Below are 72,089 nucleotides of genomic sequence, written 5' to 3'. Positions count from 1 at the left end.
CCAAAGGTTCAAGGATTGCTTCTTTATTATGTAACTGTCCAACTTTAACTCACTTACTCACTTATTACACTATTATAAACACAGTCTGATGATTCTTTATTTCTCTCCCTTACTCTTTCTCTTCCACTCGATATGTTAGGTGTTTTATTCTGTACTCTTTTGTGTTTCCCTTTACTGCTTTTGTGGATAGCTCATTTTATTTTTTGCCTTTAGTTAGCATTTGCTTGGTCTGCTTTCTTCGGTGTGATTTTATTTTCTCTGGTGACATCTATTTAGCCTTAGGAGTACTTCCATCTAGAGCAATCCCTTTAAAATACCCAGTAGAGGTGGTTTGTGGGGGGAAAATTCCCTCAACTTTTGTTGGTCTGGGAATTTTTTAATCCCTCCTTCAAATTTAAATGACAATCTTGCTGGATATAGTATTCTTGGTTCAAGGCCCTTCTGTTTCATTGCATTGAATATATCATGCCATTCTCTTCTGGCCTGTAAGGTTTCTGTTGAGAAGTCTGATGAGAGCTTAATGGGTTTTCCTTTGTAGGTGATCTTTTTTGTCTCTCTGGCTGCCTTTAATACTCTGCCCTTGTCTTTGATCTTTGCCATTTTAATTATTATATGTCTTGATTTTGTCCTCCTTGGGTCCCTTATGTTGACAGATCTGTGGGCTTCCATGGTCTGAGAGACTATTTCCTTCCCCAGATTGGGGAAGTTTTCAGCAATTATTTCTTCAAAGACATTTTCTATCCCTTTTTCTCTCCTCTTCTTCTTCTGGTACCCCTATTATGCCAATATTGTTCCATTTGGATTGGTCACACAGTTCTCTTAATATTCTTTCATTCCTAGAGATCCCTTTACCTCTCACTGCCTCAGCTTCTCTGTATCCCTGTTCTCTGATTCTTATTCCATTAACAGTCTCTTGCACCTCATCCAGTCTGCTCCTAAGTTCTTCTATTGATTGTTTCATTTCTGTTATTTCCCTCCAGACTTCATCCCTTAGCTCTTGCATATTTCTCTGCAGCTCCATCAGCATGATTATACCTTTTATTTTGAATTCTTTTTCAGAAAGAATGGTTATATCTGTCTCACCAGGCCCTCTCTCTGGAATTGTTTGAGTGATTTTTCACTGTCCAGGTTCTTCTGCTTTTTCATGGTGATAGAAGTGATTGCCAGCAAGTGGTGTGTGTCCCTTCCTGCTTGCTGGTCACCTTGCCTGTCTCTGCTGGCTGTGCCAGTTAACTGCATGCAGAGAGCAGTCTCTGGGTTAATCCCCTGAGCTGTTATGGGCAGGGCAGCCCTTGGGATGGTTTAGAGCACTTCTGGGGGGTCACAGAGATGTAGGGTGTGTTCTCCTGCAAGAACGGCACCCCTTTGTGCCCTCTGGACTTTGTGCCAGCTTCCTCTGTTCTGGGCAGCTGCACACTGGGAGGAGGCTCTGTGTGGTTGCTGTGGGCAGGGCTGCTCCCTGGCTGGTCTGCAGCAGTGTTGGGTCAGCCGGTTTGTTTGCAGTGCCAGTCAGGGGGAGTGAACAGCAGTCTGCTTATTGCTGTGAGGGGCTTCAGAGCTGCATTGCCACCCAGGGGGTTGGGGAACCTGAAGTTCCTTAAAGTTCCCAGCTTGCTGGGCTGAGGCTGCCAGGACTATTTTGTCCACCTGTTAAACCCTTGTCCTTTTAAGACTTTTAAAGCACCCTCTTTTCTTTTGTCCCAGGGGAGCCAGCTGTAGGGACCTGCTCTCAGTCTCTCAGATTTTACTTTTCCATTTCTATAATATGCAGTGCACCATGCAATGTGTGTGTGTGTGTGTGCTCCCTGTGCAGATTACTAGGGATGCTTATTTAGCAGTCCTCTACTTCCACTCCCTCCCCACTCTGATTCCTTTCCTCCCACCAGTGACCTGTGGTTGGGGGAGTGCTTGGGTCTGGCCGGATCACGGCTTTTTATCTTACACTTTTTGTGAGATGCTGAGTTCTCAAAAATGTAGATGTAGCCTGGTTGTTGTACTGTATCTTCTGGTCTCTCTTTTAGGAATAGTTGTATTTGCTGTATTTTCAAAATATCTGTGATTTTGGGAGGAGATTTCAGCCGCCCTACTCACACCGCCATCTTGAGGGCCTTCCATAGGGTCAATTTGTCCATATCCTTGCCACATCCATCCTCACCATAAGCACCTTTTGGACCCTCTGAGAACCTGCTAAGCATATTCCCAGAGGCAGGCCTTTCTTATCCATCCCATCACTTACATTCAACAGTGGGGTCATCTGCCTAGGACTCAAGTTTCTTGGTGATCTTTAAAAATTGAAGCATACTTGATACACCATTTTGTTAGTTTCAAGTATACAGCAAAGTGGTTCAAAAGTTACCTACATTGTTAACTGCTCATGCCATCTAGTGTAGGGAAGATCTGTCAACATAGAAAGATGATACAGAACTATTGTCTATATTCTCTGCACTGAACTTTCATCCTCGTGACTAACTAACACTATGATTGAGATTTTCTGCCTCTTTATTCCGTTCACCTATTTCAGTCACCCATTTCAAACCATCTCCTATGGTAACCACCAGTCCTTTCTCAGTGTCTAAGAGCTAAGGCTCAAGTTTTAAGAGAAAATATATTTAAAACTAAGGACCCACATCCTTAATTGTTACCAGCCAAGAGTATGGATTGTAGCTGCACATCAAATCCCATGCAGTTTCCTCTCAGAACTGCCACATGCGTGTCCTCTAGCAGCTGCCACGGGATACTGTAATGACAGTTCTTACTCCGTGCCTACTGACAGGCTAGGTTGTGGAAAACTGATACACCCTGTGAAATAAATCATCCCCTGTATTACACATGACCTTTATGATATACAGACAATGCCTGGCACTGGCTGCTGAAATCTCTGAGGGCATTGCTAAGAGAACCTGTTGTGAAAATCCAATTGATTTCATGACAATATGTAGGATATTCTGAGAGAGACGAACAGGGATTTAACTATGAGTTTTATTGCCTATTACGCCAAAGGATCTCTCTGCAACCTATGTCAAATATATATCAATAAGAGCAAGTAATATTCAGCCTCACATTCCTGCAACCTGGACAGCCAGGTTAAAGCTCTGTTTCACTGACAAGGATGTGACTATAATAAAACTGCAGGAGGCTGAGTCTTGGGGACAAGGCTTACAGGTGGTAACACTTTCCTCCACGGATATTACCAGGTTTTCTTTCATCACAGAAAGTTAAAAAGTGTATATGTCATAATTTGTGCATGCTTCCAGTCCTGTTCCGATCACATACGTATTCTCAGATGGGAGTTCTGATCAGTGTAAATCAATATGTCACCCCGGTTCGTTTCTGTAGAAGGAGGAACGGTGTAGAAACACAACCCACCTCCGACCCCTGAGTGCTGTTCTGCTCACTCTCACCCACCAGCCCCTTGCCCGTGGCGGAGGCCCGCGTCCACCCCAGTCCACAATCAGCCTGCGCCAGGCCTTTGCCCGCCATCCACCCTCCCTCCAGCTCTGCCTGCCCAGCCCCACCCTGCACCTTCCCTGTAGCTCGGCGTCTCCCTCCGTCGTGGACCTTCCTCCCTGATGTCTCACGCGGGGTCAGATTATCCCCAGGGAGGTGCCGTGGACAAAGGGGCTCGCGGAGCACTGATAACCCATCCCCACAAGGGGGCTTAGGTATGCTTTTCCAAAATGTCTTGAATTTAGATATTTTAAAAGAGTACAGCATAAAGAATATAGTCACTGATATTGAAATACCTTTGTATTGTGACAAGTGGTAACTATGCTTTTCTTGGTGAGCATTTTGTAATAAAGATACTTGTTCGAATACTGTTTTTCATATGAAGACAATATAATATTGTATATCAACTATACATCCACCAATAAAAACATGTTTCTTAACCAACAGAGGGAGGCAGGGAAGTAAATAAGCCCTGACACCCATCGGCCCTCAGTTTGTGTACAGACACTATATATGTGCCATCGCATGGCCCACTTCAGTATCTCTGTGAAAAAGAAGACGTTCTAAAGGGTTTAGAACACCTCCTCATTCATATCCCTGCTGCAATATGACACCAGGGTGCTGGTTCACACAGGAGGGACATCACTTCCCCATAGGCCCCAGATGTCCTAACCCCTCAGCCCCACACCACTGCCTCCCAAGTAACAACAGTCCTCTTTTCTATGTGCGACCCTTTGTTAAACACACCATAAAGCTGAAAAATGCTAAAGACCTTGAGTAATGGAGAACCTAATAATGCGCTATGCTCTTTGCCATTATTTTGTTAATTTTACAATTTTGAAGAGATTCCAAGTCATTGAAAAACAGCAGTCTGTGTCGCACATTGTGTCATTCCCGTCACCTAGCACGAGTAATGCAACTAATCCATGAAACCGCTACTGATTTCGTCAGCAAACCTGAAGGTCTCCCTCCTTGAGGAACTCCTGATTCTGCACAGCGTGGAGCTTCAGGCTCCATCTGTGATTCGTTCTAGTGACGTTCAGGAGGAGGAGAGGCAGGAGGCGCACGCAGAACACAGCAGTGAGGGCCACAGCGAGGACACGAGCCCACACAGGAAGGGTGCCGGCTCCTTGTAAGCAGACGCCTGTCACCGAGTCAGGGGCAGACGCCTCCTGCACAGGCCTGTTCCCCCACCCGCACGGCACGGCCTGAATTTTCTCTAGGCTGACTTTTTCAGTTTGCTGCTAAAATTCAGCTCAAAGCTTGCTTTGCTCATGGACTGGTACTATTTGGCTTCACTTGCTCTGTGTCACTATGTCCATGGTCATCTTGGGCCTCATGTTTTTGTGACTGTGACTCAGCATTGTCAAATATATGGAGAAGCAGCAGAAATGAGGCTCATGGTCACCTGGGGTTAGGGGCAGCCTGTTCCGTTCCTGCATGTATTATCCCGCTTGAAGTCCACAAGTTTACACATGCTGCTTAACGTATGCCCACTGTGCACTGACACACCTCTCCTCCATGCCCTCTCCCCTCGTCCTCCTGCACGGAACCCTGCGCTGGCTGCAGCTGGGCCAACCCCTCCTGCACTGAGCAGACTTCAGTTTGTCTAGAGGTGAGGACAGCCACCTATGTCCGTGTTTCCCAGATTCCACAGAAGGCTTGGTTTAGGAATAGGGCTTTATTAGCACTCTCTGGGGTGTTAGCTGGGGAGGGACGTTTAGTGATGGACTCTTTGGAAATGCTGCTTGTCTCCCAGGAAGACACAGCCTGTTCGCTCTGATGAGGCTGCTGGGGCCTTGCTCTTACCTGAGTCTTGTCCTCTGAACAGGTGTGGAGAGATTCTTCTCAGTCTAGAAGAAGAATCTGCTGTCAATCACAGCAGACTCGCTGGGGAGGTTCGGTGCCTTCTGGACTTTCCCCCTGTGACAGGCGAGCTCTGCCAGAGCCTTGCTGCCTGAAGAGCGTGCCATGACTGATAAGGTAGAATGGGCTTCTATGCTACAGCAGGGGAAGATCCACCTGAGGACAAGATTGCTATTGGGCAAGCCAACGCAGCCATGGTCCCTTCTTTCAAATTCATCTCTCAGATTAAACTTGACCTCACTTGCACCATTCATTCTATAAGGGCTCTGCTCTTTCTCCCCAGACATTGAGAGGAAAACCTTGTTCTCCTTGGGCTGGGAAGATATCCCTGATGTTTTGTTAATTGGTGTCTGAGGGGTTAGCCAATAATTGGGGTAGTGTGTGAGCTTGGAGCACATGCAATTGCTGGTAAATCCTACAATGCCAGGAGACCAGAGGAATCGATCCAGTAATGGAGAATAAGAACTCTCTTTTTTTGACACTTTAGAGTGGATGGGGGGTTGCTATAAAGTCAGAGAGGGAGAGTAATGTATCGCACATAATTCAGTTGAAGTGTGGGCACTAAACAGCCTTCAGGACCAAGCCCAGCCACTCACTGCCTATGTGTCTTTGAGCAGGTTACCCAACCTCTCCATGCATCACACGTGTGAGCAGAAAAGTATAGGAGGCACTGGTATTGCCCTCCACAGTCTGTTACATGCAAAGGACTTGTTTTTTGCATAGCACTCAGAACAGTGCCTGGCACAAAGCAACAACTTTGAGTCATTTTCTTTTACCCATGGTCTCAGCTTCCTCTTCTATTTGTCTCATGGAGGGGATGGACAAAAACATCTTTGGTAGACAGCCAGCATGAAGTGGCACAAGTTTTACTTCATGAGCTGTAGTTAAGAGATAGTAGCAGAAGCCGTGCATAGTGAGTCTTTGGACAGTTAGTTTTCCTCTGTAGGTTTTGACTTGTTCACCTCTGGCCGTTAATTCTAAATGCCATGAGGTGGCATCATTGTATAAGTTTAATTTTTATGTTCTGGGATTCTAGGAAACATTGCAACTGGAGGGAGAGGGAGGAGAGAGGGTCTGCCCCAAGGAAGGGCAGGGAGACTGTACTTGGGCCAATGAAGTGGGAAAATCCCTCATCCCAGGCATTGCTCTGCTGCCTCCTCTCCCACCGAGAGGCAGATGAAGGATGTGGGACATGTTAGAAGCTGTCTTGACATCTAGCTGGGATTATTTCCAGAGCTGTAGAGGCTAAATATCTGTGAAGTTGGGGAAACAAAGAGGTGGAGTGTAGTTTGGGGCTGAGAAAATGCTAAAATAATCTATGTGGAAACTCTCTTGACTGAGACTGACACAGGGTCCCTTTCACAGTGTAATTATCAACTTCCTCACCCCACTTCAGGTATCTGTCCTGCCAGTCTTAGTGTCAGCAGCCCATTACCCAAAATATCAAAGTGCCCCTTGAAGGAGCTGTGTTTTCTAGTTTCGTGATAGAGGGGGAAAGAGAAAGAGATAGGTGAGATGCTAGAAAGTTTGCAAAAACACCTGTCACTCCTTCATTGTCCATTTTGATGTCTGAAATATAAATGTGGTGGCTGGAGCTCTGGCAGCCATACTTGTCCTTGAAACAACCTTGGTGATGAAAAGGCACACTAGGAGCTGTGGGTCATTCACAGGAACCAGGGCATCTGAGAATCAAGAGTGCCTTGAGCTGTTGCCCTCCACCTCCTTGGACATGAGAGTGATAACCGCACTCTTGTTCATAGCACAGATTTGGGTTTCATGTTTTAGGAAGATGAATCTTATCCTGACACACTTTCAAGAAGATTTTTTCAAATTTCTTTCTGAACATGATTCTATTATGGGGTGTAATAATGCTGTTATATTAGTAATTGAACTTCTGGGAGAATGCAACCTGGAGCATTGTGGGTAAAATTGGTATATATCCAGAATCTCTTGCCTGGCTTTAGTGCATCTACATATCAATAGGTATATATAAGTGGTGGAGAGGAGTAGTCCATCTCCATATCAATAGATAATACAGGGGCCAGCAAGGGCATATCTGGACCAGAGAGGTTGGTTGGGGCCTCTTTTGCAGCTGGGTCGCGAGAGACATGGGACAGCAGAAGTGGATGGCTTGAAAGAAATAAACGGGTTTCCCCCACTTTATTTCTACCTTTGATTGATATCGGTTTCAAAGGTATTCTGCCCCGGTATTTTCCCCCCGGCTTTACAAGCAGTCTGTAATGATATCACATAACAGATTAATAATTGAATTAACAGTGAACAAATGAATACATTTAATGATCAAGAAAGGACCATGAACACTTAATGTGGCTGTAGTTATTGGAGGAGAACTCTTGTCCTGCCTGGAATGACCTGGAAGTGTCTCTTGTAGAGGTGTGATGAAGATTGCCAGGATTTCTGGGATTTCAGGTTATTTTAGTTGTTAAGATTAAAGGAGAAAAGGTGTGTGGCGATAACCCCAAGGAACATCCCTAGGCCGCTGCTCCTCTAACGCGTGGCCAGTAGGTGGCGCTGCTGGTAGATGGACTTGTGCGGCCGGATCTACCGGATTCAAGCCGCCGCGCCCACGCGCCAACCCCGGACCTTGAATGCGTCACCTAGGTTTTCGGAAGCTCAGTTTCCTCATCTGTAAAGTACAAATAATAATATCTGGCCTCCGGGTTTTTGTGAGAAACCTGGAATAACACATGTGAACTAGTATAGTTCGTCATACAAAGGTTAATAGCGGCAGCCGATGCTGCCGTCCTGCGTGTCCTTCCTCTCCGCCTTGCTCGTCCCATTGGCCCATCAGCGGTCCTGCGGGACTTCTGGGCGCAGAGCGCTACGACAGGTGGGGACAAGCACCGCCAACAGGGTTACTCGGCCTTCCGGGGAACTCTGGTGATGGAAGTGTCCCGTCACTCAACGGGAATGGTCGCCACAGGCTGTGTTTGCAAAAACTCACTGAGCAGTGTATTAAAACAGATGAATTTTGTTGTATGTGAATTTTACCTCAATAAAGATGTAAAATTTATCTGGACTCATGTGGTGCTAAGAGAATGGGATAGATAAACAGACATTAAGTGAATCATCGTGTGACCATAGAAACACAACTGTGTGAAGAAGAATGGGCAATAAGAGAATGCTTCAAGAAGGACCTACTCGCTGGGAGAGGCGGCGGGCAAACAGCATTTCCTGCCTGGACATTTAATCATTATCTTAATCAAGTTTAATGCCTTCTGGGATGTCCACTGGCACATTGGTAGAGGTGATAGTCACATTTCTGAGCTGTGTCTGTCTTAAACCCACAAGGATGTTAGCACTGACCTGTCTTTGGTAGAACATGCAATCTGTGGGATGCAGTCAGTAATGGAGATTTTTGCCCTTCAGAGCCTTCCACCTGTCCAATCGAATGATAATATCCTAGTAGCCACATCTTATGATTCACTAATGGTATAGTGAGACCTTTACTATGTTTATGGACAGGATCTTTGTTCAGGAATATACAGAAGATGACTAGACCATAATTCAATAGCAACTCTGATTTGGTCTCTTTGGCAAGTATTCTAATCAATTAAAATGAAAAATAAGATTTTTCTTTTCTGATCACCAGATTTGATGTCTCGGTAAAAACCATACTAGTAGGAAAGTCATCATCTATTGTATATAGATTAGTAATGAATTTAAAGCTACCTCATGCCAGTCCCTTTGAGCATGAATCAGTAGCCTGGCTTTCATTTCTGCATGGTATTAAACATAAAAAAGTGTTTTGCTGTTAATGACAGAAAAGTGATGGATTGCTTGAGTGGGAAAAGAAATTCATCAGAAAATAAAATTTGATTCACAGTTCCTGCATTTTCTGATGAGCCAAACAGGGAAAAACAAATGGGGGGAAAAATACAGGCTTATAAGATAAGGTTTGGGAATGAAGAAATACACATTTGAAAAATTAAAGATAAGATTTTAGAAAAAGAAAAAAGAATAGAGACTGGTAAAGGAACTAGAATTGTTAAATAGCACCCTTTATGAGAGACATAGTATGATAACCTATTATAACAAACTTTGATTTGTGTTTCTGAGACATTACCCCTTTGGAAACATTGTCAGATCATTTGAGAGTATGACCGTGAGTTATAACACTTTCTGTTTGCTGATGGCATAGAACTAATAGAAATATTTTTTCTGTGTGTGGATTTAATTTTATTTTTTTATTAAGGTATTATTAATATACACTCTTATGAAGGTTTCACATGAAAAACAACGTGGTTACTACATTCACCCATATTATCAAGTACCCCCTCATACCCCATTGCAATCACTGTCCATCAGTGTAGTAAGATGTCACAGAGTCCCTACTTGTCTTCTCTGAGCTACACTGTCTTCCCCATGATCTCCCCACACACCATGTGTACTAATCATAAAACCCCTCAATCCCCTTCTCCCTCCCTCCCCACCCACCTTCCCAGGCTCTCTCCTTCGGTAACCACTAATCCCTTCTTGGAGTCTGTGAGTCTGCTGTCATTTGTTCCTTCAGTTTTGCTTCGTTATCATACTCCACAAATGAGGGAAATCATTTGGTACTTTCTTTCTCCACCTGGCTTATTTCACTGAGCATAAAACCCTCCAGCTCCAACCATGTTGTTGCAAATGGTGAGATTTCTTTCTTTCTTATGGTTGAATAGTATTCCATTGTGTATATGTACCACATTTTCTTTATCCATTCACCTACTGATGGACACTTAGGTTGTTTCCATATCTTGGCTATTGTAAATAGTGCTCTGATAAACATAGGAGTGCACATGTCTTTTTGAATCTGAGAACTTGTTTTCTTTGGGTGGAATTCCTAGGAGTGGAATTCCTGGGTCAAATGAAATTTCTATTTTCAGTTTTTTGAGGAGCCTCCATATGCTTTCCACAATGGTTGAACTAGTTTACATTCCCACCAGCTGTGTAGGAGGGTTCCCCTTTCTCCACATCCTTGCTAGCATTTGTTGCTCCTAGTCTTTTCTATACTGGCCATCCTAACTGGTGTGAGGTGATATCTCATTGTGGTTTTAATTTGCATTTCCCCGACAACTAGCAATGTAGAGCATCTTTTCATGTGCCTGTTGGCCATCTGAATTTCTTCATTGGAGAAGTATCTGTTCATATCCTCTGCCCATTTTTTAATTGGGTTATTTGCTTTTTGGTTGTTAAGGCATGTGAATTATTTATATATTTTGGATGTTAACCCCTTGTTGGATATGTCATTTACAAATATATTCTCCCATACTGAAGGATACCTTTTTGTTCTGCTGATGATGCCTTTCACTGGACAGAAGCTTTTTAACATGATGTAGTCCCATCATTAGTGTATAGGAATGCAACAGATTTCTGTGTATTAATTTCGTATCCTGCAACCTTGCTGAATTTATTAGATTTAGTAGGTTTGGAGTGGATTTTTTATATACAATATCATGTCATCTGCAAACAGGGACAGTTTGACTTCTTCCTTACCTATCTGGATGCCTTTTATTTCTTTGTGTTGTCTGATTCCATGGCTAGGACCTCCAGAAGTATGTTGAATAAAAGTGGGGAGAGTGGGCATCCTTGTCTTGCTCCCGATCTTAGAGGAAAAGCTTTCAGCTTCTCACTGTTAAGTATGATGTAGGATGTGGGTTTGTCCTATATGGCCTTTATTACATTGAGGTACTTGCCCTCTATACCCATTTTGTTGAGAGTATTTATCATGAATGGATGTTGAATCTTGTTGAATGCTTTTTCAGCATCTATGGAGATGATCATGTGGTTTTTGTCCACCTTTTTGTTGATTTGGTGGGTGATGTTGATGGATTTTTGAATATTGGACAATCCTTGAATCCCTGTAATAAATCCCACTTGATCATGATGGATGATCTTTTTGATGTATTTTTAAATTCGGTTTGCTAATGTTTTGTTGAGGATTTTTTTCATCTGTGTTCATCAGGGATATTGGTCTGTAATTTTCTTTTTTTTTTGTGGTGCCTTTGCCTGGTTTTGGTATTAGAGTGATGCTAGCCTCATAGAATGAGTTTGGGAGTATTCCCTCCTCTTCTACTCTTTGGAAAACTTTAAGGAGGATGGGTATTAGGTCTTCACTAAATGTTTGATAAAATTCAATGGTGAAGCCATCTGGTCTATGGGTTTTATTCTTAGGTAGTTTTTCGATTTCCAATTCAATTTCATTGATGGTAATTGGTCTGTTCAGATTATCTGTTTCTTCCTGGGTCAGCCTTGGAAGGCTGTATTTTTCTAGAAAGTTGTCCATTTCCTCTAGGTTATCCAGTTTGTTACCATGTAATTTTTCATAGTATTATCTAATAATTCTTTGTATTTCTGTGTTGTCCTTGGTGATTTTTCCTCTCTCAATTCTGATTCTGTTTTATGTATAGACTCTCTTTTTTTCTTGATAAGTCTGGCTAGGGATTGATGCATTTTGTTTATTTTCTTAAAGAACCAGCTCCTGCTTTCATTGATTCTTTCTGTTGTTTTATTCTTCTCGATTTTATTTATTTCTGTTCTAATCTTTATTATGTCCCTCCTTCTACTGACTTTGGGCCTAATTTGTTCTTCTTTTTCTAGTTTCATTAATTGTGAGTTTAGACTGTTCATATGGGATTTTTCTTCTTTCCTGAGGTAGGCCTGTATTGCAATATACTTTCCTCTTAGCATGGCCTTTGCTGCATCTCACAGATTTTGCAGTGTTGAATTATTGCTGTCATCTCTCTCTATATATATATTGCTTGATCTCTGTTTTTATTTGCTCATTGATCCATTGGTTAGGAGCATGTTGTTAAGCCTCCATGTGTTTGTGGGATTTTTCATTTTCTTTACGTAATTTATTTCTGTAAGGCTGGAGGCACTGGAGGAAGGAAAGTGAGGACAGTGCAAACAAAACAAAGACAGCACCAAATAGCTCCGTACCATATGAAGAATGAACAGACAGCTCTTCCAGGATTCCAGTCACGTGATGTGCAGACAAACCCCAGATGCAGACCCCCTCCATCCTGAAGGAGGAGACCTCTGGCTGTCCATCACCCGACCCTGAGCCAATAAAAAATTCCCCACATACCCCTAGCACAGCCCACTTCCCCCTCCCCTCCCTGTGTTTACAAAAACTCCCCACCTATCTGGTTACACGCGACTTCCCCGGCCTGTAACTAGCCAGCCCAGGGGAACATCGCCGGGGAACTGCGCTCAAATAAACTGCCTGGTCCTTTGTTGCCTCTTGTCACCTGCTTATTTCGGTTAAAATTTATCTTACATTTCTAGTTTCATATCTTTGTGGTCTGAGAAGCTCGTTGGTATAATTTCAATCTTTTTGAATTTATGGAGGCTCTTTTTGTGGCCTAGTATATAATCTATTTTTGAATATGTTCCATGTGCACTTGAGAAGAATGTGTATTCTGCTGCTTTTGGGTGTAGAGTTCTGTAGATGTCTGTTAGGTCCATCTGTTCTAATATGTTGTTCAGTGCCTCTGTCTCCTTACTTATTTTCTGTCTGGTTGATATGTCCTTTGGAGTGAGTGGAGGGTTGAAGTCTCCTAAAATGAATGCATTGCACTCTATTTCCCCCTTCAATTCTTTTAGTATTTGTTTCACATACGTAGGTGCTCCTGTGTCAGGTGCATAGATATTTATAATAGTTATACCCTCTTGTTGGACTGATCCCTTTATCATTATGGAAAGTCCTTCTTTGTCTCTTATTACTTTCTTTGTTTTGAAGCCCATTTTGTCTGATAGAAGAACTGTTCTTCCTGCTTTTTTCTCACGATTATTTGCATGAAATATCTTTTTCCATCCCTTCCCTTTCAGTCTGTGTATGTCTTTAGGTCTGAAATGAGTCTATTGTAGGCAGTATAGAGATGGGTTTTCTTTCTTTATCCGCTCAGCTGTCCTTTGTCTTTTGATTGAAACATTCAGTCCATTTACATTGATGGTGACTATTCATAGATGTGTACTTACTGAGGCTTTATAACTTGTTTTCTGGCTGTTTTTGTAGTTCCTGTCTTATACTCTTCTATTGTGATTTCCTGTTATTTTAGTGTTACACTTGGATTCCTTTATTTTTATTTTTATGTGTCTTTTAAATGCTTTAGATTTACAGTTATCATAAACTTCATAGTTTCCTAGATAAATTAAAGGCTATATTAAGTTGATGGTCACTCTATTTCAAACACATTTCCTCAAAGTACTAATTTTTTATTCTATGTCCTCCATACTTTACGTAAAAGATGTCATGATCTACATCCTGTATGTATCACTTGACCAATTTTATTTATAGTTTAATTTGCTACTTTTGGTTTTTGTTTCACACGTGTTTTTAAGAAATTGGTCTCTGCCTTTACTGAAGATTTATTTTCTGTGATGAAAAATAGTCCTTAGAATGTTTAATCTAAAGAAGTCTAACATATCCTGTAAGGCTGGTGAATTGTTTTAACCTTCATTTATGTGGGAAACTATTAATCTTTCAGTTATGAATGATAACCTTTCCATGTACATAATTTTTGATTGTAGGTTTCTCCCTTTCAACAATTTAATGTTTCTGGCCTGTAATTTTTCTGTTGAGAAATCTGCTGATAGCCTTATGGAGCTTCCCTTATAGGTAACTGTCTGCCTTTCTCTCTCTTTTAAGATTCTCTTTATCTTCAGTCTTTGCCATTTTAGTTATTATGTGTCTTTTTGTTGTCCTCCTGGGGTCATCTTCTTAGGGGCTCTCTGGGCTTTCTGGACCTTGATATTTGTTTCCTTTCTCAGATTGGGGAAGTTTTCAGCTATTATTTCTTCAAGGAGACTTTCTACTCCTTTGTCTTCTTCTGAGGCACTTATTATACAAATACTGTTTCATCTGGAGTTCTCCCACAGCTGTCTTAACATCTCTCATTTTTAGGAAGTCTTCTTTCTCTCTGTCTCACAGCTTGGTTACTCTGCTCTTCTCTGTCTTCCATCACACTCGTTCACTCCTTTCCTTCCTGCAATCTGCTATTCATTCCCTCTATTGTAGTTTCCATATTAGATATTGTATTCTTCAACTCTGAATGGCTCTTTTACATTTTTTCTGTCTTTTTTGAAATTTTCTTTGAGCTCCTGAAGTGTTTTCCCCTTTCATTGAGCATCCTTATGACTTTTACTTTGAATCCTTGATCATAAAGATTGCAAAATCTCCATTCACTTATCCCTTTTTCCTGGTGTTTTATCTCGTCCCTTTATTTGGGAGATATTTCTCTGCCTCCTCCTTTTCCAGAGAAGGTCTGTGTGTCTTCTTTTGTATTAGCTAGGTCAGCTATGCCTCCTGGTCTGGAGAGTAATGGCTTTATGAAGTGGGCATCCTGCTATGCCCAGAAGCTTGAGACCCTGTGCGCACCAGAGCCTGGTTCTCTCTTGTGGCTGAACCACAGTTAATGTTGGTGGGGGATGCACAGGGCCTGACCTTCTCCCTGTACCCCAGCAATGTCTGATCTCCACTGGTAGCTTCTGTGTACCCTCTGTGTGACACAAGCCACTACCTCTGAGATTCACTGTGGGTGAAGCTAGTCATAAATATCAGACCACTGCCTGGGCCAACCATACAGGGTGGGGTGGTTATGCAGGGGGACACTGGGCAGGTGGAGAGCTTCAGAGCTGGTACCAACAAGCATCTGGCCAGTCGCCCTGGGGGAGGGTGGGCATGCTGGGAACATGCTGCTGGCTTTCTACCTGCGAGTCAGCACAGTTGGACCACCTCTGGGCTGAGTGTGCTGTGTGGAGTGGGCACGCAGGGAAGCACCACCATGGGGGCTGAGGAACCAGTAAGGCAGACAGAGTCAGAGATGGCTTCCACAGGTGCCTGGCCAGTTGGGCTGGAGGAGGGCAGGGAAAGTCATCGACATACCATTATTCCTCTGGAGAGAGCTTTCTGTGATTCCTGCCCCTGCGGCACACTTCCCACTGCTGGTAAGTCCTTCAACTGCCACCTTTGTGTTGGGTTTCAGTGGGATGACAGAGCACCAATCTCCACAAGTGACAGGAGTTTAGGCCTCTGCACCACTGCACCTCTCCTTGGTATCCAGCCCCATTAATCATCAAAGCCCAGTGCAATATAGGCTTATGTTCCCAGAGCAGATCTCCAGAACCAGGGGTGCTGGACTCCTGAGCATTTATGCCCTTCTCACTCTGTTCCTCCCTGCTGCTTGTGGGCTGTGGTGGGATTAGGGCATGTGTACCAGCTGATTTCTGCTCTGCCCCACAAGTGCTGATTGAGTTGCTGAGCAACTGGAATGCTCATATATTTCTGGTGCAAATGCAGAATAGTCTTCCAGTCTGGAAAACAGTTTTTCATTTTTCTGATAAACATACACACAATCTATGACCCTGTAATCCCACTCCTGAGGTTTTTTCTACCTTGTTAATATACAATTACTTGATCAGTATTATGGTTAGTAGACTCCCTCTATTATCAAGTCCCACCCACATAGCCCATTATAGTCACTGTCCATCAGCATAGTAAGAAGCCATAGAATCATTACTGGTCTTCTCTGTATATACTACCTTTCCCATGACCCCCCAGCTACATTATGTGTGCTAATCGTAATGCCCCTTTATCCCCCTTCTCCCTCCCTTCCCACCCATCCTCCCCAGTCCCTTTCCCTTTGGTAACTGTTAGTCCGTTCTTGGGTTCTGTGCTTCTGCTGCTGTTTTGTTCCTTCAGTTTTTGCTTTGTTCTTATACCCTACAGATGAGTGAAATCATTTGATACTCGTCTTTCTCCACCTGGCTTATTTCACTGAGCACAATACCCTCTAGATCCATTCATGTTGTTGCAAATGGTAGGATTTGTTTCCTCATATGGCTGAATAATACTCCATTGTGTATCTGTACCACATGTTCTTTATCCATTCATCTACTGATGGACACTTAGGTTGCTTCCATTTCTTGGCTATTGTAAATAGTGCTGCAATAAACATAGGGGTGCATCTGTCTTTTTCAAACTGGACTGCTGCATTCTTAGGGTAAATTCCTAGAAGTGGAATTTCTGGGTCAAATGGTAAGTTTATTTTGAGCATTTTGAGGAACCTCCACACTGCTTTCCACAATGTTTGAACTAATTTACATTCCCACCAGCAGTGTAGGAGGGTTCCCCTTTCTCCACAACCTCGCCAACCTTTGTCATTGTTTGTCTTTTGGATGGTGGCCATCCTACTGGTGTGAGCTGATATCTGATTGTGGTTTTAATTTGCATTTCCCTGACAATTAGCGATGTGGAGCATCTTTTCATGTGCCTGTTGGCCATCTGAATTTCTTCTTTGGAGAAGTGTCTGTTCCACTTCTCTGCCCGTTTTTTAATTTGCTTATTTGCTTATTGTTTGTTGAGGTGTGTGAGCTCTTTATATAATTTGGATGTCAACACATTATCAGCTATGTAATTTATGAATATATTCTCCCACACTGTTTCATTCTCTTACATGTAGCTGTCCGGTTTTGCCAAACCACTTGTTGAAGAGGTTGCTGTTTCTCCACTGTATATCCATGGCTCCTTTATTGTATATTAATTGACCATATATGCTTGGATTTATATCTGGGCTCTCTGGTCTGTTCCATTGGTCTATGGGTCTGTTTTTATGCCAGTACCAATTTTTCTTGATTACTGTGGCTTTGTAGTAGAGCTTGAAGTCAGGGAGCATAATTTCCCCTGCTTTATTCTTCCTTCTCAGGATTACTTTAGCTACTCGGGGTCTTTTGTGGTTCCATATGAATTTTAGAACTATTTGCTCTAGTTCATTGAAGAATGCTGTAGGTATTTTGATAGGGATTGCATTGAATCTGTAGATTGCTTTAGGCAGGACAATTTTGATATTATTACATTCTTCCTAGCCAAGTGCACTGGATGAATTTCATTTTTAAGTGTCCTCTTTAATTTCTCTTTAGAGTGTCTTGTAGTTTTCAGGGTATAGGTCTTTCACTTTCTTGGTTAGGTTTATTCTTAGGTATTTTATTCTTTTTGATACAATTGTGAATGGAATTGTTTTCCTGATTTTTCTTTCTATTAGTTCATTGTTAGTGTATAGGAAAGCCACAGATTTCTGTGTATTAATTTTGTATCCCCCAACTTTGCTGAATTCAGATATTAGATCTAGTAGTTTTGGAGTAGATTCTTTAGGGTTTTTTATGTACAATATCAGGTTATCTGCAAATAGGGATAGTTTGATTTCTTCCTTACCAATCTGGATGCCTTTTATTTCTTTGTGTTGTCTGATTTCTGTGGCTAGGACCTCCAGTACTATGTTGAATAAAAGTCGGGAGAGTGGGCATCCTTGTCTTGTTCCCGTTCTTAGAAGAAAAGCTTTCAGCTTCTCACTGTTAACTATAATGTTGTCTGTGGGTTTGTCATATATGGCCTTTATTATGTTGAGGTACTTGCCCTCTATATGCATTTTGTTGAGAGTTTTTATCATGAGTGGATGTTGAATGTTGTCAAATGCTTTTTCAGCATCTATGGAGATGATCATGTGGTTTTTGTCCTTCTTTTTGTTGATGTGGTGGGTGATGTTGATGGATTTTTGAATGTTATACTCTCCCTGCATCCCTGGAATAAATCCCACTTGGTCATGATGGGTGATCTTTTTGATCTATTTTTGAATTTGGTTTGCTAATATTTTGTTGAGTATTTTTGCATCTACATTCATCAGGGATATTGGTCTGTAATTTTCTTTTTTTGTGGTGTCTAATACTGGTTTTGGTATTAGAGTGATGCTGGCCTCATAGAATGATTTTGGAAGTATTCCCTCTTCTTCTATTTTTTGGAAAACTTTAAGGAGGATGGGTATTAGGTCTTCACTAAATGTTTGATCAAATTCAGCAGTGAAACCATCTGGTCCTTGGGTTTTGTTCTTAGATAGTTTTTTGATTACCAATTCAATTTTGTTGCTGGTAATTGGTCTATTCATATTTTTTGTTTCTTCCTGGTTCAGCCTTGGAAGGTTGTATTTTTCTAGAAAGTTGTCCATTTCTCCTAGGTTATCCAGTTTGTTACCATATAATTTTTCATAGTATTCTCTCATAGTTCTTTGTATTTCTGTGGTGTCCATAGTGATTTTTCCTTTCTCATTTCTGATTCTGTTTATGTGCATAGACTATCTTTTTTTCTTGATAAATCTGGCTAGAGGGTTATCTATTTTGTTTATTTTCTACAAAAACCAGCCCCTGCTTTCCTTGATTCTTCCCACTCCTGAGTTTCTAAGCAAGGGAAATGAGGGCTCAATTTTCCTTCAAATCCTATATTCCCAAAAGCTTATAGGAGTACTATAATTTTCCATATTAGAAAAATATATCATTCAACCAATGAATGAACAAACTAATCTCCCCTTCAATGCAATTGCACTTGGAAAAAATTAAGAATGAACTGCTGATACAAGAAACTTAGATGAATCTCAACTGCATACTCATTAAAATAAGGCAATCTTAAAACCAACCAAGATGTCTTATCATTTTATTTTTACATCATTCAAAGCTCAAAACCACAAAAATAGAGTGATGGAATCTAGCCAGTGGTTGCTAGGGTTTAGGTTTGGGGAAAACTGTGTCAATAAAGGGATAATGCAAGGGTTAGCACAATAATAAAACTTTTCTATCCTTTTACTGCCTTTTGAAAAACTGTCTAGGAGAAATGACAATCAAATTTTAGATTCATTCTTCTGTTTAGAATACAGTATTTCTAAGACAAGTAAAATATGAAAAACAGAAATAATTGCCTAGAAGTTTCAAGACCTGATATTTCATAGAAGTCTTTGTTAACTAACTGATCTGAATCCTAATTCTTTCCCTGAGTAGACTGTGCAAAACTATGCTCTGGTTGTTACATGTAATTAAACCACTGTTAAAAAATAAAGGAGAGGAATGATTATTCAAACAACCTGAATGATTTTATAAATTAGTTTTAAAAAGACAATGTACCCTCTTTTCGACACTGACCATCTGCTTCTCAAATCAGACATATTTAAGTAATGCCTGCCAGCATGAATCATATTTTCACTAAAGCCACTACCCTTCCTGCAATTGTGGGATGCGTTCATAAGAATGTTTGGATCTTTTACATGACAGAGTATAGCTCCTACCCTCTAGATGGGAATTTGCTTCTGGAAGAGGGAAGGAAACAGAAGCACCATACACACAGCAGTCCCTGGGCACAGGCCTGATGGATCCAAACTTATGCTACCTTGAGAGGGAGAAAGAATCAGATTCCAGTATCATTTGCATAAGGGGATGCCTCTGAATCACAAGGAGATCTGCAGAAATCAACCTGCATACAATTAGGAATTCAAATAAACTGTAATGTCTTCGCACGCAGGGTCAGTGCATTTCCCTACTATTGCTTCTGTTAAAATGTTTGGTATAATGATGAATACATAATATGTTCTTTTTACAATGTGCTGGTTTTGTAATAAGTGTAAAAAGTGAAAAAAGCTCAAGCTTATTGCAACCTACAGTTTTATAACCCTGACTCATCATTTACTACAAATGTTCATGTGATGTTGTATCTCATGTACCAGAAATCGACTTTAAGGAAACAGATACATTAATAATGATTGATAAGCATTCATCCACTTAGTCATTTGTCATTTTGTGCATGTATTTGTGCTCAGTCAGCACATGTTTACTGAATTTCTACCACACACCACACAGGATGCTAGGACGATGAAGGTACAAATATGAGACACAGAGAGAGTGCAGTGAAATCTGATATGTGATGCACTCAGGATGAACTGGGAGCGCACATCACTTGATCACTGAAGTTTGGTTTTCTGCAGGAGATGGTGACTGCTTAGAGTTTGAAGGATGAATATGCTACACAGTAAAAGACGGGAAGGTGCTACAAGTAAAGGACAAAAGGCAGTCGCTAATGCACATAGAAGACTGAATGTATTTTGGGCTTAACAGTTTGATGTGTTTGTATATAGGGTCCCTACGAGCAGTGGTCATGGGTAAATGTGGAGGTGCAGGCAAGAGCCAAGTGTTTAAACACTGTCCTCTAACATTAAGCTGCAGAACTTGGATTTTATTCTCCTTAGCATGGAGAGGAAATGAATGTATTTAGGAAACAGGGTTATCAATGAGGCAGATCATTTTAGGCAGGTCACTTGTTACAATTATAAGTATGTCTCAGGAAAGAGAAGGGGGAAAGGCATTTCCATGATGCCGGTGAGAAGTTGTGAGAACCCAGTGGGGAAACGAGGGTGTGGAAGAGGCAGAGAAACTGCATTTTAGAGATGTTAGAGGAGTAGAATTCTCCAGATTGGGGGTTTAGCTGGGAGTGAGAAATGAGGAATGGATTTAACCTAAACTTAATCGCTGGTGTGTGGTTTTCCTTCCTGGATGTAGAAGAAGCATGGAGGGGCTGGTGGCTGAAGAGCTCAGTTTCAACCACAGGAACCGGCAGTTACCATAGCCTTTTCCCAGGTCAGAGGAGAGAGCTCAAGAATCATTATTTTCAGACTAAGGGAGCAAATGCCACAAAGATAATGATCTCACATTCCTCATGCCCTCTGAGACTGGAGCCCCTGGCACAGAAGGACTCATTAAATTTTTCCTAATAGACTCTAAGCTGTACAATGGGTCATTAAAAAGTTTGGTACGCTTATGTGTGGGTTGGGCCCCTGAGGCAATAATTTCTGGCAGTGTTCCTCGGACATCTCTCTTGAGTGAGCTCTAGGGCTTGGGCAGGCATGGTGGTAGCCTAGTGAGAAATGCATGACAGGTCAATCAACGTGCTTGAGTCTGTGAAACGTTGATGACAGCTTCATCCTGTGGGTTCTGTCATATCTGACTCAATTCTGTGTCAGTGTAGTAAACCCATATGTAGATCAAAGAACACAATCGGACAAAAGTTTAACAGCTGATGAATTAAGTCAGTAAATTGTCCTTTTAAAACTGATTTATAAAATCACTGAGGTTGTTTAAATCAATCATTCTTATTTTGTCACTATAGATACAATTAAATTAACATTTATTATCATTCCTAATAGAAAGGTTTTCAAATAGTAAAATAATTCTTATATATTTACAACTTTTTCTTTGGATTGTTTTAATTTTTATTTTTTAATTTGTCATAAGTACATTTGTAAAATTGTTGTGAACATTTTGTGAATTTTATATACATAGATAGATTTATGTAACTACCACCAAGATCAGGGTTTATATCCTAAACTACCTGTGTTATCCTTTTATTAAGACAAGATTCCCCAATCCTAAACCCCAACAACTGCTGACATCTTCCCACCACTGTATTTTTGGCTTTTTGAGTTTTGAGTAATCTAAAAACGAAATCGCAAGACATCTTGGCTAGTTTTATATTGGCTTCTTTTAATGAGCATGCCTTTAAGATTCATGCACAGTGGTATCAGTAGTTCATTGTTAATTTTTCTAAGTAGAATTGTATTTTAGGGTGATATCAGTTTGTTTATCCACTCACCGGTTGAAAGATACTTGTTTTTTGTTCTACTATTGGGCATTTGTAAATAAAGCTACTATGAACTCTTGAATACAAATTTCCAAGGGAACAGGACACATTCTCTAGGTTAAATAGTAAGGCATGGGACTACAGGGTCAAAGGATAAGTGTATACTTATGAGAAAAATGCAAAACCATTTTCCAGAGTGACAGGCCACGTTGCATTTCACAAGCAATACGTAAGAGTTCCAGTTACACTGCCACTTAATCTGCAATTCGTAGGGTCAGTATTTAATTGTAGTTTTAATAAGTGTGCAGTGGCATTTTGTCATAGTTTTAATGATGTTTAATGATGTTGCACATCCTTCAATGTGTGTTTATTAGAGCCAATACATGCTTTTAATTAAAATATTTTGAAAGATCATTTTAACATTGGGATGTTTTATTTGTTTTCCTCCTGAAGTTTTGAGTGTCAATAATATGGAAAGAAGTCAGTTGATGGATGGGTGATTTGTAAATATTTTATCCAAGCCTGTTACTTGGCTTTTTACTCTCTCAGCAATGTCCTTCTAGAAGCAAGAGTTTTCATTTAGATTAAATCCTATATATCAATTGTTCTTTTTTAATTGAAGTATACTTTTGTACAATATGGTGTGGGTAAAATTGTAGCATTTCCAGAATATCTCGCCTGGCTTTAGTATATCTGCATATCAATAGGCGTTCAGAGGTGGAAAGAAGTATGGCTTTAGTTCATTTGCATCTTTCCTCAGGGGTGGAGAAGTTCATCTCCATATCAGTGGGTGATTACCTGGGCAACAGAGGGCTTATAGGTACCTGAGAGGTAAGGGGGAGGTCCGGTGTTGTGGCTGCTGGAGCAGAGAAGAAAGATGGACTGGGACTGCAGTTTGTGAGCAATAAACGGGTTTTAAACTTTATTTCTCCCTTTGACTATTTTAGTTTTTAGGGGTATTTTGCCCCGGGATTTCCTTTCCCTGGACCTACAATTGGCATAGTATTGGCAGGATTCCTGTGAACCCTAAATCTGTCATAATGGGTGCAACCTTTGGGAGGGCCACCCGTAGAAATGATGGGGCCATGGAGTGGTGTGGCACAGACACCTACAGTATATCATGTGACTGGCTACTTGCCTTTGGTATCCCCAGGGAATGATGAAGCAGACACATTGGCCCAGATGCACTGGCTAGAAGGAAAGCCTGCCTCTGATGCGGCCCAATGGCTACATCAGTGCTTGTTGCACATGGGGCAAAAGACAATGTGGGCCCATTGGTGTGGCTTGCCTTTCACCTTTGAAGAAGTCAGCCGAGCCCAAAAGGAGTACCCCACACGTTGTGCAGATCAGCAAACCACCAAGAGGGGCCTAGAGCGTCTCTCTGCAGCCTATGGTGGTTTCCGGTTACTGAGAGTGATCAAGGTTCCCACTTTATTGGATATTTGTTGCAAGGATGGGTGTAGCAATTAGGAGTAAAATGGACGTGTCCCTGCACATTTCAGCACATGGATCGGCGATGGCTGTCTCTTCTGGCACCTTGGGGAAAAGGCCTGGAAGCTGGCTTCCTGTGTATTCCTGTAATAACAGCAAATTGGCCCCCGACAATCATGGCTATTTCCTTCTACAGTCTTTGTATCCTGGATGCGCCCCCTGGCTGCAGCTGCCGCGTGATGGCTGGAATGGACGAGTTTTGGACTTAATCTGCATGGGACTTTGAACCTAGCTGAATCCTCTGGCTTGAGAATAATGATTGTGTGGCTGTGGTCAAGAAAATAATGTTTAAAGAGAGGCTTGACTTTATCTAATGTTTGGTAAAAGTTTTGTGAGCAATCTAGCATGATTGTTGGGAATGAGTAAACAAGTGTAGAAATGTATTTTGTGCTTAGCGAGAGATTGTGCTGTAAAGTACACTTACTTAATCTGCATAGGCTGAATCCTCTGGCTTGAGAATTATCAAAATTTTATTGCTGTTGCTATTGCATGTTACTAGTGTGGGGAAGTTGGGGATCCTATGGTCAGGATCCTCACTCGTGGAATGTGGTTACAGTGCTCCAGCTTTCTCACACAGGGACCATTGCGGAAGATTGAAAGTGTGTAGATTGTAAGGCAAGGATCCTGGAAGGGTAGAGTATGGGTAAAAAATTGTAATATTTCCAGAATATCTCGCCTGGCTTTCGTACATCTGCATATCAACAGGTGTTCAGAGGTGTAAAGAAGTAGGCTTTAGTGCATTTGCATTTTTCATCTCCATATCAGTGGGTAATTACCTGGGCAGCAGAGGGCTTATCTGTACCTGAGAGGTGAGGGGGAGGGCTGGTGTTTGTTGCTGTTTTGTAAGGGCCGGAGGGCAGTTTTGTAAGACCCTTTCACCCCAAAGAGTGTTTTGCGGTCAATTTCTTTGGTCACACTGAATCCATAGCGAACTTGCCTGAGCTGAAACTCATTATCAAGACACCCATTAATTGACACTTTGTTTGCTTCCATATCTTGGCTACTGTAAATAATGTGGCAATAAGCATAGGGGAGCATATGTGTTTTCAAAATGGAGATTTTATTTTCCTTGGGTAAATTCCTAGGGGTTGAGATAGTAGATCATATGGTATTTTTATTTTTAGTTTTTTGAAGCAACTCTATACTGCTTTTCACAATGACTGCATCAGTTGACATTCCCACCAACAGTGTAGGAGTTTCCTTTTATCCACATCATTCCCAACACCTGGTATTTCTTCTCTTCTGAACAATGGCTGTTCTAACTGGTGTACAGTGATATCTCAGTGTGGTTTTGATTTGTATTTCCCTCATGATTAGCAATGTGGAGCATCTTTTCATGTGCCTGCTACCCAACTAAATTTCTTCTTGGGAAAAATGTTTGTTCGGGTCCTCTGCCCATTTACAATTGGGTTATTTCTTTTTGGAGAGCTGAGGTCTATGCATTCATTATATTTTTTGGATGATAACTCCTTATCAGATAAACTATTTAAGAAATATTTTTCCCTGCTGTACATTGCATTTTTTATGGTGTTCTTTGCTGTACATAGCTTTTTAGTTTGATGTCCCATTTGCTCATTTTTTATTTTGTTTCCCTTGCCTGGGGGATGTGTCCTGATACAAATTGCTTCTGCTTATGTTCAAGAGATTTTTGCCTCTGTTTCTTCTAAGAATTTTATGGTTTCATGTCTTACATTTAGGTATTTAATCCATTTGAATTTACTTTTGTGTATGGAGGATAATTCTATTAGAGTAAATGGAAAGCATGTTGTATTATTTTCCAATAAATGGAACCTATTCTTGCAGTTGGCGTGTGACCAAGGAGAGGGACCAAACAGAAAAGCACATAAATAGGGGATATTACCAGAGAGCGCTCCCATGGGAGACAGAAATGACACAGCTCAGGGGAGCAGGTGATAGCACTGGCTTTGGGAAAACCACGTCCTTATGCTATACAGCTCTGCGGGTGGGCAGTGTGGGCATGTGTGACTCTTGATCAACAGTCACAGCCACCGACATTACCGAATGCTTTAGAGCTGACAAATTCCATATTCTCGCCTCTCTACAGAAGAGGAAAGTGAGGTTCAGGGTATTCACTGGTTAGCTCTTGACAGTGGAACTAAAGTGGTCCTTTTCAAGATTGATTCACACTAGTGTGGGCAGATGGGGCATTAGAGACTGAAGAAACTGGAGAACTGTGTTAACATATCTCCATCACTTAGGGTCTGGGACCCAACAGGGACCTACTTCATTGAGCCTTTGGGATTGATGAGTTTACCAGTGAGTAATCAGAATAAGAAAAGGATTGGCTTATCACAGTGGGCCTCGAATTTTAGCCCTACAGGGGGATGGCACCCTCAGAGTGTCTGACTAAGCAGCTGTGCGTGTCAGGACCTGGGAATCTGCATTTCTAACAGGTTCCCGCAACGCTGTGCTGCTGGCCTGGGACCACACTGTGAGGACCCCTGCTGAATGCCTTGTTCTCAAAGGACCAGCAAGAGTGAGATCACCTGGGAGCTTGTTAGAAAGGCAGGATCTGCTACAAATCAGAATCTGCACTTAACAGGATCCTCTACTGCTTGGCAAGGCAGGAAAGTTTAGGAATCCGCTGTAGTGCATATGTTCTCAAATGTGAGCTAAGTAAGCCCTAAATCTGAAATGGGGTTGTGACCCTCCTTCTTCAAATATATTTTTCTCATGCTTAATGATTGAAACACAAAACAGTAATACAAAATTTAGAAACGATTATAAGGCACATGAGACCCCTGAGCTGTGCCAGTGGGTAGTGACTTAAACTATCTTAGCTTTGGTATCCTTATATGAGAAAAAAAGAGGTGAAATACATTAGGCTTCCAATCCAGCAAATACGTTTCATGTGGATGAAAACAACAAAACCAGACACCTGTCCTTCATGCTGCGGGTGAGAGACGTGGAGAACGAGCGGTTTCACTCCCACAGTATCAACGCTTAGAATCGGCATTCGGCCAACTGCCCGCCTTAGAACCATCGCCGGCGCCAGCTTGTGCTCCGCGGCTGCAGGGGGCGGTGCAGGGGAGGGAGCGCCGCCGGGTGGTGGAGACGGTCTGTCGGCCCTGCCTCCTTCCTTCTGGCAACGTAGGCCTGAGAGCCACAGCGGTGAGAACGATTCTCTACCTGCCTTGAATAACATCAACACTCTTGTATTTTCATCATCTTTTCACTGTTTTTCATCTTTCTTTTTCGAAGTTATCAGACCTCTGAGGAAAGACATTTACCTTTGAATTTTACAGCTTGAGAAACAAACAAATTCTATGTCTAACTTTTTTCTTTTCCTAACAAGAGGCTTCCTTTTTGTGAGTTTGGAAGGGGACGATGTATTGGGGGTCTTGGAGATACGAGATTTCTGAGGAGTAGGAAAAGTCCCTACCCTGTCCCCTGTCTGATCCCACAGTCCTGGAATAGCCTTGAAAACAAAGTGATCCTGAAATATTAGGTTTATTCTCTCATGTTGCAACCTGATTTTCCCCACACTATGTGCATGTGTGTGCATATGCACGTGCACACGCGCGCGCGCACACACACACACGTGCTGTTCTTTTCCCCTGCCCTCCAGAATGGTTCCTGCTTCTCTAGCATGCCTGCCTCCAGCAGCTTGCGGTTGGCGCGGGCACAAGCCAGCGGCCAGATGCCCCGTCCTTCCTCACAGCGCTCTCCTTTTTGCTCCCCGGTCAAGACCACCCAGAGTGGGGTGAAAATCGGAGGCTGAGAAACAGAGTCACCGCTGCAGGATGGGAAACTGTCTCCGGAGAGAACACAGGTGGGTCCTGACCCTGGCAGCGCCTGCAGGCGGGAAGAGCAGGGGGGAGTCTGAGGGTGTGTGTGCAAGACGGGAAGGCAGCCGCACTTTAAGGATGCGCTTGAGGACAGCACCCCCACGAACAGCTCCAGCTCACTCCTTCCCTTGCCTTACTTTGGAACCGTGGCAGGTTGTCAGATTGAGAAGATAAAATACAGGATGCTAAGTCAGACTGAATTCCAGATAAACAACTCCCCCTTTTCAGTCTCAGTAGACCCCATGCAATATATGAAGCATCATAGCAGAGGTCATACATTAAAACACTATCCATTGTTTATGTGAAACTCAAACGTAACTGTGCATCCTGTATTTTATATGGCAACCTTATTCTACGGCCACTTGGATCTTTCTGTACCTCTCTTTCCTCATCTGGGTACAGGGCTTATCTTCCCATTCGTCGACTTCATGGGATTTGTATGAGAACAAACAGTTTCTTGAAAATTGCAGATGCAAAAAAATGCATTCAAAGGGTTTTGATTTAAGTATTGCCTTTTCTTGATGAGTTTGGTCCTATCTTCTTCAAATGCTTATGAAGGTATAGAATGGATATGGATTACATCCTTTTTCTTACATCTTGCTTAATCTTAAAGGATTGTCTCTATAGCATCCTACTTCCCATTCATTCCCCCTAACTCCTCCCAGTCATGTCATGTCATGTCAATCATATTCCATTCCATTATATTATTATATTACATTACATCACTAGAGTTTTTAATTGAGATTCAACTCACCTATAACATTGCATAAGCTTAAGATGTACAAAGAATTGATTTTATACATATATAAATTGCAGTATGATTACCACTGTAGTCTTGGCTAACCTCTCTATCATGTCACATAATTATCTTTCTTTTTTGTGGTGGGATCAATTAAGATCGAGTCTCATAGCAACTTTGAAGTTTATAGTACTTTTAAGTATTTTGACTATAGTTATATTGTACATTAGATCCCCAAGATTTACTTACCTACTAGTTGTGAGTTTGTACACTAAACATCATCTTCCCAATTCCCCCATCATCAGCCCCTGGTGACCCCCATTTCATTCTGTTTCTATAAGTTCAGCTTCTTTTAGATTCCACATATAAGTGATACTTCTTTCTCTCTACTTACTTCACTTTTCATAGTGCCGTCAAGGTATACATCCACACTGTCACAACTGGCAGAGCATCCATGTCTCTCATGATGAATAGTATTCCATTATATACATATTAAATATATATAACACATGTATATATTATATATATATGCACACATATATATACCTATATCTCCAATCACCCATGGACAGACACAGATTGTTTCCATATCCTGGCTATTATGAATAATGTTGTAATCACACAGGAGTGCAGATATCTCTTGAGATCCTGTTTTCATTTCCTTTGGATATATCCAAAGGTGGGATTTCCAGGTCATATGGTAGTTACATTTTTTATTTTTAAAACTGTTTCCTATAGTGGCCGAACCAATTTACATTCCCACTAACAGTGTACTAAGGGTTTTCTCCTCATCCTCACCAACACTTGTTATGTCTTGTCTTTTGGATCATGGCCATTCTAACAGGTGTATGGTGATAGCTCACTGTGGCTTTGATTGCATCTCTGTGATGATCAGTGATGCTGAACACCTTTTCATGTACCTGTTGGCTCTTTGCATGTGTTCTTTAATTCAAATAGATGGGTCTTCTCATTACCAACTCTTATCAGAAACTCCTGTGTTACAAAGGGTGCATCCAGTTCCTACTGGCTTCGATTTAAGTGCAGACCACTTGTTCTGTAATTTAAGGTACCGTGTATTCTGTTTTAATTACTCTCTTTGACGTCTAATTGTTCCCTACATGCTAAGGAGTCTCTCAAGGCAATTGTTACTTTGAATGTATCCTTGCAGCCCCTAGGATTTCCTAGAATTATCACCAAGCGGAGATGTAAAGAATGTGCACTTAGTTTAATTAAATATTTTCTGCCCTTTCTGCCATAAATATATTATATGGAGATTCACCTTCATCAATCTGACCACTTGCTAATTTTGACTTCAAGCTGGTGCTTGGCAGCCAGAACTCTTGCTCCAAAGTTCATTTTTGACCATGCTTGTCAAAATATTCATTCTGCAATGCACTGGCCAAATGCTACACCTTCCTGATCTCTGCCAGGAATCATTTTGCTGTTCCATCAGTTGTAAATGGTTCACATACGTTCACAACATGGGCCACATTCAGCCCAGATCATAGAAACATGTATAAGTCCTCCACCTTATGGGTTCCTTGTTCACAAGGACAATGTTTTTAAACACTGAAAATCCCTGAAACACTTGCTGATTTTCAGTGGAAAGAAGGTCCCTGATGGGTGTTTTCTGGCTGGTATGAAGGTGCACATATGCTTCTCATTCAAGGAAGCAGAGGGTAATATTACCTCCTGGGGAATACTGAGATTTAAAGGAGCTCTCCATCTTCAGTTGTTTCCCTCTCTGCACTGATTTAAAATTTTTCTGATGTGTACCTGTCACTATATCTGACAGGGTCAGTGATACTTTGGGAACAGCCATGAACCCCTCGTACTTCATAAATGTTAAAAAGCAGCAAAAGGAGGCTGATTTAATTCAACCATGTTGTAAAAAAAGCCATTTAGACCCAGAGAGATGGATGTGCCTTGATTTGCTCACATCTATGGCTGTAAAGGTCTGTAATTCTGCTTTTCAGCCATTGCTCTCTTTTTAGGGTCCTATATCTCACTTTCTGGAGAAGTCTGTCAGATTTCAGTTCTGTTTTAGAATCCAGGCAGACATGAAGAGGAAAGAGGAGGACATCGCCTCAGGAGGGTCACGATCGGAACCTGTGAACAGAGCCTGGACAGCCCGGGGTCCTCTCGACCCGGTGCCCACACCCATCAAGGCAGTCAGGGCCAGTGACACTCGAGGACCTCACCGGGCCCAGCAAAGCATTCCACTTACATTGACAATAATGACTGATAATTATCTCAGGAGTTCCCTTTTCCCCACACAGTGTTAATAAGTTCATGAATTATGATTTTTCCGTAACTACCATGCGGAGTGGTTATCATTATCCATGTACTATGAGCTTGGAAAAATACAATATTAAATATAAAAATGGGTCACATAGTTGGATAAAATGTATTGATTGGTGATGGGAGGTATTTTATTCTCAGTAAGCAAAATATGGGTAATATCCATCTATATGGGAAATCTCCATCTAGAGGGCCCTTTTTATTGGTGAACTAGGTTAGCAGCATTGCTTGGAGGCCATACAATCAGATAAAAGGGAAATGGATGCTTTCTGATCATAATTCACTGGAAAATCATAAAGCTGGATTCAGGTTGTATTTGACCCTGGCCCTGCTTTTCCTATAATCCCAAACAAGTATGTTGGTTTCCCTGAGTATGTGTCCCCATGCCCACAGTGGGGATAAGAATATTATCAGATACTAGGCTTAATTGTGAAGATAAAAATGAAACAATACAATTACATTAGCAGGGACATAATAGGTGATTAATCAGTGATAGCTATTAGTTAGTTTAGTGCTCTGAAGATGACCGTGTTTTAAGGTTTTTGAGCTACAGTTTTTCATTGGAATTATTTGTTTCACAAGGAACCTCATTCAATGCATTGCAGATATGACAGAACAAGAAGGAAGAGTTCCATCTCTGGCACTTATTCTAGCAGAACAAAGGGGTTGCAAATAATTACATAAATCATGCAATTTAGATAGTCCGCACTACTATGAATAAAATGCAGAAAAGGGAGGGATTTGCTGACCTCAAGGGGAAACCCAATTAATTGAGAATGAGCAGGACAGGCAAACATCTGTGAGGTCAGCATCCAGGGAGACCATATCAAAGGTCCTGAGGAGGGTCTAAGCATGGTGTGTATTTGGAGGGAGTGCAGGAGGGTGTAGGTTAAGGAGATGAACTGAGTCTCTACACTCCACACCCCATACATAGCTAGTTGTCCTACACTTGTTGTTTTCCTCTAAGTTTTATTGAGTTATAATTTGTATGCAAAAAATTGTATATATTCAAGTATGCATTTTGTTGAGTTTGGGCATTTATATACCCCTGTGGTATCATGACCACAATCAAAATACTAAACATATTATTGCCTCTAGTTTCTTCATGTTCTTTGTGTGTGTGTGTCCTCTTGACATATTTTGAAGTGCACAATGCCATAACTGTAGATACTATGTTGTACAAAAGAACTCTGGAACCTATTCACATAGCAAAACTGAAACTTTACATACATTTAGCAACAATTCCCAATTTCCCCCTCTTCCCAGCTCCCAGCAACCACCACTCCACTATGTTTTTTGAGTTTGATTTGAATATTCAATTCTACCTGTAAGTGAGATCACTCAACATTTGGGCTTCTGTGCCTGGCTTATTTCACTTAGCATAATATCCTCAAGGTTAATCTATGTTGTTGCAAATGGTAGAATTTCCTTCTTTTTATGGCTGAATAATATTCTACTTTATGTATATGGCCATGTGCAAAGGCCCTGAGGAGGCTCTATCTTCTTGTCTGTTCCTCCCTGGGTGGGCATTTGGGCTGTTTCCATATTTGGCTATTGGATACAGTGCTGCAATGAATGTGGTAGTACAGATATCTTTGAAATTCTGATTTTGGTTCCTTTGGATATATACCCAGAAGCAGGATAAGTAAATCATATGGTTATTTGATTTTTAATTTTTTGAGAAGTCTCCATACACTTTCCATAGTGCCTGTACCATTGGCATTCTGACCAATGGTACACAGCGTTCCAGTTTCTCCACCTTGCCTTCAACTTCTATTACAGTTTTTTATAACAGTCATCCTAACAGGTGTGAGCTGGTAACTCGCTGTGGCTTTGATCTGCATTTCCCTGATAACTAGTAACATTGAGCATCTTTTCGTGACCTCTTGGCCATCTGCATACCTTCTTTGGAGATGCAGGGAAAACGACACAATTGGCCTCAAAGAGTTGAATTCAAACATGTTCCGTAATGCAAAATGCTTCCCTCTCTAAGGTTAATGAATATTCACGGAAAGCTAATATGAAATAGCACTTTTGGCCTTAAGAAAAAAGTTAAACCTAGAAGGGAGACTACAGTGGATACTGAGTAAAAACATTGACAAACCACTTCAAGAAACACTGTTCTTAATCACTGTATTGTAGCTTAAAAAAATTAGAGATTATATGGTTCAGAGTGGATAACTTGTCAAAGTCACTTTTGCTATTAAGTGATTATACCACAGTGTAGTAAGTTTCTTTTTTTTAAGGGTGTATAGCATGATGATTTAATACATGCATACAGTGTGAAATGGCTACCATTGTGTAATTTCTGATGTCAATCCATGTGTCATTCCCACTACACAACAGCCTGTTTTTCAAATAGGGAGGGTGTTATTGTGTCAGAAGCACAAATACACACTGAGGAAACAAGAGGAAGGAAGGAGTGGGCTCTGGTTTGGAATGGCTGGAAAGAAGGACATGTTTAAGGAGCTGCTCTTTGGATTGCCCTGCCATTGCTGGCAGGCAGGAAAGACTTCCCAAACCCAAGGGATGCATGTGGAAATGCATAAGACCTGGAAGTGTAGGGGGTTCCAGGAGTGACAACCACTTATCAATCACTGGAGCTTACTGGGGGAGGTTAAAGCCAGTAGGAGAAGCTGAAAGCAACAGTGGTGTTTGGCGATGACCAGTCTTCAAGGGCCCAAAGGCAGAGCCATGCAGTAGACATGGGTGGGTTGGAGACAGATGGAATGTGGCTTGTATTTTAGGTAGACATATCTGTTCTCAGTGCATAAGGTGGAATGAAAGAGAAAAATGAACAAAGAAATTTTTAAAAGATATCAAACAAGAGATGGGGAAGGACTGACATTCTGCAGGAACCACCAAAATGAAAAAAGAGGTTCCATGCACCTCCAGGGATCCGTCTTGGGTCTGGCGGTCCCTGACTTCACAGATGCGGCACCACGGACAGCTGACATTGTAACTCAAGCAAAATTTAAGTTATTCAAGATCTCTCTGTACCATTAGATAACTCTGGAATATGCTGTGTGTATCTGGAGATGGAGGAGACACAGAACCAGGAAAAGCAGTGATAGATCCTAAGTAAGGCGATACTGGAAACTTTCAACTTCCTCCTGCAGCTGTTAAATCCCCTTCAAATCTACCAGATGGAGGAAACAGAACTGATAAGAAACACACGCTCAACCCACCTCATGAGTCACTTTTCCTTTCTTTCAGATAACATGTCTCACTCTCTCCAGACAAACCATTACCCCAGGACTCTGTGGGGTCATTTTTCTGATAAAAGAGCTATGTGACTTGCACCAAACACTTTCCGGATTTTAGTCCCATACAAGTCTAAAGGAGCTGATTGGAGGAAAATGACACTTGTTGAGCCGCTGAAGGGTATGGTTGACCTCAGTTCTCATAACGAAACTCTGAAGGAGGCATTGCTATCCTCATTTTTGCAAATTTTAAAATTTAGGGTAAAAGGTGTTCAGTCTCACAATTAAAAAAGGTAGTTTAAGTCACTAGACATGAACAGAGCAAGACTGCAAAACATGCAGGCCTCTGCTCACATAGAGATCTTCCACAGGAGACCTTTTCAAGGGGAAAATGAGCCTGTGATTTCCCAGGGCCATCTGGAACACAGGAGGGTATGCGCCTGCCAGCGGTTCTCAAGGGGAATAAGGAGGGTGCCATGCAGACTTCTGCCTGTTGCTCTAATGCAGGTTTCAACATTAAATGGATAATAGGGAGAGTTTCTCCCACTGAAAACCTGCAGCTGATACACACATTAAATCTAGAATGCATGAATTCCCTCCACCTCTCCACTGTGGGGCTATGGATATGCTATCCCCCAATATGGCATCTGGCATATTAAATATCTGAGACTGAAAGAGTTTGGGAAAATGGCAGGAGCTGAAAGTTCACTTTGGTCTTACCCTGTACCTTGCTCTTCTTCCCGGAAAGCAGGAGATGACTTTCCATAGGAAAGGTATCTTTCTAGTACCATGAGGAAGGACATTACCTTATCACAAAAGGCAGCAAATTTAGGGTCAAGAAGGCTGCATTAACAGTCCTAGTTATCCACCATTTACTACTCCTAGCTCAAACCTCTCTTCCTTGTCAATTCTCTATAAATTTATCATTTTTTTGTTTAAGAGGCATAAAATTTTGCTCTGGTTACTTCTTTGCATCTTCATTCTATTATGAAGGCTCCCATATACATGTAAAAAATCAGTAAAACTTGTACGCTTTTTCCTGATAATTTTTTTAATTGAGCTGTCATTGATATACAATCTTCTATTGGTTTCAAACATACAATAGAGTGGTTCAACAGTCACCCACATTACTAAATTCTCACCCCACTGGCACAGTTACTATCTGTCAACACAGGAAGATGTTACAGAATCACTGGCTGTATTTTCCATGCTGTACTACATCTCCATGACTAACTTATATTATGACTGAGAATTTTTGTGCACTTTTATCCCTCACCATCCTCACACACTCACCCCAGCCTCTCTCCTATGGTAACCACCAGTCACGTCCCAGGGTTTGTGAGTCTACTGCTATTTTGTTCATTTGGATTTATTTTGTTTTTAGATTTCACATGTAGGGGAAACCATATGTATTTGTCTTTGCCTGGCTTATTTCACTGAGTGTGATACATTCTAGGTCCATACATGTTGTCACATGGCAGGATTTCTTTCTTTTTCATGGCGCAAAATATTCCATTGTATATATGTATCACCTCTTCTCTATTCATTCATCTATTGATGGACACTTTGGTTTCTTCCATATCTTGGCTGGTGTAAATAACATGGCAATAAACAGAGGGGTGCATACATCTTTTCAAATCAGGAATTTCATTTTTTTCAGGTAAATTCCTAGAAATGGAATTTCTGGGTCATAAGGTATTTGTATTTTTAGTTTTTTTCATGTTAAAGTTAAATTTTACATTTTTTTATATATATTTTATTTTTTATTTTTTTTAAACTTCCCATTACTTCTTTTTTTTTCTAATTTTGTTATCATTAATCTACAATTACATGAAGAACATTATGTTTACTAGGCTTCCCCCTTCACCAAGTCTCCCCCACAAACCCCATTACACTCACTGTCCATCAGTGTAGTAAGATGCTGTAGAATCACTACTTGTCTTCACTTTGTAACACAGCCCTCCCCGTACCCCCCCTACATTATACATGCTAATTATAATGCCCCCTTTCTTTTTCCCCATGCTTATCCCTCCATTCCCACCCATCCTCCTCAGTCCCTTTCCCTTTGGTAACTGTTAGTCCATTCTTGGGTTCTGTGAGTCTGCTGCTGTTTTGTTCCTTCAGTTTTTCTTTGTTCTTATACTCCACATATGAGTGAAATCACTTGGTACTTGTCTTTCTCTGCCTCGCTTATTTCACTGAGCATAATACCCTCTAGCTCCATCCATGTTGTTGCAAATGGTAGGATTTGTTCTCTTCTTAAGGCTGAATAATATTCCATTGTGTATATGTATGATTTCTTCTTTATCCATTCATCTACTGATGGACACTTAGGTTGCTTCCATTTCTTGGCTATTATAAATAGTGCTGCGATAAACATAGGGGTGCATCTGTCTTTTTCAAACTGGGCTGCTGCATTCTTAGGGTAATTTCCTAGAAGTGGAATTCCTGGGTCAAACGGTATGTCTATTTTTAGTTTTTTGAGGAACCTCCATACTGCTTTCCACAATGGTTAAACTAATTTACATTTCCACCAGCAGTGTAGGAGGGTTCCCCTTTCTCCAAAACCTCGCCAACACTTGTTGTTTGTCTTTGGATGATGGCAATCCTTACTGGTGTGAGGTGATATCTCATTGTGGTTTTAATTTGCATTTCTCTGATGACAAGCGATGTGGAGCATCTTTTCATGTGTCTGTTGGCCATCTGAATTTCTTCTTTGGAGAACTCTGTTCAGCTCCTCTGTCCATTTTTTAATTGGATTACTTGCTTTTTGTTTGTTGAGGTGCATAAGTTCTTTATATATTTTGGATGTCAACCCTTGATCGGATCTGTCATTTATGAATATATTCTCCCATACTGTAGGGTACCTTTTTGTTCTATTGGTGGTGTCCTTTGCTATACAGAAGCTTTTCAGCTTGAAATAGTCCCACTTGTTCATTTTTGCTTTTGTTTCCCTTGCCCGTGGAGATATGTTCGTGAAGAAGTCGCTCATGTTTATGTCCAAGAGATTTTTGCCTGTTTTTTTCTGAGAGTTTTATGGTTTCATGACTTAAATTCAGGTCTTTGATCCATTTTGAATTTACTTTTGTGTATGGGGTTAGACAGTGGTCCAGTTTCATTCTCCTACATGTAGCTGTCCAGTTTTGCCAGCACCATCTGTTGAAGAGACTGTCATTTCCCCATTGTATGTCCATGGCTCCTCTATTGTATATTAATTGGCCATATATGTTTGGGTTAATGTCTGGAGTCTCTATTCTGTTCCATTGGTCTGTGGCTCTATTCTTGTGCCAGTACCAAATTGTCTTGATTACTGTGGCTTTGTAGTAGAGCTTGAAGTTGGGGAGTGAGATCCCCCCCCCCACTTTATTCTTCCCTCGCAGGATTGCATTGGCTATTCGGGGTCTTTGACGGTTCCATATGAATTTTTGAACTATTTGTTCCAGTTCGTTGAAGAATGATGTTGGTAATTTGATAGGGATTGCATCGAATCTGTATATTGCTTTGGGCAGGATGGCCATTTTGACGATATTAATTCTTCCTAGCCAGGAGCATGGGATGAGTTTCCATGTGTTAGTGACCTCTTTAATTTCTCTTAAGTGTGTCTTGTAGTTTTCAGGGTATAGGTCTTTCACTTCCTTGGTTAGGTTTATTCCTAGGTATTTTATTCTTTTTGATGCTAGTGTGAATGGAATTGTCTTCCTGATTTCTCTTTCTATTAGTTCATTGTTAGTGTATAGGAAAGCTACAGATTTCTGTGTTAATTTCGTTTCCTGCAACTTTGCTGAATTCCGATATTAGTTCTAGTAGTTTTGGAGTGGAGTCTTTAGGGTTCTTTATGTACAATATCATGTCATCTGCAAATAGTGACAGTTTGACTTCTTCTTTACCAATCTGGATTTCTTGTATTTCTTTGTTTTGTCTAACTGTCATGGCTAGGACCTCCACTACTATGTTGAATAACAGTGGGGATAGTGGGCATCCCTGTCTTGTTCCCAATCTCAGAGGAAAAGCTTTCAGCCTCTCTCTGTTCAGTATGATGTTGGCTGTGAGTTTAAAATATATGGCCTTTATTATGTTGAGGTACTTGCCCTCTATACCCATTTTGTTGAGAGTTTTTATCATGAATGGTCATTGAGTTTTCTTGAAATGCTCTTTCATCATCTTTGGAGATGATCATGTGGTTTTTGTCCTTCTTTTTGTTGATGTGGTGAATGATATTGATGGATTTTCGAATGTTGTACCATCTTTGCATCCCTGGAATAAATCCCACTTGATCATGATAGATGATCGTTTTGATGTATTTTTGAATTCAGTTTGCTAATATTTTGTTGAGGACTTTTAGGTCTATCTCCCCAGATTCCTTCTCAGGGGAGAATGTCTGGGTTAGTCTGGTCTGTGTCAAATTCTTCTGCCTTTTCATGGCGATAGAGGTAGTTGTGGGGAGCTGGTGTGTGTGTCGGCTAGGAGAATGTCCCTTCTTGCTTGTTTGTAGGGGGGGGAGCTGGTGTGTGTGTCAGCTGGGAGAATGTCCCTTCTTGCTTGTTTGTGGCCTTCTTCTCCTGGGAGAACAGCGACCCCTAGCAGCTTGTGCTGGGCAGCTGCGCACAGACGGGGTTTCTAATTCTTGCTGGGCCGCAGTGAAAGAAGCTCTGCCCTGCTGCTGTGGGTGTGGTCAGCCTCCAGCTGCTGCTCCACTATGGCGGAGCCGTGTCCGAGGGGAAACAGGCGCGAGGCTGTTTATCTCCGTGAGGGGCCTCCAAGCTGCGCTGCTGCCCAGGGGTTTAGGGCGCCTGGAGTTCCCTGGGATTCCCAGCTGCTGGGCTACGTGTCCCAGGACGCTTCCGTCCTACTGTGCGGTCCCTGTCCCTTTAAGGCTTTCAAAAAGCACTCGCTTTTCTTTGTCCCAGGGGCACTGGCTGCAGGGACCTGCTCACAGGTCTTGTCCTGTTTCCCTAGTTTCAGCACCCCATGCATGCACTATGTGTCTGTACTCTGGTGCGGATGGCTGGGGCTGGGTGTTCAGCAGTCCTGGGCTCCCTCTCCCTCCCTGCTCTGACTCCTCTCCTCCTGCCCGGAGCTGGGTTGAGGGGCCTCAGGTCACGCCGAGCCGCAGCTTGTATCTTATCCCTTTCACCAGGCGCTGGGTTCTTGCAGGTGTGGATGTGGTCTGTCTGTTGTCCTGTGTCTCTTCTGGTCTGTCTTTTAGCAATAGTTGTATTTGTTGTATTTTCAAAAATACATATGGTTTCGGGAGAAGATTTCTGCTGCTCTACTCATGCCACCATCTTGGCTTTGCACCTCATATTTTTATTTTTTTTGAGGGACCTCCGTACAGCTTCCCACTGTGGCTGCTCTACCAGCAGTGTAGGAGGGCTCCCCTTTCACCACATCCTCACCAACACTTGTTATTTCTTTTCTCTCAGATAGTGGCCATTCTGACTGGTTCAAGGTGATATCTCACTGTGGTTTTGATTTGCATTTCCCTGATGATTAGTGATGTGAAGCATCTTTTCATGTGCCTGTTAGCCAACTGTATCTCTTCTTTGGAGAAGTGTCTGTTCAGGTCCTCTGCCCATTTTTTTTTTTTTTGAGAGGGCATCTCTCATATTTATTGATCAAATCGTTGTTAACAACAATAAAATTCTGTTTAGGGGACTCAATGCTCAATGTAAAATCATTAATCCACCCCAAGCCTAATTCTCATCAGTCTCCAATCTTCTGAAGCATAATGAACAAGTTCTTACATGGTGAACAAGTTCTTACATAGTAAGTTCTTACATGGTGAACAGTACAAGGGCAGACATCACAGAAACTTTCAGTTTTGATCACACATTATGAACTATAAACAATCAGGTCAAATATGAATATTTGTTTGATTTTTATACTTGATTTATATGTGAATCCCATATTTCTCCCATATTATTATTATTATTATTATTTTTTTAATAAAATGCTGAAGTGGTAGGTAGATGCAAGATAAAGGTAGAAAACATAGTTTAGTGCTGTAAGAGAGCAAATTTAGATGATCAGGTGTGTCCCTGTAGACTAAGTGTTAATCCAAGCTAGGCAAGGGCAATGAAACATCCACGGATGCAGAAGATTTCTCTCAAAACAGGGGGGGTGAGGTTCTAAGCCTCACCTCTGTTGATCTCCAATTTCTCACCTGATGGCCCCCCTGCGACTGTGCCTGTCTTAGGTTGTTCCTCCCTTGAGGAATCTTACCCGTCTCTGGCTAACCAGTCATCTTCCAGGGCCATACAGGGAAATGTAAAGTTGGTAAGTGAGAGAGAACTCTGCCCATTTTTTAATTGGTTTATTTGGTTTTTGGGGGGTTACGTTACATGAGTTCTTTACATATTTTTGACATTAACTCCTTAACAGATTAGTCATTTAAAAATATAGTCTCTCACACTGTAGGTTGCCTTTTGGTCTGCTGATGGTGTCCTTTGCTGTACAGAAGCTTTTTTAGTTTGATGTTGTCCCACTTGTTCATTTTTACTTATGTTTCCCTTGCCTGAGGAAATGTGTCCAGAATAAAATTGCACATTCTTATGTTCAAGAGATTTTTGCCTATGTTTCTTTTAAGAGTTTTATGCCTTCATGTCTAACATTTAGGTCTTTAATCCATTTTCAGTTTACTTTTCTATATGGAGTTGGGCAGTAATCCAATTTCATTCTCTTGCATGTAGCTGTCCAGTTTTCCCAATACAAGATATTGAAAGGCTGTCTTTTCCAACTGTATATTGATGGCTCCTTTATTGAATATTAATTAACCATATATGTGTAGGTATATATCTGGGCTCTTTATTCTGTTCCATTGATCTATGTGTCTGTTCTTGTGCTAGCACCATACTGTTTTGATTGTTGTAGCTTTGTAGTATAGCTATAAGTGAGGGAGTATAATCCCCCCAACTCTGTTCTTCTTTCTCAGGATTGGTTTGATTTTTCTGGGTCTTTTGTGGTTCCATATGAATTTTAGGATTCTTTGCTCTAGTTCATTGAAAAATGCCAGTGGTATTTTGATAGGAATTACATTGAATCTATAAATTGCTTTAGGCAGGATGGCCATTTTGACAAAGTGAATTCTTCTTATCCATAAGAATGGGATAGATTTTCATTGATTTTTTCCTTCTTTAATTTCTCTCATGAGCATCTTATAGTTTTTAGAGTACATGTCTTTCACCTCTTTGGTTAAATTTACTCCTAGGTATTTTCTTTTTTATTTAATTGTAATTGGAATTCCTTCTTTGATTTATCTTTCTGCTAGTTCATTAATATATATGAATGCAACAGTTTTCTGTGCATTAATTTTATATCCTGCAACTTTGCTGAATCCAGTTATTGATTTCTATAGTTTTTGGTGGAGTCTTTAGGGTTTTCTATATATAATATGTTACCTGCAAAGTGTGACTATTTAACTTCCTCCTTACCAATCTGAATGACTTTTATCTCTCTATCTTGTCTCATTGCCATGGCTAGGACCTCCAGTTGAATTAAAGTGTTGAGAGTGGACATCCTTGTTTTGTTCCTGATCTTAGAGGAAAAGCTTTCAGTTTTCTGTCATTGAGTAAGATGTTGGCTGTGGGTTTGTTGCATACAGCCTTTATTATGTGGAGGTATGTACCCTCTATACCCATTTCACTGAGTTTTTATCATGAATGGATGTTGAATTTGTCACATGCTTTTTCCACATTTGTTGAGATGATCACATGGTTTTATCCTTTTTGTTGATGTGATGTATGACATCTATTGATTTATGAATACTGTACCATCCTTGCATCCCTTGAATAAATCCCACTTGATCATGTCAGATGATCCTTTTGATGTGTTTTTGAATTTGGCTTGCTAATATTTTGTTGAGTATTTTTGCATCTGTTCATCAGGGATATTGGTCTATAGTTGTATTTTTTTAGTGTCTTTGGTTTTGGTGTGAGAGTGATGCTGGCCTCATAGAATGAATGTAGAAGTACTCCTTGCATTTTTTGGAATACTTCAATAATACTTTAAGTATTAGCTCTTCTTTTAATGTTTGATAGACTTAGCTGTGAAGCCATCTGGTAAGTGATTTTGTTGGGAGTTTTTTGATTACCAATTCAGTTACATTACTGGCAATGGGTCTGTTCAGGTTTTCTCTTTTTTCCTGGGTCAATCTTGGAAGGCTGTATTTTTCTAGGAAGTTATCTATTTCTTCGAGATTTTCCAATTATTGGCATATAATTTTCATAGTATTCTCTAATAAATCTTTTTATTTTTTGGTATCCATTGTAACTATTCCTTTTTCATTTCTGATGTTGTTTATTTGTGTCTCTCTCTTTTTTTCCTGATAAGTCTGGTCAAGGTTGTATTGGTTTTGTTCATCGTCTCAAAGAACTAGCTCTTGTTTTTGTTAATTTTTCTATTGTTTTATTCTCTATTTTATTTATTTATGCTCTGATTTTACTATATCTCTCCTTCTATTAACTTTCAGTTTCATTTGTTTTTCATTTTCCAGTTTCTTTAGCTGTGAGTTTAGACCGATTATTTGGGATTGTTCTTGTTTCTTGATAATAGCATGTCAGCTTAGTCTATTTTCTACCATCCATACTCAACAGTATCTTTGAGATATATGATTACTAGAGTGAGTGTATCTGTCTTGTAGCTTTTTTTGCATATTTGTTCATTTTCTGAGCTCCCTTCATAATATTCATCTATTACCACTCCTTCCACCAAATCTCCAACACAATCCTTCTCCCTCTTGAAAGGAGTAACCTGGGATAGCCTGTTTATTTTCCAAAAGGCTGTACCTTCTATTGCCCTTTTCCTGCAAAGCTTCTGAATCCTCATATCCTTTTGAACACTTATAATATGTTTCCTCATTTTGCCATATTAAAAAATGTAAATTAGCCTCCCATTGTTATTTTAATTTTAATTTTTCTGGTTGTTGGTGATCTTGTGATCTGCTCATATGCCCATAATGCATCCTCTCTTAAATGTTCACTTTTCAAATCAGTTGCTCTTTTTTTTTCTTTCTGGTTTTTATTGTTGTTGATTAGCATATGTAACCTTTGAATATTGAAGTCTCCCAATAAGTGTCAGCCCTGTTAAAGGAAAACATAATCAAATGATACTTGTTAAAGGTAGCAAGCAAGAATTTTTTCAGGAATATTAAGAAACAGGGACCACTGCACTGGGATTTTGCAACAGGAAAGAGATGGGGTTCCATCCAAATATAGCCTGACAAGTGGAGATTTATAGGGAGCAGGCCATCTCCAAGGTGGTAGGAGATGAGGAACCTAATCAGGTATCAAGGGTGAAGGACTTTGTTTAAAATGACTTAGCAAGGTTCTTGCTAAAACTGGATTTTACAAGGATGTGCACAGATGGGCCCAGGACAATATTCAGGAGTCTGACTAAAATTTACTTAAGCAGAAATTCTTCATAAGCCACTGCAAATACCTATTCTTAGCAGGTCCTTTTTACTCCCTTCATTTTTTTTTATCAACTAGAAAACCTAAATGTTGATACAATGACATTTATCAAGTTTTTGCCCATGGTTTGTGCTTTTGGTTGTTTTTAAATGATTAAATATTCAGTAATTGATCTCTACATTAAAATAAAATTTGCATGCAATGAAATGAGCAAATTTTAAGTGTAACAATTATTGAATTTTACAAATGTGTATATGTAATGACCAATATTCTAATCATGAAACTTTCCCATCATCCCAGAAAAATTCCTCCTGCCTCTTTTCAGTTACCTTCACTGTTTTGACTTTTAATCTCATGTTGTCTTTTTATAAATGGACCCATGCAACACATGCCCTTTTGTGTCTGCCTTTCACTCGGCATGAATGGAGAGATACATCTGTATGTTTACATTCATCAAAAGTTCAGTCCTTTCTATTGTTGAATATCCCAGATTCTGTTTACAGACAAACACACAAGGATCTGATTATACATTATTCTCTTCACAGCATTTGAGCTGCTTCCAGTTCTTGGCTATAGTGAGTACAGCTGCTCTAAATCCCCATGCGCAAATGTTTTTGGGGGATGTGTGTTTCTTTTCTCCTAGGTAAATTCCTAGGAGTGGAATTGCTGGGCTATTTTTTTCAGCCTTTATGCAATTTTCCTCCATTCTTATGTGACGAAGCTATTATTATGAATTTTCTTTGACTCTCTCATTTATATCTTTAATCCCCATTAGTGCAGTGCATACATGAGAGGGTTTGCTTTTTTCTGTCCAAAGAGTGAGTCAGGTTTTGCAACTTTGTCTATTAGAAGATTCATTCTTTTCCCACTGAATTATGGTTGCTTCTTTATTATATAGCAAGTTTCTACATGTAGATGGGTCTGTATCTTCCTAATCAATTTCTTTAGTTCTTGTATTCCTTTAGTAGTGGCATACTACTTTTTATTATCATGACGTTTTAGTATGACTTGGCACTGGGGTGATAATCCTTTATGACATCTTAGAGGTTTGGCACAGGAAACATAAACCATGGCAGGTTGTGTTTTCAGTAAGATGAGTTTCAGTTTCAGTATAAAAAACAGGGTGCTTACAGAATCATCAGAACAGCTGAAGTTGTGAGTCTGAGGCTGGGCCTTTGTGAGATGGCATCACTCTTTAGAATTTGCTGCCGCTGAGGCTTCCCAAGTGATTCCCATATGAGAAGGCCCACCAGCAATGTGTGTGAGGCCAGAGAATGGACACAAGACATTGGTGCAGAGACATGGCCTGTCTCTGAGCCTGCTCACCAGAGGAAGAGCCATAAAAGGTCTCGTGCACACTGGGCACCTAATCTGAAGCCTGAATATGGGCTGCAGATGAGCATGAGGATGGCAGTTCTTGCTTTCCTCTCTGACCAGAGAGTGGTATGATGTGATATTGCCTGAAAACAGCATCCAGCACACACCCTCTTTGCTGTTCATCTCAGAACTGAGTTAGCTCTTTGAGGACTTTATCTTCTCATATTCACTAAAATTGAACTTGCTGATTTTGTGAGAATTTCCCACTTGAATTTTGATTGGGCTAACCACTGGCTATACAGGTTAATTTTAGGGCAAAATGCTATGTGTATATAAATACATTATTCCAATCAGAAGAATTGTTTATGTAGTATTTATTCAAATCTTTAATACACTATAGTAGAGTTGTAATTTTTGTTTCTCTTGTGTTCTTTGTTTGGTTTATTTCCAGATACCATTTACAACAGTAAATCTATGAGGTATATTATTTTCTAGCTGGCTATTGCTAGAATGCTACCGAGTTTTGTAACATTATTTTGTATCTGCCAGCCTTGCTAATTCTACTGGGCTTTCTACAAGTTCCCATATCATCTATAAAGTTAAAGATTTTTCTCCCTTTTTTCATTTCTTATAACTCATACTTTTTCTTGTTTTATATAATCATTATGTTTAAAATATCAGTGGTCTCAGATGTCCTTTTCTTGTAGCTGATATTAGATTTTTCCTAAATACTTCTCATTAAGTTTGCTGAAGGTTTTGGTATATCGGCTTTATGAAAATTACAAAGTTCCATCTTGCAGGTTTTATGAGACTTGTTATTGTCAGTGGGGCTAGATATTATCAAGTGCATTTTTGGGGAAACTATTAAGATAACTTTGTAATTTTTCTCAGACTTCTAAGATGGTGAGTTATGTTAACAGATTTTCTGTTGATGACTTATCCTTTAATTTCTAGGGTAAAACCCCTTGATTGTCATGTGTATTATTTTTATTACACTTTGAGATTTAGTTAATTTTTATTTTATTAAGGATTATCTATATTTATGAGTGGACATAGGCCTGTGACTTTTTTCCTCTTGTTTACAATTTTGGAACAAAGAGTATAATAATATCATTTAATGAATTTGATATAATTTTCTATTTTCTATTTCTGGAACATCTTGTATAAGACAGGATGTATTTGTCACATGAAGCTTGTTAAAATTTTATATGTAACCGTGAGGGCAACAATATTTTGAGGTGTGGAGGGTATTCAACTGTGCATTTTTGCATTTTGTTTTTCTGAGATAGTACCCATTTTAAGTCATCATGTTTATTATATGTAATTGTTCACATTTGTTTTTTATCTCTGTAGTATTTTTTTGAAATTTGTTTTTATATTAATTTTGATTCACTTCTCTCTTTACTTAATTGATCATGCCAGGCTTTCTCCATAATATTAATATCATCACATTTACTTCTGCCCATAATTTTTTGTTTCCTCTTTCTGCAACATCCTGATATGGTTGCTTTTGCTTTGTCATTTCCAATCATTTGCTTTTCTTACTTATGGATGCTTTTTAGAAACTCATTTTCTTAACATTCCCCTTTATATGATACAAATGGAGTTGTATATCTTTCACTAATACTTTATTATTAAGCACCTTAGGAAAGTTCCTTTGAGATTCATTCTTTAAAATAAGGATTAATTAGTATGTACACATATATCCATTTTTAGTTATTTCATTGTAAATTTTTAATTTTATTGCCTCATGAATGAATAGTGGGCAAATTGTTGGTTTTTTTATTTTGGTATTTATTAGATTTCCATGGTGAGGTATGTCTTAATGTCAAATACTTAGAAAGTTAAAAGTAAATGAAGAAAATAAGAAAGTATGGAAAAATCACCCATAATCTCAATATCATGGCCAACATGCATTTTCAGGCTTAATATCTACATTTGTAATGATAAGATATGAGTTGATTCATTAATTCAGTCAACAAATATTTATACATGGCATTATCTGGATCCTACTTGGTTAAAAAACTTACTTCATGTATTGCAACATTTATTGTCCATTTATGTTCAGTAACACAGGTGACACAGAATACCAGTTAATCTCCTACTAATGTTAAAGACTTTATGAATGCTCATGTTTTTAATTTCAAAACACAAGTTACCTTGGATGGGTAAGTTAGCAAATCATTAATACCCTCTGGGAGAATTATTTTAATTGATTCCTTTTTCATTAAACAGTTTAGGAAGGTGGAATCATGAGGAAATTGAACTCACATGAAGTCTGATTAACTGAATCATGAGTTTAGGTGTGATACTATCATGTGACCAGACAAACTACTGATTTCTCTGGCTTCAGCTTCTTCATTCAGCGCTTGCTTAATTCTGATAAAAATGATAATTGATGGGAAAACACCAAAAGCAGTATGCAGAGCATAAACTTCCCTGCATGTAGGGGAAGATCACAGTGCCCTGTGTGTACTTGGATGGCCAAACAGCAGGGTCTGGAGAATCTTGCTCTGGCTCAGACAGCCAAGGCTGTAGGATTCCATGGGACTGATGCATATAACCTGCTGGTCCCACCCGAGCTCCCTGGAGAAGACACGCTGTCCCATTTTTAGGACAGACCCATTTCATGTGTGTCTTCTCAGCCCCTCCTACCACTTCTGGAGACTCGGGAAATTTCTGTGCCTGATCGTGATCATTCCCAGCCCTGGAACTTTCCTGATAATTTAATATAAGACGGACAAAACCAAAAGTCAGGCTATAGGCATTTCACCATACTGTAAACCTGGCCTCTGTGGTTGATTTCTAAATTACCTTCTGTGCCTGTGACCGCCTGTCAATTCTGCAAGAAAAAGAAGTTTGGCAAAAAGAAAAGGCAGACTCTGTCTTAAATGGTAAGGAAAACTAGGAAAGGTGGTGAAAACATTTAGATGGAGGTAGCAATGTCTTTTTTTATGGGTTTCCATCTAGTTGCCTGAGAGGAAATCAAAAGAACATCAGGAAGGTAAACCCAGATGTGGAAGGGAAATGGTAAGAACACAGCAAATCTCTGAGATTTACTTCAGGACCTCTGTCCCTTGAGAGAAACACCTTACCTTATGGCTCGTAGAGTCACAGTGGTAGACTTCTTCAGTGACTGTCTCAAAGACTTGGTGAAGGTTAGATGGAGACTAAAAAAGAGAGATGGGGTATCAGTGTACATTTTAATAGTTTAAGTGGTTTACCAGTACATAACAGTTTAATGTCTTTTCAGTGGTTATTATCTGAAATGCAGGGTGCTTGTTTTGGTTTGGCCACTTGCAATAAGCACACTGCCAACCTATTTTTCATACTTAGCAACAATAACCTTTGGGAAAAGTAAGTCTAATCATGCTTTTCCCTGAAGACCTTTCATGGGTTCTTTACTGCACACAAAATAAAATCCAAACTCTTCACCAGAGGCCACAATTCTGTAAGGACTGACCCTTGCACACCTCTGCAATCTCATTCCTTGCCCTCCATCATCACCCACTGTCTTCCAGGGATTTTGCTTGCATTTCATGTTTGTCAAGCCGCCCAGGTCAGCCTCCCCCAGGCCCCGGGTACACACCACCTCTAAGTTCCCGCAGCTTTATTTCCCATGCACGTGCTGTGGCACCCTGCAGGTGCTGGCTCCTGTGTGCTCCTCCTCCGCACTTGCTTCTTATGCTCTGTGGGAACATTGCCTCCATGCCTGTGGACTTCCTGCACACCCCACTGCTTATATTTGCTGTGCCTTTTTCTCAACTTATTACTTTATAAAATAAAGTTATATATATAATTTTTATGTAGCCCATGTCCCTTTATAGACCACATACTCTTCAAGGCACTAACTACCATTTGACTTGCTCATGCTTATCTGGTTGCTCAACCCTTAAATAGCACTCAGTGGAAAAAAGAAAAAAAGAGTGGAAAACAATAGCTATCTGGACACTGATATCAGTCCCTGGTTCACATGAACAGAAATACTCCACCCTGTTTGTTAATCATGGGCTTTTCATATCTTTGCAGTCAACCTCTCTCCTAATCATTTCATCTCAAGGTCTGGGTCATCTGTCTCTGAGATGGCCCCTTCTTCTCTTATACATTGTGAAAGGGTGGGGGATTGAAAGTAAGGCCCAGGCATTGTGTTGATGTCAAATGATGCTTGCAGGAATCAGCAATTTCATAAAAATTTCACCTATACTTTTTCTGTATAAAGGAAAATGTAGAAATTGAAGTGGCCATGACAGTCCTGTAACTCTTTGTTACTCCCCTTTACATTTTGTAGCTGGGGAGGAGGCAGCAAATTTCTGATGATGTTATTGAACCAAAGTTCTTCTTTCAGGCTGCTTCAAATCAGTTCTGTGTAGTGTTTAGTGATTTAAACTAGACTTCTGCTTCATCTTGTCTAAAATGAGGTAGGCACCAGTTCTAATTCTTCTCTATTAAGGTACTGAGTATTAACATTTTCAAATATAAGCAAGTCTTTATTACAAAGTTATTTAAAAAATAACTAAGTGAGGAGAAATTGCATGTTTCTAAGGTGTTTTCACCCTTTTTTATTGAAGTATCATTCATATACAATACAATCTTATATTGGTTTCAAATATAGAACCTAGAGGTTCAACAGTTATGCATATTACTAAATCCTCAACCCCACTAGTGTGCTTACTATCTGTCAACAAAGAAAGATATTACAGAATCATTGACTATATTCTCCATGCTCTACTACCATCCCTATAACCAACTTAAATTATGATTGAGGATTTTTGTACCCGTTTATGCCCCTCAATTTCCCCATCCACCTACCCCAACCCCTCCCCATGGTAACTACCACTCACTTCTCAGTATCTATTAATGTACTGCTGTTTTTATTCTGTTTTGCTTTGTTTTTATATTCCACAAATGAGTGAAATCGTATGGTATTTGTCTTTCTCTACCTGGCTTATTCACTGAGCATAATACTCTCTAGGTCCATACATGTTGCAAATGGCAGGATTTCTTTTTTAATGGCTGAATAATATTCCATTGTGTACCACATCTTCTTTACCCATTCATCTAATGATGGACACTTAGGTTGCTTCCAAAACATGACTATTGTAAATGATGTGGTGATAAACATAGGGGTGTATATATCTTCTCAAATCAGGGATTTTGTTTTCTTTGGGTAAATTCTTAGAAGTGGAATTACTGGGTCAAATAATATTTCTATTTTTAGTCTTTTGAGGAACCTCCATACTGCTTTCCACAGTGGCTGCACCAATTTACATTCCCACTGGCAGTGTAGGAGGGTTCCACTTTCTTCACATCCTCACCAACACTTGTTATTTCTTGTCTTTTGGATAGTGGCCATTCTGACTGGTGTGAGGTGATATCTCACTATGGTTTTGATTGGCATTTCCCTGATGATTAGCAATGTGGAGCATCTTTTCATGTGCCTGTTGGCCATTTGTATTTCTTCAGAGAAATGTCAGGTCCTCTGTCTGTTTTTTAATCAGATTATTTGTTTTCTGTGTGTTGAGACGTATGAGTTCTTTATATATTTTGTATGTTAACCACTTATTATATTCTCCCATACTTTAGGTAGTCTTTTAGTTCTGCTGATGGTGTCCTTTGCTATATAAAAGGTTTTTAGTTTGATATAGTCCCATTTGTTCTTTTTTGTTGTTGTTGTTGTTGCTCCCCTTGCCCAAGGAGACATGTCCAGGAAAAAATGCTCATACTTATGTTCAAGAGATCAAGAGATATGTTTTATGGTTTCATGTCTTACATTCAGGTCTTTGATCCACTTTCAGTTTACTTTGTTATAGAGTTAGACAGTAATCTAGTTTCATTCTCTTGCATATCACTGTCCAGTTTTCCCAGCACCAGTTGCTGAAGAGGCTATCTTTTCCCCATTGTATATTCATGGCTCCTTTATCATATTTAAAATTGACCATATATGGTTTGGTTAACATCTGGGTCCTCCATACTTTTCCATTGATCTATGGGTCTGTTGTTGTGCCAGTACCATACTGTTTTGATTACTGTAGCTTTGTAGTAGAGCTTGAAGTCAGGGAGCATAATCCCCCTAGCTTTGTTCTTCTTTCTCAGGATTTCTTTGGCTGTTTGGAGGCTTTTGTGGTTCCATATGAATTTTAGAACTATTTGTTCTAGTTCATTGAAAACTGCCAGTGGTATTTTGATAGTGATTGCACTGAAACTGTAAATTGTTTTGGGTAGGATGGCCGTTTTGACCATATTAATTCCTCTTATCCATGAGCATGGGATAGATTTCCATTTATTGGTTCTTTAATTTCTCTCATGAGGATTTATAGTTTTCAGAGTAAAGGTCTTTTACCTCCTTGGTTTAAGTTGATTCCTAGGTATTTTATTCTTTTGGTTGCAATTGTAAATGGAGTTCTTTTCCTGATGTCTCTTCCTGCTGGTTTGTTGTTAGTATACAGGAGTGTGACAGATTTCTGTGTATTAATTTTATGTGTGATACAGAATATTAACCAGTCAGCTTACAAAGAAAGGTCTAAATTTTTTGACACTGTTAGTTAATTACATATATATATATATATATACATATATACATATATACACACACATATCACACAATATATATGGACGTATTAAACTTAATAAATATAGGTTTTACATATGAAACAAATATGTATTAAGACTTACGTGGGCTAGAACCGAGTTCTCATTTTTTTACCTAAGTGAACAGGATGATGTCTCTTTAAATACAGTTATATTCTCTACATCTTCCTGAGACAATTTGGTTATCTTATTTTTACTGGAATGTCATTAATTTAATTCATAACTTTAAACATATTTGCAAAAAGGATAGTATGCACTCTTTCAAGTCATTTAACTTTAAAAAATATAGGTTAATAGAGATATAGTAAAGTCACCTTTTTAGGTAAATAATTTGACAAGTTCAGAAAAACACAAACAATCATGTAACCACCATTTCAATCAAGATATGGAATATTTCCATCATCCTGCCCCTTGTGAACAACCCCTGGCAACCACCGATCTGATATCTGTTTTGCCTTATTTCAGGATGTCATAGTCTCTTTGCTTTTATCTTTGCTGGATTCTTATTTTTGCTTTCCTTAATTTTTAAAATTTTGCTATTCTGATTGTTTTGAATTCAAAACTAAAGTTTCATCTTATCAATTTTTCTTGCTTAGAAATGAGGGCATGTAAAAATATAACCTTTCCTCTAAATGGTATTTTCTCTGTATCTCACATATTGGTAAAGGAGATACTATTGTTTTCCAATATTTTGTTACCTTGCTTTTTATTTCTACTTAGATATGAGTAGTTTTTAATTCCAAGTGTTGTTTTACATTTTTAATATTAAGTTCTAGTTTTATTGCTTTATTATCAGTATCTCTGTTTTTTTCTCCTTGTGGATTTTATAAAAGTTCTTTATCATATATTATGCTCCAGCTCTGAGACAAGTTACTTATACTCTTTAAATTTTGGTTTATTTATGTGGAAAATAGTCTAAAAATTTTAAATACTATAACTTTAATTTATGGTTGTGAATATAACATAAAAAACAGTATCTCTTTATTAACACAATATCTGGCTGGAACTGGCATTTAATAAATATGAGCTAGCACTATGTTTATTATGCCCTGTAAGTTTTGAGAATTACAACAGATTTTTTTTTTGTTTAAGAGTCATAATTTTGAAGTTTGTCTATTAGGGAAACTTGATTAGCTATGTATTTCACATATTCTATGTATTTGTTTCCTACCTTTTGTTTTTGCCTAAGAGAAATTAATCTACTACTATTTTATTTGAGCCAGTGTTTATGTTTTTTCTTTGCCTCATATTGATTGTAAATATTTTGGCATGTAACTATTCATGACAACTGTAGGAGTTTGTGGGTTTTCATCATTGTCATGTCATCTCCTGTTCTTCTCTTGCTCTGAAAGAATAGGAGGGTGGTTTGCTTGTATTTATCCTCTAGTGTGAGGAGGTCCATGGGAGGAAGGGCAAGAGAAGTCAGGGAATGACAGGCAACTGCATCTTCAACAACAGGGAAGATAAGGCTGAGTTTTAGTTATACTTAGTATTGTCTGGTCCAGTTTCCATGTATAATGCTGCATGAGTCCGCTAGGGCTGCCATAACCAGGGACTGAAGATGGGGAGACTTAAACAGAAATTTATTTTCTCACAATTATGGAGGCCCTCTGTCCAAGATCAAAGTGTCAGCAGGGTGGGTTTCTTCTGAGGCCTCTCTCCTTGGCCAGTCTTCTCCCTGTGTCTTCAAATAGACTTCGCTCTGTGCCTATTTTGTCTGAATTTCCCCTTCTTAAAAGGATGTGAGGCAATTGGATTGGGGTCCACCCCATTGACTTCCTTTTAAATTAATTACCTCTATAAAGGCCTGTCTCCCAATATAGTGACATTCTGAGGTACTGGGATTTAGAGCCTTATAGCTCCAGGAGAAGTGGGTTCCCCACCTGGGACAAGTTTGCTTTGAATCTGATAGAACTGAAGAAGACGAAGGCAAGGGTTTGGGAAGGAAAGGGTTCATTCTCATGGCTCAGTCTCTTCTCGCTGTGAACCCCAGCTGCTCAGCTCTCTCTCCCCACTCATGCTTGGCCACTCTACCACACCAGGTGGAACGCCATGGGTGGGTCCCAGGTGACCGGCAGGTGCCTGGCCAGTTATGTGCCAGGAATAGAGGAGAGAATGGGTGTCTCCTCCCCACCTCCATCATGGATCACCAGATGACTGACCATTGGCTCTGCTACTGGTGAACATCCCGTAAATGTGCAAACATGTGCTTACTATATACACACTAGGTGCTACTAAGGCCAGGCAGAAATCCCTGTCAGAAAGTTCCTTCCCTGAAGCTGTGAACATATGAATTTGTGGGGAGGCACTACTTAGTCCATGGTACAGGTCAGTAAAAATTAATAAGAAGAAAAAAAGAAAGTCCAAGGAAATTTACTGTCTGGACGTTACAGCTAGCCACTTCCCACTGTATTTCAGTTCAAATAGAAAGTCAGAAGGAGATATGATGATCCATAAATTAGGCAGGTTTGGATTTTATGGCCAGATCCTCAGAACCACAAACAGCTGGCTGAACAAACTGGATTCATCATTCACCAACTCCTTTGTAATGTGACTTTGCATTTTACAAAGTCCAAATGTGGTTGGACATTCATCTTCTGATTGTCTTTTCCCTAAAGAACTCAGGTTTGATATCCTCTGAGTCCTAAGATATTTGGCAATACATTTTCTTTTCTTGGAGAGTTGTTTAATCCTTCAATCATCCTTCTTCACAGCTTTGTGTCTATGGCTTCAGATGGTGAGTCTGGGCTGCTTTCGGCTCATCTCATTGATGACTTGGTTTTACATATATGTTTTCCCTATGCATGTTTCAGGATTCATTATTAATTCCTGAAGTTCAGAAGCTATTATATAATTCAATGTTCCATATTATTTGTATTATTTCCCTGTAAAATCAGTTTTCAGAATCAAGTCTTTCGTTTCATTACTTTGTCTCTCATCTCCAGGCATAAAATTATGTGTATATAAGGCATTCTTTTTTCTTATTATTATGCTGTGTCTAAACACTCTACCTCTTCATTTTCTACCATTTGATTTTCATTTCAAGCTTTATATGCTGCTGGTCTATTTTTAAAAAGTTTATTTTACTTAATGATGCTTTTAATGTAGTTTTAATTTCTCTGAATTCAGAATTCACAAGTCCTTTTGTTTTCCTGATTTATGATAGCCCACTTTCTCTCTCCATTTATTGCTACTTTTAACACAAATTAACAGATAATTATTGTTTATCTGCCGTTAACATATTGTTTCTGCTTTTTTGGTATGATTTTTGTTATCCAGTTTATGTTTGCGACTTTCTGCACTTTTTTGTGGAGGAAGCAGAAGAGAAATTAGCTAAGATTCAGACTTTATTTGGCATGTTGTCTCTGACTGACTCCTCACCAAGTATTCTCTCTTCACCTCTCTTCTGTGTGCATTGCTCTTTTTGAGGTAGGCAGGTCATTACAGGTTATCTCCTTTGTCCCCCCCATATTTCTCCTCCAGTATAGGAGCCTTGGAATCAGAGAAATAAAAGATGATATGCTGGTGACTCCATCCCATCAGCCTCTCCCTATGGTGTGTGGAATCGTGTTCACATGGACGTAATCTCTTTCTCTCATCACCAGCCCACACAGCCTAACATATGTTTTGTAAATTTGTATTTACCATTTCTAGTGTTATGGAAAATACTGGAAAAACCTGGACTGGATCACTGACGGGAGAACCAAGCGGCACTCGGTGGTCTTGGAGTGTTGAGGTTTATTTCACACTGGCGGGCTCACAGGGGAGTAATCTCCCAAGGTCTGAGCCCCAAACAAAGGCAAGGGGAGCAATATATATATCGTTCTGCTTCCTTATCTGTAACATGTCTACATGCACAGCAAATGAGCAAGCAAGGGGGAGTGAGTTCAGGGAGTGAGCTTAGGGAGTGAGTGCCTGGCAGAGCGGGGAGTGAAGGGGAGGGGAGCTGAGGGAGCTTCTGTTGTCTATGCTCAGAAGAGCAGCGGAAGGGAGCCACCTGGACTGGACTGCTGGCTAGACACTTCGTATTAGGGCATCATCTCCTTGGTTTATGATAGGGTCATAACGGCTCTGCATATACATGAGATGGACGGAGGAAAAATGCGTTCCCTAATAAACTTAATGACCCAGTTAAAGATGCAGGGTCCCACTAATAGTTCAAGGAGCAACAGAACCGCTGGCCCAGCAAGGCCAGTTAAAAGCATTGTTAGCCACGGATTCTATTTTAACATTCACAGCTCAGAAGGCGCAAATGTCTGAGTGGGTGGGGGTTGAGCAGTTCGAGGGGATGCGCACCTTTTACCTTTTTCAACAGCTGATTAAAATCAGAAAGGAGTGGGAGGGGCACGTGCCCCTGCTCCCCAGTCCTCCTCCGCGCACCTCTTTAGCACAGCTCTTGACCAACTCTGTGCGGTGGGAGCTGAGGACCCTCAAGGGACTGAAGGCAGACCCCGTAGTAATACTGAACTGCTTAATCTGTTACAGAAAAACTTGAGAGGTCAATATTTTGCAGTAAACTGGCTCTTTAGTTAGTGCCTTTAGGTCTGCTTGACCTTTCCATCCTTGCCCCTTGAGCTTGGCTCTGGAGTCCCCCCATCAAACGTTCCAATGTGGGTGAGGGAGGTCCAGCGGACAGTGGATTTCTTTGTTCTCCTAATTGCACATTCTGAGCTTATTTATTGTTTTAGTCCAGTACCTTTTCCCGTCTTTAAGGCAAAGGATGGTGCTGTTCTTATCATAACATTTAGCAGGCACGTAGGTGTCGGCACTGAACCCGGTCCCCCATTTGTCTGACTTTATACAACCACACTGAGGTTCCCCGGGAGTGAGGGGGAGGAAGGAAAGAGAAAGAAGGTATAAAAATAACATTACAGAGTGGTAGTGGGGAGATGCAGGCTGGACTTGAGTATAGTTAGGAGAAACAGATAAGCACAGCAAAACAACCTACCATTACCCAATATACAATAAAAAGGGCAACTTTGAGAAATAGTCCAGTCCGGGAAGTGGGGGTAACAGTAAAGAGTTCAATGCCCAGAATGAAAGACACCACTCCAGCGAGGGCCAGGATCCCCGGCGCGCAGGTGTTTATGAGTCAGACGGTGATCGTTGGATGTGGAGGCGGAGAGGGTTCTGGAGGTCTGGATGCGCCTTCCACTATGTATTTTTTCTGTCTGGATTATGGGCCTTTTTCACTCTGAAATGATGGACCCACGGAGTGATGCCTGTAACTCTGAGGGCAGTAGGAGTGGTTAGAGCAACAATGTGGGGGCCAGTCCCCTGAGGTTTGAGGGGATCCCTTTTTTAATCTTTGACCTTGTCTGAGCCCCAGCCTGAAAGGAATATGCTGGGGTCCCTAAGGAGATTGGGGCTCTTTCTATGGTGTATTGCTGCAGCTTATTTGGGGTGGCTCCCAAGGCCTGGAGCTGTTCTCCTGCTTCCCTATCTCCTCTCTGGTGTAGCTTCCCTGGGAGGCTTCCTAGACACGGGGGAGGGCGTCCATACACTAATTCAAAAGGGGGAAGGCCTTGAGTCCCAGGTGCACAGTGAGCATGCAGGAGGGCCGGGCAATGGGTCCGGCCATGGGAGGCCAGTTTCTTGGCAAAATTTAGCTAGGGTTGCTTTGAGGGTGTGATTCATTCACTCTACTTTCCCTAAACTTTGTGGCCTGTATGCAGTGTGTAGTTTTCAGGTACTGTTGAGAAATTTACTGCATCTGCTACAAAGGCAGGCCCATTGTCACTGTGAATTGTAGACGGTAGGCTAAACTGTGGCACAATTTTTCTCAGGAGGACTTTGGCTACCTCCCGGCTTTGTTCTGTCCTGGTTGGGAAGGCTTCAACCCACCAGAGTATGTACACACTGTCACTAGGAAGTATCTGAGCCCTCTGCTTGGCTGGACGTCCGTGAAGTCTCTCAAGGTCATCAAACGGGGCACCTCCTGCTCTTTGGACACTGGGCGGGGGTCGTGGTGCAGATGGAGCATTATTTCTGGCACAAGTCATGCACTGCTCACTTACTGCTAGGCATAATGCTGGCAACTGAGTGATGTAGTATTGCTTTTTTTAAATTTTTTAGTTAGGGTGGCTCCTTCAGGTATGGCGCAGTCCTTTTCTTTTTTTTAGTGTGCTTGGGTGGAGGGGCCTCCACTGGGGGTGTTAGGGCCATAGTGAGGGAAGGAGCTTTAGTTTTTTACTGGTCGCTGTTTTAGCTGCTTTATCTGCTAGCTGGTTCCCCTGTGCTATAGGTTTTTTTTCTTTTTGATGTTCTTTGCAATGCAGAATTGCTACATTTTTATGTGTGAAGAGATTGAAGGGCCTTTTTATATCTGGCAGGCCTAGGGCTGATGCCTTTTCTGAAGCAGATTTATTTCTAGGAAGGTGGGTCTTTCCTCTTTTGTCCAGACAGGGGGCTTTCAGGCTGGCCCCCCCTGGAGGCTGTAGAAGGGTTTTGCCATTGCTGAGAATCCAGGAATCCAGGTTCTGCAGAACCCAGTGGCCCCCAGGAATTCTCGTATGCACCCCCCACCCCATGTCCTGGGCTGGGGTAAGGATTTAATGACCTTTTTACCTCTCTGTCTCTAGCGCCCTTTCTCCCTGGGTGAGGAGGAAGCCCAAGTACCGGACTCACGGCTGGTAGATTTGTGCTCTTTTCTATAAGGCTCCATATCCTGAGTCTGACAGGAGCTGCAGGAGAGCCTTTGTGCCTTTCGTACAATTTTCCTGGGTGTCACTGGCAAGGAGGAGGTCATCTACATACTGCAGGAGGGCTCAGCATGTGGCATCCCTCAGAAAGCTGGCAAGGTCTGCAGCCAATGCCTCTCCAAAGAAAGTGGGTGAGTTCTTGAACTCTTGTGGAAGCCACGTCCATGTTGACTGCATCTGCTGCCCTGTATGTGTTTCAGTCCATTAAAAGGCAAGCAAGAGCTGGCTATGGCAGACCAGCCAGAGGCAGAAAAAGGTATCCTTAAGTCTGAGCAAGTGAACCATTTGGCAGACTCCGGGATCTGGCTGAGGAGGGTGTATGGATTTGGGACCACCGGGTGTAAAGAAACAGTCACCTTGTTACTGGCTCGCAGGTCTTGAACAGGCCGGTGCTCTCCTCCTGTCCTTTTGCCTGGTAGAAGCAGGGTGTTCCAGGGCGACTGACACTCGGTTAGAATGCCTGGCTCTCTGAGTCTGATCAGGTATTCCTGGATGCCTGCTCTCGCCTCTTGTGAGAGGGGGGTACTGCCGCTGTCTTTGTGGCTCTGAGAATGGTTGCAGTCTTTTCACTGAAGGCAGTTACAGGGAGGGTGACCACAGAGTGTTCTGTCCCTCTGTCAACCATAAAAGTCATGTTTTGACCCCCCACTTTCATTCTGACCATGGGCTCATGGGGGCCGAGTGCGAGAGAGCCCAGGCCTTGTCAATCTGAGTCTGCTCCTGCAGGCCAGTGAGCCCTTCCCCGTGAGGCTCCTCCCAGTAGCAGCTGGGCTTCAGGGCCTTCCCTCAGTTGGGGCACTTGTTTTTTCCAGTGCCCCTTCTTGTCACAATAAACACACTGGTCCCTGGCTGGGGGGGTCCTAGGCCTCCCCACTCTTGGTGGTCACCTTTTCTCTGCCTTTTGCTCATCTTTCTTTCTTTTACGGTGGCTGCTAAGAGGCTGGCTTTTTTCTTCATTTCTCTTTCAGCCTCTCTGTCAACCTGAACATCTCTGTTTAGATATAGTTTGTTGGCAATTTTAATCAGCTGCATGATATTCATCCTGGCAAAGCCTTCAAGTTTTTGGAATTTTTTTTCTGATGTCGGGTGCGGCTCGAGCTACCAATGAGGTGTTGACCATTTGTGGGCTCCCTGGTGACTCAGGACTGAAGGGGGTGTAGACCCGATAAGCTTCACACAGTCTTTCATGATAGTCCCCGGGAGACTCTCCTGGTTGTTGAGTGAGTGAAGAGACTTTGGTCATGTTCATAGGCTTTTTGGACCCTGCTTTGATCCCCTGGAGGAGGGCATCCTGATATGGGTGGATCTGGTGCTGTCCCTCAGGGGTGGTGAAGTCCCACTTGGGGTGCTCCTCGGGGACAGCAATTTCAGCCCATGCACCCTGACCAAGGACCCTGGCTGCCTCCTCTCTTCCATTGTGAACAGGGTGCAGAGAAACTGTTGACAGTTTTTTTTTAGGTCGGCTGATGGATTCACAAGAGGGATTCCATGAGATCAACCAGGACTTGTGGCTTTTCTGACAGGTGTCAGTTGTGGAGAAGGGTTGATAGTAAAACATGGACTGGCTGGGCTGGATGGTCCCATACTTATTACGCCTTTCAGGCTCCTGCATCTCTTGCACCAGCTTCTGAAGGGCGACTGCTCCTGGCTGTGAGTGCAGTCTGGCTGCTGGTCTGGGGGAGAGTGGGTTCACTGGTTCTGGAGTTAGCGGGACCGGCGGGCTGGGTGCTGATGGCCTTAGGGGCGCATAAGGTGGGGGCAATACTGGCTCTTCCTCTGGATCACCAGCAAGAATTTGCAGAGGCTCAGGCTTCTGTTGATTCTTTGAGGGCTGCTTTGTTGAGGCGACTAAGACCCTACCCTGTCCCTGCCTGTGCCAAGCAAACCGCACCCAAGGGGGAGGGACTGGGCAACTCCTAAGCGGGAGTCAGTGTATGGGAACTGGTTGGGATGACCTGGATCTCCTGTGAATGACCCGCCAGACCTGGCGGACTGTTGGGATATCTAGGGCCCCTTCTGGAGGCCATCCTGTACTAAAGGTGGGCTATTAAGATTCACACAGGGTTTTTAACCTGCTGGGAGTTAATTTTAATCCATAGTCTTTTGAAAATCCCTTCCTGAAATTTTTGATCATGTTGAGAACTCTGGGTTTGCTGTGCCCTGACCCCTGACGTGTCCATGTAACGGTGCCACGACAACAGACAGGGGAGGGGTGCCTCTTCTAGAGAGGAGACCCGTCAGATATCTGTCCATTTTGCTCCTTGCAGAGGCTTTCGTGATCCTAAGGTGCACCCGTATAAGTCCTGGGCCAGGTCAGCCGAAGCTGAATCACTGATATGTTGTGGCGGTAGACCGCGAATGCAGATGAGGACCCACGCAGGATCTGTAGCACAGGCCATGGAGTCACAGATACAGTGCAGACTGAATGGCTTCAGCTGCCCTGCACACTCACTCACACACTCAGACCAGAGTTTAAACATTCCCCCCTGGAACTGTCTACCTGTGAGACTTCTAGGAAGTCTCCAAGAGATGATCAGGCTCCCCTTCCACCCCAACGGGTGGGACTGGCTGGCTCAGAGGCTGTGGGGCCTTTCCGGATTCGACGTCAGAACCAGGTCCTCACCTGCCAAGTCTCCTTGAGTGCAGCGGGAACAGTGGAGCGAGGCCGGCCCAGGGCGCCTGGGCGCGAGACTGTGGAAAGATAAGGCCGTGTGCACCTTCTCTGCTGGGATCTCCTGTGCCATCACCGCCCTGCTATTGCCCCAAACCGGTGGCAACAATGGGCCAGTGAGTTGGGTTTCCCAGTCAGGGAACTAAATGTTATGGAAAATACTGGAAAAACCTGGACTGGACCACTGATGGGAGAACCAAGTGGCACTCAGTGGTCTTGGAGTGTTGAGGTTTATTTCACACTGGCGGGCTCAGAGGGGAGTAATCTCCCAAGGTCTGAGCCCCAAACAAAGGCAAGGGGAGCAATTTATATCTTTCTGCTTCTGTATCTGCAACATTTCTACATGCACAGCAAATGAGCAAGCAAGGGGGAGTGAGTTCAGGGAGTGAGCTTAGGGAGTGAGTGCCTGGCAGAGCGGGGAGTGAAGGGGAAGGTTGCTGAGGGAGCTTCTGTTGCCTTTGCTCAGAAGAGCAGCGGAAGGGGGCCACCTGGACTGGACTGCTGTCCTTGTAAATTTTTCCTTATCACTAGGACCTTGTCATTTACCTTTAAATATATATACTCTCTCAGCAAGAACAGCAAAAGAATAAATTGACTTTCAATCTTTTTCTTTGAATTGCTCCAAATTTCACTCAATTGCACATAAATTCTTCATACATGGGGCAATATAGTCTCATAATCTAGTAATCCCTTAAATTTCATAAAATACAGAGTTTTAGCCTTCATTTTTCACTCTGCTTCTATATTTTTTTCTGCTATGTTTTTTTAAAACATTTTTATTGAGGTTTAATTGACAAATACAATTTTAAGATATGTTAAGTATTTGATGCCTTTATCTATGTATACTTTGAGAAAGGATTCTTCCCATTGTTGTGTTAATTAGTATATCCATCACCTCAAACATTTACATTCTTCATGAGAACATTTAAATTCTACTCTTCTAGAAAATTTCAGTTGTTGTTAATGATATTTTCTGTTTTTTTCTGAAAAAGCTAGAATTAGCAGGCTTTCAATTTTACTTAACCTTTGATTTGTAAATCTAGGAGTGATCTTAGCTTGAAAGCAATGAAATAAATCTAAGTGCATTTTCAGGGTCAGAGAAATGGAGAGTCTCATGTTATTATCTCTTTCCTTTATAGGCAGGAAATGACTACATTTGAGAAAGAAAATCAAGATCAAGATAAGAAAAGTAAGTCTTGCTTCATAGTATTTTTAATGCTGGGGAAGTTGTAAATACAAACATCCAAATTAGCTGATGTTCTGATACCATGTTAGACAAGACTGGAGGAAATACAGCCAGAATCCTTAAAGGGATGTCTTAGTCTTTCCCATTTTTGTCTCACAAAACTGATTTCCTAATTCTTGGTATTACAGTAATATCTCTATAGCATTTATTTTGAGCAATATTTCATAAACTTCTATGGGAAGCAATTAACCAAAATGCTACTGATTTTAATTAATTTATGTTCAACATATTGTTTTGAATATTAGCCAGTGTTACATGTATTTTTTTCTCAGTCATTTGCTCTGTTTGACATAGTGTCTTAGTGTAGTAATTATTTCAAAATGGACAATTATGAATAGCAATATTCAGTCCCTGAGGGCAGGCATCCCTGAAGGAAACTCACTTTTTCTTATCACTGTTGCTTCAACTGTCTTCTCAACTTATAGCCAAGCCTCTGGAAAGAATTGGTCAGCCTCACTATTTGGAATTAGCATTCCTGAATAACCTCTCAGCTCACCATAGCTTACTCCCAGTGCCACTTCCAGCTCCCCTGAGCATATCCTGTGGGGTACAAAATAAATGTATTTATTCCACCAAACATGTCATGGCCACAAAGAGATTGGCATACTTTGAGAGCATCATGGTGTGTAATGCACATAAAATTGTTATAAGACAATTATTTGTACGTATGTATATGTGTATGGTTATACTAAACTGTGGCATAAAATATATTTTAACTGTGGGCCATTTTCAAGGTCGAGTGTTTCTGCCCAAATGTAACTACTATGGACTGTGAGGGACAATTGTCAATCTTAGTCTCAATTCCCTTTCCCTAGTACTCATGAGTGTTGCTCAAAATCTCCCTCCTGATATTATTCCTTTATTTTTTTGACCCCACACTGTTCTGTTTGGGTCCTCAGCCACAGCCACCTGTTTTCTGACCTTGTCCTTTCTTGGGTACAGCTAAAATGCTGGTGCTCCCAAGTCATCCAGCCTTGGAGTTTTTCTCCTCTCTTGAAGAATACATGTGTGATTGATCTTTTTTCTTTTTCTAATTTTTGGTAGAATTTTCTGGTGAATCCATCTACAGGAGATGACATTCATTGTGAAGAACTATCTTTTTCATATACAGATGCAAATGCTTTTATAGTTATGACTATTCTTATTTTCTGCTTCATTTTGTCAGCTTTATAAGTTATATTTCTCATCACATTTATCCTTTTCAATTCAAATTCAAAGTGCTAAGCTTAAAAATGTTCATCATGTCCTTGTCTATATTAAATGTTTGCAGAATCTATGGTGATGCCCTCTTGCTCATTCCTAACATTGTTTCTGTGTGTGCGTATGTGTAAGCATGTACACTTTTCATCTATTATGTAAGTTTTGCTAGAGTCTATTCATCTCATTAATATTTTTGTGGAGTCAAATTTTGTATTTTATGAAACCTCTATCACATGAATGTCTATATTTCTCTCTGGGCCCAACTCCAACAAGTATATGTCTTATTCAAATTCTAAGAGGCCCGTCAGATTTTGTGCTGCATTTACAGGAGGAGAAGATACAAGTTTACCTGGATGGTGTCATCCTGAAATAATTCACAGTACTAAGTGCCAAGAAACTTCACTGGTGAGCAGTCAGTCCTCCTCGTTTTCCTTAGGCATTCTATGTCCCTAAAGTAACATAGGCTGCCTCCTAATCCTGGCTCATCAGGACCTAGCAGCATCGTGCTCTCCATGCGGTAGAAACATTGTTAGGTCCTGTGCATATAAGGCATGTTCAAAGTTCCTGCAAAGCAGATTTTGACAGAGAAAAATATGATAAATTCTTTAGATACACAGTGTAGCTGTCCTGGTGTCTCTATGTGAAAACAGACTTATGTCAGATGTCTGCCATTGTAGTAGTGTAGTCAAGGAAATAGATGCCATTTACATCAGTAAATGCAATTGAAGTTGCCATCTAATTAAATCTGTGACAATGTCCAAGACCCAGTCATCTATACAGGTCAGAAAGGGAAATTAAATGTGGGAGGTGATCAAAATCACCACCTCTGTATCTTTTCAATATTCAAATAAATATTTTCCTGCTTTTCTTAGGGAAATACTGCTATTTGCCTGTTTACCTTCTATTTGGACCAAGATACCAGAGCAGTTTTGGAAAATCCATGTGATGATGTTGCCATTTGGCCAACATATCAATTTCACCCTGTTTTCAAGTTGTGAAATTCACAAGATGTGTGTAAGGGACCCTTCCAACCTATTGTGAAATAGACACAAGATAAAAGATTTTCCTCTACTCTGATTAGTGGGCCAAGTACAAAGGAGATTGTTTCAAAGCAATTTCCTTGATCCTTTGAGGAGCTCGGGAATCACAAGTTTAAAGTCATGATTGCGTCATGTTCTCTGTTTATGTGCCCTGGATCATAGATCAGTCTTTATATTCTTAATTCTTCCCATGATGATCTATTGGTCTCTTCCATCATGTGGCCACAGGCAAATTCTAAGCTGTGAGTGACTTTAACATTGCCATATGTGTTGTGCGACCACTTGTGTATTTTAATACTGATGTAATCCCCTTTGCCTCTAAAATAAACCAGGTGATGTAATAAGACCAGATTCTCATACTTTTTGTAGTTTACTGCTTTCAACGACTCCTGTTACCAACTGTTGTAGTTCAGTCACAATTATTGGGTTGAACTGAGAAGACGTTGTAGTCTACTAATATCTTACAGATCATAACAGGGCTACTAGATTTACCAAATAGCAAGTTACACTGGAATTTCAGAAAACAATGTGTTACTCTCCAGTATATTATCACATGGATTTGGGAAAAGGTTTTCTTTGCCATTGTATGGGGTGTTGGGGGATGGATGTACAGGTTACATTAATACAGTCACTAATATTTTTATACTTCTAAATCTTTAGATATGTTCCTGTTTTATTTATAACAGGGAATACATGTGTGATAAGCAGAATACAGGACCCAAAAGTTATCCAAGTTTGAATCTGTTGCATTACTTTCCACATGACAAGAGGTCTTTGTAGACATGATTAAGTCAAAGATCTTGGGTGGGAAGAGTAACTTGGATTATCTGAGTGAGCAAAATGTAAACAAAAAGGTCATTCAAAAGCGGAAGACAGAAACGGAAGAGACATTATCACAATAATGCAGCAGGGCAAATCCTTTAACAACCATTTTGCTGTTTTAACTTTGCTGTCACTGAAGATGGATGAGGCTGTGATCCTATGAATGAGGGGAGCCTGTAAACATTGGAAAATACTAAGTAATAGAGTCTTCCCTAAGAGCCTCCAGCAGCCATGTCAACACCTTGATTTTAGCCCACTAAGGCTCATTTTGGACTTCTGATTTTCAGAAGTGTAAGATAATAAATGTGTGTTGTTTTAAGCTTTCTGGTGATATGTTACAGCAGCAATGGATGACTAATACAAACTAACACACCAATGTTGCTTTATAGAGACCCTTATTGAGATCAGTTTCTAGACAGCCGCTCTAATTAATGACTAGACGTGCTCTAACTCTGCACTGTAATATTAGCCCAGACCCTCTGGTAAGTGCATCAATATCAAGACATTCCACTCAATCATCAATTCCATAAAATATACATGTTTCCCTATTCTAAGATTCACAGAATGTACTCTGACAACACCGCATTGCTAAATTCATACTCTTGTGTTGCTTGTTTGCTTGATTTGATAATTTTGGTAGGGTAAATATTCCTTTCTGATATAATCTCCCCCATTTCACAGGCATTCTTGGGTCTGATTTTTATTTTCAGCTTGAAAATACAATGTGTGTTATTGGTAAGACACAGTTGTTGGCTATGCAAGATGACTTCCCCAGAGTTTTCAATCAAGAAAGAGCCTCATTAGCAGAAGGAGTGTTTCCTCTGACATGGGAAACTTGGAGGTTGGGACTCAGGGTAACGGCAGCCATCAGAAATTCTCAGATGCTCCCATTCTGACTTTAGGACTCATATTCTTTTCCAATCAATGCCCTAACATCAAATAACACAGCGACTCTGTATACCAATTCAGTGGGTCATGAGCACAGTCCTGGCATGTTCCATGTTTTTGATTTGAGACTAATTATGCTTATTCTAAGTATTTTAACATCTTCATACCATTGGTGGCAACCACTTCATCTAATATTATGATTATTTCAAGGCCTTCATATTGAAACTTGATTCTCCAAACTGTTGTCTCCAATGCTATAACTGAGTATTAAGCTATATAACTCCCTCAGTTTATGAGTATAAAACATTAAAATGGAAGTATTTGTTTAATTATTACACATGACTACACTTATAAAGATATGTGATTATATGAACATATGTAGCATCCCATGTTTGAAATTAGTGCATTGAAGGTGACTTTTAATTTGTGAAGAATGGTGAGCTACTAGAAATTATTAACATACTGTTTTACATAATCTGTTCCCTTTATTTAATGTATTCTAAGATTTTGCTAAGAATAACTATTTAACTTATTAAGTTTTAGATTTCAGAATTGGTCAATTTTCCTCTTATAATTGGAATTTTTTACCTTATTTAGTATTCTATGGCCTCTCTAATTCTAGCTTGTTTATTAAAAATATTAGCAGGGAGTTTCATATTTGTAACACATATGTAATTTGCTTCAGTATTCATAGATGTAATGAACCTTAATCTGTATATTTGTTTTTAATTTGAAATAGTTACTTGTTATTTCAGTAACTTTCTCTAAAATAATTGTGCATCTATAAAAATTATATGATTTTCCTAAATGGACAGCTTCATCCGAAAGAATGAAACAACTGCTTTCTTACACCATACACAAAAATAAACACTAAATGAGTTAAACTCTAAATATAACACCTGAAAACATAAAACTCATAAAAGAAAACAGGTAGTAAAGTCTTTATATCAAACCTAGTAATTTCTGGATACGTTTCCCCAGGCAATGAAAACAAAGCAAAAATAAACAAGTGGGACTATATCAAATAAAAAGCACAACAAAGAAAATCAACAACAAATAAAAAGGCAACCTATATGGGAGAACATATTGGCTAATGATATATCCTAAAAGTGGTTAATATCCAAAATACATATTGGACTCATATAACTCAACACATAAAAAACAAATAATCCAATTAAAAAATGAGCAGAGGACTGGATAGATATTTTCTGGGAATACATACAGCCAATAGATACATGAAAAGATTCTCAGCATCACTAATCATCAGGGCAATACAAATCAAAACCACACTGAGCTATCCCCTCATATATCAATCAGAATGGCCACTATCAACAAGAGAAGAAATAACAAGTGTTGGTGAAGATGTGGAGAAAAGGGGACCCTTGTGCATTGTTGGTAGGATTGTAAATTAGTGCAGTATAAAGGTTTCTCAAGAAATTAAAAATAGAAATAATACATGATTCAGCAATTTCACTTCTGGAGATTTACCAGAAGACAAAGTCACTAATTGGAAAAGTTATATGCACCCCTTTGTTTATTGAAGCATTATTTGCAATGGCCATGATACGGAAGCAACCAAAGTGTCCATCAATTGATGAATGGATACATATACACAAAGGAATATTAGCCATAAAAAGGATGAAATCTTGCTATTTGCAACAACATGGATGGACCTAGGGGGTATTTGAAATAAGCCAGGCAGATAAATGATTTCACTTATATGTAGAATCTAAAAAAGAAAATAAATGGACAAACAAAAAAGCAGAAACAAACTCATAAATACAGAGAACAATCTGGTGTTTGTCAGACAGAGGAGAAGAGGGGATAGGCAAAATAGGTGAAGAGGAGGATCAAGATTTACAAGCCTTCAGTAATGAAATATGTCATGGAGTGAAAAATACAGAATAGGGAACGTAGTTAATAGTATTGCAATAACTTTGTGTTGTTGACAGATGGTAACCTTACTTATCATGGTGAGCATTTTGTAATGTATGTAAATGTCAAAATCACGATGTTGTGCACCAAAAACTAATATATTATGTCAACTATACTTCAATAAAAAATTATATGATTTTCTCATGACATTTTTAGAGAATTTATTTTAGAATGTTTGCAACTATAATAATTCTTTCTTTATACTTGTCATGCTTTATTGTCATAGCATATTTGTGAACAAAATTTTACTACCCAATTACAAAATATTTACAGATTTAGGGCACATCACTCACACAGAAACACAGTATTGATGATGCCTCAGGGCATTATTTTTCCTGATCTTGTCATTTGGCCTTGAGTACTGCCATAATAACATGAAGTAATATGAGATGTTTAGAGAGTTGGCCTCTTTGCAGTTTCACCACTGCATTGTATCCTTTTTGTCTTTTTCCCCAATTTGTGATAATCCAAAAAATCTTAGGTTATTTTATTTTTCTTTTTTATCCTTCAGATAAAGAATATTCACCCACTTCTAATCAGGTAATAAAAAATTCATTACATTTGTCTGATAAATGTCAAAATACAGATAACTATTTAAGGGTAGCTGGAGGTCTTTTAATTTCTTAATTTTTAAAATAATTTTCTTGGTAATGCAGAACTTGAAATAACTTTTAAAAATTAAAATTATTGTAACTGTTTTAGATGACTAGTAAATTTTTGTTGTCCCAATTCTAGTAAAGTCTAATATTTTAAGTTTTGAAAATATTATAAAAATAAATGAAAACAGGTAAATTAGTATTTATAATGTGATCAACAAGAATAAAACATCAATTCTTTTTAGCTTTCATCATTCCTTTCCAATCCTTGTGTCCAGGAATTAGCATTTATATTTACAGACATGGTAGAAATCAATAAACATATGAAAAAGTATCTGTTCCTTTTAATACTGTATCACAAGCATTTTACTGATTTTAATTAGTATGTAGTATCTTGATGTTTTTTCTTTCACAGTCTATGCAACTGCAAGTGTATTTAAAGTCTAAATTTCATTAATTGTACTTTATCTTAAGGAAATTTATTGTTATGTAACTGGATTAACTGAAGTCTGATTATTGCATATATTGTGTTTGAATATGGTTAACCTCAAGTATGCAACTGCTTTTCTTTAGATATTCAGAGGGATAATAGTGTCCTTTTTCTCTTCTACTATTTGAAGCTAAAAAAAGCAGAATGACTAGTAGCTTGGAGCACAGAACATATTGATAAAATGAGGTCTCTTAAGACATAAGGGCTTTGAGAAAGGCCTTTGGCTACTGAGGTGTCAGATCATCATAAACAAGGAAGGAAGGAAGGAAGGAGTGGTGGGGTACTGAGCTAAGATTTGATGAATGATCCTGTATCCCTCCTTTCTTTTTTCCTTGTTCTTGGCAGAAAAATGAGAGTGATGGTGGTCCCGAAGATGTGTGCTACACAGTCATTAACCATGGCCCCTATCGGAGGCCCTCCCTGAGTTCCAATGAAGAAGGCTATGAAAACATCGACCCAGCCTCAAGGGCAGTGAGGCTGTTTAGAGAAAGTCCAGAGACAGAGTACGCACTTCTCAGGTTGACTTGTGAAATGAGGCCTTATTCCTGTACCCCTGAGCATGATTATGAACTTGTGCTTCCACAGTAGAGCTCTGTATTTCATCTCCCATTTACTGATGATATGGAATATGGCCCTCTGCAGGACGCTTTCTGTCTCTGCAGATCGTGAAACATTTCTTTCTGGCCAGAGTTTAGAACTGGTACCCTTTAACTCTACTGTCTTGGGTAGGTCTGAGACATGGCATCTTAGTGGTCTGGGTTAGGCTACATAAAATGTACATAATGACATACAGCATCCCACATCTTTCGTTGCTGGGTTTGAGGACATGGATACAGTAGGGATCTTTTCCAGGGTATTAATCTTCCACAGATATCTGACCTAGAGCATCCAATTCCAATCCTGTTCTCTGAACTTCAAAGGCCAGCATTTCCAATTATCCATTCAATTTTTGAGGTGTAATCTATTCAATAAAAGTTTAAAATGTATGAGTGGTGACCAACACTTTGCTCACCTGATATTTACTTTGATTTTGCCTTTTCTGTGTACTAGACACTCTTGCTTGTAAACTTGTAGTGGCAGTTCAAGAATCCATAGTTTTTACGTTAGCCCTTAGGAAAGGAGAAGCTGAGGGTGTCATTACAACAAGAAGAAATGCACCAGGCTTAGGTGACCACTGACTTCCCTCCAAAGAAAACCAGGATTCTGTTAAAAGATTGGTAGAAAATTAGTAAACTCAAACTTACAGCTTTGTTCACAACATACTAATTAGTTTAATGTATCCTTGGTTACCTCTACTGAAGGAGGATGAAGAATGCTGGGTTTTAAAATTCAGGCAAACTGACAAGCAATCCATCTACTTTTTACTTTTGTTATCAAGGATTTTTCTAATTAATTAACATTTTTAATTAAATTTACTTTAAAGTACCAATGCCATAATTGAACCATCCATGATATATTTTTCTATATAGTTACAATACACTGATCTTTTCATCACCAACAAACATCAATCGATTGCTGGACATTACCTAACATGTTTTACACAAATTTTGAATCTTGGCTTATTCTTATGCTCCTTTGTGGTAACTTCAATGTCTAGAAGGAGAATTTAACAGAAATATTGTAATTCTAGAAAAGTCACCCTGTCACAAATATGTCAGTCTTCTAGAAATCAGTCAAGTTTAGGAAATGACAAAATTACTTTCTATATGCATTTATAGTTATTTAATATATAATAAACATCATATTTAAAATAAGATTGGGTCATGTTAATTTGCTAAATAATCTGGAATTATAGGAGAATGGGCAGGAGGTAGATTAAGGAATGATACTATCTTGAAGAAGGAACACTGAAATCCAAAGGTATAAATGGACCATTAATAGACATATTGTTAATGGACAGACCACTTCATCTTTCTGAGATTCAGTTTTTCAGCAAAGCAGAATTTTAAAAAATAACTATCTCATATGATTGTGAAGACTTCTGAAACAATTGTTGTAAAAGTGATTTTTATGCTATAAGCTGTTTTCTAATTGTTAATATTTTTTGTATATAAATATATGGTTTTTTAAAAGTCTATATATAGATCAATATATATCTGGAATATATCAAATATATTCTTGAGTAAAATTTGAAATATATGTATTTCTATATTATTTTAGACAGCTCTTTATTGTCCTCAAATGCACTGTTCTAGGCAATGTCTCAATTTTTTTTTTTCTGGTTAGATTTTTTTTGTTTTTTGAGAGGGTGAACCTGAGGCAACATAAGGCTACATAATCATTGGACATAAAATAAGCTGTTTATTGGATTTTACATACCCTCACAATCACATCTTACTTTTGAAATAACTGTAATTACTTCCTAAAATGATTCATTTTCTTATGACTATAAAAGTCTGTGTGCCTGCTGTAGACAATAGAGGACTTAAAAAAATAAAAATGCCCTATGCCTATAATCTGCAAATAAGCCCAGTTACCACTTTGGTATATTTCACTTTAATACTTTTCAGTGTATACATTACCACTCTGTATCATTATAGATACAACTGTGCTGATTTTTTCACTTTGCAATGTTTATGTACAGTTCAAACTGTCATCAAAATATTTCAAAATCTGGAAGGATATAGTCTAAGGTATTAACAGTCATAACTTCTGGGTAGTAGGAATATGATGCTTTTATTTAATCTAAATTTCTAACTTTCTTCGATCCACCTTTTTATTATGATGAGCTTACGCTTAAGTTCAAAAAGATTATTTTTCCTGGCTGTATAATATTTCATCTTATGGCTCCATGCTGGCTTACTTAACTTTCTCCAAAATGGTGGACATTTGCCCTTTGCAAGGCTTTGGGAGGGGCCCCAGCAATGTGTCCACATGGTCATATTTTTTTTTTTGAGAGGGCATCTCTCATATTTATTGATCAAATGGTTGTTAACAACAATAAACTTCTGTATAGGGAACTCAATGTACAATCATTAATCAACCCCAAGCCTAAATCTCAACAGTCTCCAATCTTCTGAAGCATAATGAACAAGTTCTTACACAGTGAATAAGTTCTTACACGGTGAACAGTGCAAGGGCAGTCATATCACAGAAACTTTCAGTTTTGATCACGCATCATGAACTATAAATAATCAAGTCAGATATGATTATTCATTTGATTTTTATACTTGATTTATATGTGAATCCCACGTTTCTCCCTTATTTTTTTTAAATAAAATGCTGAAGTGGTAGGTAGATGCAAGATAAAGATAGAAAGCATAATCTAGTGCTGTAAGAGGGCAAATGTAGATGATCAGGTCTGTGCCTATAGACTAAGTATTAATCCAAGCTAGACAAGGGCAACAAAACATCCACGGATGCAGAAGATTTCTCTCAAAATGGGGGGTGAGGTTCTAAGCCTCACCTCTGTTGATTCCCAATTTCTCACCTGATGGCCCCACTGCGACTGTGCCTGTCTTAGGTTGTTCCTCCCTTGAGGAATCTAACCCGTCTCTGGCTAACCAGCCATCTTCCAGGGCCATACAGGAAATGTAAAGTTGGTAAGTGAGAGAGAAGCAATATTATTTGAAAAGGTTAGCTTTTTACTTCTTTGCAGATTTATGCCCTGTGGCTTCTATGCCCAGCATTTGTCCGAGGTATCTTTACCACTTGGAAGAATTATGATACTCAGTAATTTTCAATACGAGGAACGAATTCTACCAAAGGGCTGTAATTAGGAAGGAAGAAGAAAAGCTATAGAAGTAGCAGACGGAAGAAAGCATGGGAAGATTGATTATTTCTTTGACATAACTTCTTGTAGAGTAACATAAGCATGTATAGGTTTTAACAAACTACTAATTAAATTGTGTACACACATTAACAGAATAGGAATACAGATAC

The 72,089-nt window shown here is 40.1% G+C and overlaps 1 protein-coding gene across 2 annotated transcripts; it reads left to right on the top strand.

Annotated features, from left to right (window-relative positions):
- The first annotated feature begins 26,600 nt into the window (after positions 1 to 26,600).
- Positions 26,601 to 70,225, top strand: GCSAML (germinal center associated signaling and motility like). Of its 2 annotated transcripts, none has more exons than XM_017673966.3 (4): positions 26,601 to 27,047; positions 61,130 to 61,179; positions 67,633 to 67,661; positions 68,553 to 70,225. In XM_017673966.3, the coding sequence occupies exons 1-4, from the start codon at positions 27,019 to 27,021 to the stop codon at positions 68,793 to 68,795; spliced, it is 351 nt and encodes a 116-aa protein (XP_017529455.2). In that variant the 5' UTR covers positions 26,601 to 27,018; the 3' UTR covers positions 68,796 to 70,225. The 2 variants fall into 2 exon arrangements, with proteins under 2 accessions (XP_017529455.2, XP_073077357.1); XM_073221256.1 differs by lacking the exon at positions 26,601 to 27,047 and adding an exon at positions 57,215 to 57,450.
- The last annotated feature ends 1,864 nt before the right edge of the window (positions 70,226 to 72,089 follow it).

Source organism: Manis javanica, chromosome 14 (genome assembly GCF_040802235.1).
Source record: "Manis javanica isolate MJ-LG chromosome 14, MJ_LKY, whole genome shotgun sequence".
In the NCBI taxonomy this organism is placed as follows: Eukaryota; Metazoa; Chordata; class Mammalia; order Pholidota; family Manidae; genus Manis; species Manis javanica.
Note: the sequence above shows the minus strand (reverse complement) of the source record. Positions and strands in the feature narration are given on the sequence as shown.

Coding starts and splice junctions, on each gene's coding strand:
- GCSAML (XM_017673966.3), top strand. CDS start 27,019: ATGGGAAACTGTCTCCGGAGAGAACACAG. Junction 61,180..67,632: donor TCAAGATCAAGATAAGAAAA/GTAAGTCTTGCT, acceptor TTTATCCTTCAG/ATAAAGAATATTCACCCACT. Junction 67,662..68,552: donor ATTCACCCACTTCTAATCAG/GTAATAAAAAAT, acceptor TGTTCTTGGCAG/AAAAATGAGAGTGATGGTGG.